The 72,089-nt window shown below is 38.5% G+C and overlaps 2 protein-coding genes across 3 annotated transcripts in view; both read left to right on the top strand.

The window, feature by feature from the left end:
* dhfr (dihydrofolate reductase) overlaps positions 1-3,244 on the top strand; it is a 90,874-nt gene extending 87,630 nt beyond the window's left edge. For both annotated transcript variants that reach the window (XM_039759257.1, XM_039759259.1), the window contains 2 exons: positions 2,490-2,605; positions 2,960-3,244. In XM_039759257.1, the coding sequence (XP_039615191.1) occupies positions 2,490-2,605; positions 2,960-3,041 (198 nt within the window). In that variant the 3' untranslated portion in view covers positions 3,042-3,244. The remainder of the gene's footprint in view (positions 1-2,489; positions 2,606-2,959) is intronic.
* A 16,132-nt stretch (positions 3,245-19,376) lies between these two features.
* ankrd34bb (ankyrin repeat domain 34Bb) lies at positions 19,377-66,221 on the top strand. Its single transcript, XM_039759256.1, has 2 exons — positions 19,377-19,610; positions 62,864-66,221. The coding sequence occupies exon 2, from the start codon at positions 62,911-62,913 to the stop codon at positions 64,483-64,485; it is 1,575 nt and encodes a 524-aa protein (XP_039615190.1). The 5' UTR covers positions 19,377-19,610; positions 62,864-62,910; the 3' UTR covers positions 64,486-66,221.
* Positions 66,222-72,089: the final 5,868 nt, after the last annotated feature.

Genomic DNA, 72,089 nt, shown 5'->3' with positions numbered 1-72,089 from the left:
CACTGATCTCCTACAGACTGACACTCTTCTCGCTCACTCAGATTCTCATCTGCAGCTGTACTTTCTGTACCACACATCAAACTCTGTGCTATGGGAGCTCAAGCGTCTCTCATAGTGCTCCTGAACTCGGGAAAACTCTTCTCTCTCGTATACATCAGCTCGATTCAATAACACACTTTAAAACTACCCTCAAAACTTATCTTTTCAAACTGGCATATCAATTGTGAATTTTGCACTGTTACTGCCAGTTATCTTTGTTTGCTAATTATTGCTGTTCGATCGAGAGCGACAGTGGACGTAGAAGTAGGATTAGAGATGGCGGGCGGGGCTCTGTCTTGCATATCCCATGGTCTTGGAGTTGGTGGGCGTGGCTTTGTGAGTTGGTGTGCGTGGCTTTCTGTTTTGCGTGCGCTCTCCGTCTTGCTTGCGCTCACTGTCTTGCGTGCCCTTAGTGAGTTATATATATATATAGATATAAATTTATCAAGAAGTCTTGCACAGAGGCACTGGGTTAAAACAAGTTGAACAGGCTGCATCTACATTATGCATTTACATTGGGAACCAATAACAGTAGTGAACAATTATGATACTGTAGGCAAGATAGAGTAGAAGAAGCAAAGACCTTTCCTTAAAACACTGAACACAATGAGAAAGCTGGAGTCTGGTAATATGCCAAGACTGTTTCATAATTTTGAAATATTGTTTATAATTTAATATGCCAGGAATGCTTCATAATTTTGAAATATTGTTTATAATTTGTACTTGCTGATTTCATGTACTTTGTGACATATTCTGTAGCAGAGAATATAAAAATTAACATTTTGCACTTATAGAGTGAAGCTTCAAGATCTTGTTAGATAGCATTGTAATTTTACTGAACATATTAGTGAAGCCGGTATTGACATAATAGAGTTAATATGTGGCCTTCTTACAAGAGAGAAAGCCCTGGCAGAGCTGTGGTGCTCTTATCTGCAGCTCAGTTTGTTACTATAGGGACAGTGGAAGGCTATTGAGGATAAACAGCGACGCTGATTCTTTTTCTCATGGCATACATATTGAAGAGATGGATTACAGTAACTCACAAGAAACCTACATGAGGTAGTACCCTTTAATGTTAGTTTTTCATGATACTGAGTACAAAATAAGATGCCCATATTGTGCTTTTCAGACTTCTATTAGTGATTTTTTTTTCTCTATTTACAAACAGTCAACAAAGGTAACCTTCTGCATTCTTTCAATACTGATGTGTAGCCTATGATCACAAAGGCCCAGAGACCAAAGCGATGTCCATTGTAGCACACTATTTCTCATTATGCACTGTTTAGTTTTGTGAGATGGAAATCTTTTTTCCAAGATTCTATGGCTTTTTAAGGTGTTAAAATTAGCCTCTTCTCTATTAATTAGTTAATTAATATATATTAATTATATATCTCATCCTATATTTACCCAGATTGTTGTAGACTCAGAACACACATGATAACTATATATTATTTATTCTATACAACTCTAGGCACCTCACATCCAGATAAACAGGCTTAACATGGATAGCAGGCTGCTTGTGCTGATCGACACATTTGCCAAACAAAAGGCGCTAATGGAGAGATGCGAAGAAATTTATGGTGGCCCGGGATTACGACTTGTTTCATAGGCTTCAGGGATTCTAGTGTTAAGGTAGATTGCAGCTATGGAGATCTTTTTTAGCATGCCATGAGCAAAGGTGTAAGCAGAGCAGTGTTTTCAAACCTTTTTTTCTGTGTAGCACACTTTCTGTATCTCAAAAAATCCCAAGGCACACCATGATCATTCCAACCACAAAAACATTAAATCTCATACCTGTAGATGCGCTCAGCTCTCTGAAAAGGCGGGACAGGGCTGTCAAAAAAAAGCATAGTAGAAATTGCCGTTCACAGACACAGCACTTAGTAAGCACTTTGGATGCATTTCCCAACTGCTTAGTCCCTTTACCCACTCATATAGGCAGTCTTCTCTCTGCCTCAGTCCACTGACCCAGGGTCAGAGGTGACACATATGCTCTAACTGTAATACAAAAAATAGTTTCAGATAATGGATTGATAAATGACTGCAAATACTGCAGCTCTCCAGCTACAGGGATAAATACTGCAAGACTAGAAGTTGACACCACATCTGATTTGTGTTTTCTGTCCTGAAAATCAAAATCAGAAACTACCGCAAGTGATAAAGACCACTTCTAGTTTAAGTCTCTCCTTTTGTCTTCACATGATATACCTCCTATCATAATACTGTCATCTCAAAGTATTGTTTGACAATATGGAGGGACTGTTCTTTTGTTCACAACAATAAATAAAAAATAAGTTGGAGGGGATTGTCTTAATGCCGCGTAAATTAATAAAAAGTAAAACTATAGGTAATTTACAAATTTGAAAGTATAAATGAAACTCTGTGTTTGTAGCTTTCCAGTCAACACACACATGGCACATTTTCAACATTTTTTTTTTCTCTCTCTATAGGAAGTTATGGAGACTGCCTCTGAACACTATCTTTTTGTTACCAGAATCCTACAGGAGTTTGAATGTGACACATTTCTACCTGATATTAATGTGGATCAGTATAGACTTCTACCAGAGTAAGTTTTAAAAAAATAAAAAATAAAAAAAAATGAAAGTGTGGATGTAACCAAGTGAAATTCAGCTGCATCCTAGCACATCACAAATGAAACAATTACAGCACAAAAGTAGAAAGAAGTTTCAGCCGTCCTTACTAGACAGTGGATGCATATTGATTAATGTTGGGAAAATTATGAGCTGACTGTTTTAAAGTCTCTGCATCTGAAGCAGCAAGCTAAGTTAAATATGAGTTCTTAAGATTCCCGGATTGCAGCTTTCTAATTTTAATTGCTATTGTGTGGATGATGGTGGCTATGTTTTGAAAATCAGGGTGAACTTATTGCCTTTCTTTTTGTCTCCTCACTTCTTTACAGGTTTCCTGGCATTTCTGATGAAATTCAGGAAGAAAATGGCATTAAATATAAATTTGAAGTATATAAGCGAATTGTCCAGTAATTTTGAAAGCTAAATAAACATCTTTTATCTGCATAGTTTTGGCTGTGTGTGTTCCAAGGTAGGTTGTGTTTGGCCAAGGTATTCTTGATAAATGACCATCACCCATAATGGTTTACATACTACATTATTAAAAACTGTCCTGCAGCTCCTGTGATACTTAAATTGTATTGTGGATATTGAAAATGTATAATAAAAGTTCTAGTCCTGGGGAAATGTTGTCAAGTATAATTTGATCTGTATAGTAATGCTATCAAGTATAAGCATTTGGGAGCCGTGAAGAGCACATTTTCCTTCCAGACTTCTTTGTACCTTATGCCTATTTTCATAAGTATTCCAAACGCTGATATAAAAAATGCATTGTTATAGTGTGATTGTGTCAATGTCCTACATCACTTCAAGAGTAGCATTCTCTGCATGAAATGTTGTATTACAGTTCTGCTGAACATACCATTTAGATGGGAAGGCAAAAAGGATCATTTTGGTCTCATCAAATCAGGAATTAATTTCCTTAGTTTCATTGTCTCTCACAATCCTTCTGACCGCCTTTATTTGAGATTTGATATGAATATTTCTCAACAATAACAAAACCACTTTACCCACCTCAGCCTTAAAATGCTTCAGTTCATTCCCCATTACCACATATGTCTTTTATTAAATTCCTTCTAATATTTATCTCATCTTCATATTAGGTTTTGAGGGTACACCTGGGTACACCCTGTAGAAGAAAGATGATCTCTTCATCTTACTATATTTCAAATTATATTTCAGTGAAAAGTGATAAAGGTTACAGAGTGTGTTGGTGCAATTCACAGCATATGTACCATTGTCCTTTTGTACCAGTTTTGTTTCCTTTAAATGCTGGTGATAAATGGAAAGCTTACAAAGTCATGGCAATTATCATATCTGTAGGTTAAAGTCAGTGCTAAAGTTAATCTTTCCACCCATGCAAGTAAGTATTATTATTTTTAATTGTTGTGTACAAGATCATTTTATTACAAAATGACAGTTTTAATGATGGTGGTACTTAAAATTGAACTTATGATGTTTCAGTTACAGTGGGGTCACAATTTCATCAGACAAGATTATAGAATGTTAAAATTAAATATCGGCAATAATCTGATTTTTCACTGTTTCCAAAAAAAAATTAGAAAACACTTATTTCAGATCTATACAGGTACATCACCTGAAACTATAATATTTCTTATCCATCTCTAAATGATTTTAACTCTAGTAGAGAGTGTTGGTTTTGGTGTCAAAGAAAGTAGAATGTAGTAAGTATAGAACATATATTGAGTATCTTTATAGATTAAATTACAAGAATGTTGAGATAGGGGTCTTATGTGAGTTCTTTTTTCTATAATACTTTGATTTCTTCATGTGTTTTCTTTTTTAGCTATGTTCCAAAGATATTCATGATAGGTGAATTATTTAGCTCTGAATTTTCTGAGAGTGAGTCAGTATCCCCTGTTAGGCTGCTGTTCCATCTGGGATTGGCTCCTTCCTTTGCACATAATGCTGCAGGGAGTTCATTCATGCAACTGCATCCTGCAGTACTAAGAAAACCACATTCAGAAAATGAATGAGTGGATAGATACTGTAACAATAATTTAAGCATGGTAAAATGTAAGGTGCCAATTGTGTAGTCTACAACTATAACTTGCATCTAGGGAAAACATGTACAGTATTAACAAATTAAAACCATAACCCTTTGCTTCACTTGCCAGGCTTTAAGAAAACAACAAAACAACAAAATTAAAATTAAATATCCATTTCATGCGAAGAAGATCACTTTGCCAGATGTTATATTTCACAGAATTTAACCATCTTATAATAAATACATACTGCTTTGTAGGACAGAGCAAATGTGGAGAAGCATCTTTGGTGTTGTCTGGGATAAATGTAGACCACATATTGAATAGTGTATACATGTAAAAAATGTAAATATACAGAGAGACTGGCCTGTTTAATATCATAGGTTGATGTTGGCAGGTATTCAGATAAGGCTGATTAGGGATGCTATTTTTTAATTGAAAATTAAATGTACTTTTGCCTATGCACATTCTTGCCTTAATATAATCCTATTTCTCCTGTGATTAATTCCTTGGCCATGGTTTGCCATCCTTCATTTTTTGTTTTATCGGTGACTTCTGCCCTACCTTTTGTGTTAAGCTTTTGTCAGGTTTCATGTTTACACTTTTTTTTCCAGTATCTTATCTGATTCTTCATTATGATATTTTTTTATATGACGTTCTTACTCCAAGACCTCGCCAAATATTTCATCTCCACAAAAAAATTCTTATCCAGCAGGCAACTTGGTAACCTGCGACTGCAGAAGAAGGCAGTGAACATACATTGTGAACTGAGTTATGCTGCTGTGTCACTTTAAAGCTCCAAGTTTCTCAATTAAATAGAAATGTAGCTACAATACATTATTTAGATGAATTATTGCACTTTTTGCAAAAGATCAAATTACTGGTAGTATATTTCATACTTATTTATACAATAAATGAAAGACATTGAACGATAAAGAAATATTGTGTTGGGAGCAGGTGGTGCAAGAAAATGAAAGACATCTTTGAATGCTATATTGGAAAGATTAAGAAAATATTTGTTAACAAAGAAATTATTATTTAATTTTTAAAATCCATTTACTCAACTATAAGATCCTGAAGAGCAAGCAGCAGTAGGTGCAGGGCCGGATTCAACTTTGGGAACTTCAATAACAATCTCACTGTGACAGTAACACTATGACTACTACTACTCCATTCCATTGTATGGCACAAACATGCACACAGCTTTATCTACTTACATCCAGACATGACAATAACTCTGCACTTCATTCACTATTTGATTGACTACCAGGTAGTTTATCTCAAGATGTTCAACACTGCACTTTAAGAAATTATTATAGGCATTTAGTCAGACAGTGTCATCCCGTAGCACCACCTTCTTGTCCTCAACCTAACGATTAAACTCGATGTACCCACAAGAATCCGAAAGACTGAAGCGGAACACTTCAAGTGGTAGAAGTAAGCAGAGGCGAAAGACCAGTTCACTGACACATTTGGAACCCTTGAGAGAGAGCTCATCCAACCCGTAGTAGGCCTTTGGTTAGAAATCGTTGCTCAGATCCAAGAAGTGGCCACCCAGACACTGGAGAAAACAGAGCCTGGTAGGCTATTCATCGACAAACAGGCCTGGGGGTGGGGAAAAGAAGTACAAGTTGCAATCAAACAGAAGTAAATGGTGCTTAAGAAATGGCACAAATTGCAATCTGACAGTGGTCGACAATATAAGATGCTCAAATCGGCAACGAAGTAGGCCATGGCCAAAGTGAAGGCCAAACATTACAAAGAACTGTATACCCATCTGGACAAGCCCAGAATTCCCAACAAACTATTTCGCCTTGCCAACACACATCATAGATCAACCCAAGATATCGGACAAGTTAAGAATATCAAGGCAGAAGGCCAGAGAATCCTACGGGACCCAATTTAATTCTTGAAGATCTCCAAAGAAGCTGACCCGAATGAAGTCCCAGTTATACAGACAACCACCAGGTAAGCTGAAAAGACAGTCAGGAAGATGAAGAACAGGAAAGTCACTGAACCAGATAATATACCAATGGAGGTCTGGAAGTTACTTGATAGTAGTGGTGCCAGTTTTATGGCAAAACTATTCAACTGCATCGTTGCCAAAGGCAAGACAACCCCAAGCCTAGTCCACTAGCATTATGATCATGATATGGAAAGGCAAAGGAGACGTCGCCCACTGTGTAAACTACCACCCAATCCTCTTTGTCATATTAAAGATTTTCAAATGCATGCTGGATAGATAATTGCGTAACACTGTGGCCATCTTGACCAATCGGTGTGGATTCATGAGCGGCCGGGGCACAACAGACATCATATATGCCCTTCGGCACCGAGTGAAGAGACACCAGGAAAAGAACAAGCAGCTTCATGTTGCCTCCCTACACCTAGAGTAGGTATTCGACCAAGTACCCCAAGACCTCATATCGCAAGCTCTCTGAACTCATGATGTACCAGAAGCCTATGTTAAGTAGACATAACTGATTCACATGGAAGCCACCAGCAGTCTTGTGTCCAGCAGACACCTCACTGCCATTCACAATAAACGTGGGTATCCACCAGGGATCAGCACTTTTGCCCATGTTGTATGATTTATGCATGGACATGACCAACGTGGATCTCCAGACGCCGCATCCATAGACAGTCCTATATGCTGATGGCATTGCATTTACAGAGGAAACCCGGCAGGCCTTAGAAGATCTTACAGAGCAATGGAAAACATGACTCAAAATATCAATATCGTCTCTGATTTGAAAAAACTGAATACATGGAATGTGGAACGCAATCCTACAGGGCCATCCAAGTCAATGGACAACAGCTCAAGAAGGTCACTGAATTTAAATACCTTGGATCACTCATCTGTACAGAAGGTGACACCCTCCCGGATGCCTCTCCCGGATGATCTCAAGTCAACGCAGTATGGCTGGGGTGGTGCCAGGTCACTGGTATCTTCTGTGACCGTAAGGTCCCGAACTATCTCAAGGGAAAGCTCTGTAAAGCGGTTGTACACGCAGCATCCATGTATGGGGCCAAATGTTGGCCGGCCTCCACCAAGCACGAGCAAGCATTACCATGTCATGGAGATGCAAATGCTGCAATGGGTACTTGGCCTCACCAGATTTGACCATGTTATGAGCAGAGATTTCCAGAAACTTATGTGTGTGGCATCAATCGATGAGAAGCTGTGTGTTGCACGGATCTGATGGTTTTTTGACCCCATCATCCAAAGTAATGGCAGCTCGATGGCTAAGACCGCTCTACACCTGAGACCACAAGGAAAACCAAAAAAACACAAGCTCAGCCAAATCAAAGAGGAAGTGCGATAAGTCAACATCACCAGCTGGGATGCCCTGGACTGAAGCAAGTGGTGATTGGTGTGTTTGACACCTGACCCAGCATGAAAGTGGGAAAACGGCTAGGAAGAAGAAGTGAAATCTGTTTTCCAATCTCACTTGAATTTTGATAATGCAGACCACCCTATTCTGCCTTGCTAAAGCCAGGCTGACAGTAAATGAGTTGTGGAGGTAAGAAAGAGGTCCAACTGCATTTCATGTGGACAGCTTTGTGGTGTGGAGATTAGAGCTGATTGATTCCAGGTGTGGGTTCTTTCTGGGTGATGACTACATTTCCGAGTCACACATGTTTTGCTTGGCTCCAGAGCAGGAACATTTGACTTTAGGTTAGTTGGTAATCTTTCAATGCCCTTCACTCATTGTGTGCAGCAGACATGAGGCTTGGGCTGTTACTGAGTTCTTTAAACTGTGTCCTATGTAAACAAACTTAATAGTACCACATACTAGTCATATGCCAACTTAAAGTATTTATCATATAAACCTAACGTAACAATTCAATTTTGCAAACAAGATGAGACTATTTAGTTGCTGTTGTTTGGTAACTTGTTACCTAAGCTGCTCAAATATTTGTACGATTTTTCTTCTTTTTTGGGGTCAGGTCTCCACTTAAACAAAATTGTTTTGTTTTTTTTTCTTCACACTTGAGTGCTCTTTTATTTAATATGTATTGGTGCCATCAGTTGCTTGATTGATTCACTTGATCCATTTGAAAATGTTAAAACCCTGAATATTGTCATAATGAAGCTTCCTCCATTCCAGAGTTTAACTCTCTTGGCCTGTCACATTTGCACATGCCCTTTAGTTCAAAAGACACCCTTTCTTTGCAAGTAAACATAAAATCACACTAGAGCATTAAAAATCTGTTGATTTGTATTCAAAATAAAGAATTTAGATTTCACCAAAAAGGACATTTTAAAATGTTTGGTTCAGTTGACTACAGAATAAATGATTTCATTTTTAAAGTTAAGTAAAATCCATACTGACACTGGGAATACATTTGCAGTTTTGTGTGTGCTGACATTGGGTTTTTTTTTTTTTATAGCCACCTGTAAAGATATTTAAAACTACTTGCAAGGTATGTAAACCAGGACTAGCACTTTGACAATAATTGCCTAGTGCTAGGAATCTGTTAAGCCCATAATTCCCTGTCATTTTTAAGATGGAAGAAACATGTTTTGGATAATTTTGTATTGTGCACTTTAAATGACATGCACAAAACCTCTGAAGGTGTCCTATGGTATTCTTCTCCAAGACGTTACCTGCAAGTCCTTTAAGTCACGTAAGTTGCGAAGTAGGGCCTCCTTGGATTGGGCTAGGTGTTTATAGTACATTCCATGGACGCTTGAATGGATTGAGATCTGGGTAAATTGGAGGCCAAGTCAACACCTTGAACTCTTTGTCATGGTCTTTAAGCCATTCCTGAACATTTTTTGCAGTGAGGCAGGGTGCATTATCCTGCTATAAGAGGTCACTGTCTTTGCCATGAAGGAGTCTATGCGGTCTATGGCAACCTTCTGGTAAATATTATGTATCAAACTTCTTTCCACCTGAATGCCAAGACCCAAGGTTTGCAAGCAGAACATTGCCCAGAGCATCTTACTGCCTCAGCTGTCTTGCTGTCTTAGTACATCCTACTGGCATCTCTTCCCCAGGTAAGTGATGCACAGGCAATCAGCCGTTTACATGATCTAAAAGAAAACTTGATTCAGCAGACCAGGGGCCACATGCATAATACCGTGCGTAGAATTCACACTATAACATTGTGTACGGACAAAAGAGGAAATGTGCTTGCGCACAAAAAATTTCAGATGCATAAATCTGTGCGAACGCCAACTTCCACGTTCTTCCGCTACATAAATCCCGGTCAGCGTGAAAAGTAACGCATGTGCACACACCTGCTGCCCCACCCCAACTCCTCCCAGAATTACGTCTCTTTGAATATGCAAATCAACATAAATAGCCCTTAAGCTTGACGTTCTGTGAATAGAAGAATTTCAGCGAAATTCTTCAGTGGAGGCAATTTGTTAATTTAAACACTGGTATAAACAAAAGGAAGTTGATCGAGTGACAGAGTGTCAGAGAAACTCAAAAGCTCAAGTTCACAAAGTCGCACAGTGCCTGGAATATAAAAGAACCTGTCAGATATGAAAGTCGCCGTGAAAAGGCGAGTCGTAGCTCGCCGTCTGAGTGTCATATGAAAGCTTATTAGGGTACAGAGAAAAGAAAAAAAATAGGCACACAGTGAGGAAAAAAGCTCAATGTCAACTTTAATCTCAAAATTTCCACTTTAATCACGTAGTTTATTTTGTCATTAAAGTAGAACATCATAAACTTAATCTTAAAATCATTTAATTTACTAGTTTCTCAAATCCCATCATAACTAAAGTAGCACGTTAAATGCTTTGTTTTGTATTTGATCTTCTATGTGCTGTGCAATTCCTGTCCTTCCTTTTCTTTCTCCAAATAACCAATTGCCACACAATCAGCTCTGTAATAGATGTTAAGCCATCTGTAAGCTTAGAATGCAGATTCTTTGAAACTTTTAAGGAACATTAAACATGTACTACAAAGATATTTCAATTATTCCATCCATCTATCCTTCCCGCTAGCGCTGTGGCACAGTGTCCTTACATGTGTAATTATTAGCAATATAGATTACTTAAATGAAGTTAAAGATTTATCTGTATAATAAACATATTTTGCTGCATTTCATCTTAAAAATATTGTCATCATATGTAAATACACGCTTTATAAATTGGTCAGGTTATGCAATATTATAACTGTATTGCAAGTTTACGGTGAGGTAATTGTGTTTATAAGTACAAACAGTTCTACAAGGAGCACTTGATGGACTGATTGAGTGTGTCTATAGTTCTTGGGATGAAACTGTTTCTGAACTGCAAGGAAAGGCTCTGAAGTGTTTGCCATATGAGAGCAGTTCAATAGACAGCATTGCTGAGGCAGCGTGTGCTAGGTGCTGTATACTGATAATTCTCTTTCCAGTCAGCTGCTGTAGAGCTGTGATTCCCCACTCCGATACAGTGATCCCTCGCTATATCGCACTTCGACTTTCGCGGCTTCACTCCAACGCGGATTTTAAATGTAAGCATATCTAAATATATATCACGGATTTTTTGCTGGTTCGCGGATTTCTGCAGACAATGTGTCTTTTAATTTATGGTACATGCTTCCTCAGTTTGTTTGCCCAGTTGATTTCATACAAGGGATGCTATTGGCGGATGGCTGAGAAGCTACCCAATCGGAGCATGTATTAAATATCAGATAAAACTCCTCAATGATATACGATATGCTTCCCGCGCGGTGCTTGATTGTTTGCTTTTCTGTGTCTCTCTCACTCTCTCTGCCTGACGGAGGGGGTGTGAGCAGAGGGGCTGTTTGCACAGAGGCTGTTTGCCTAGAGGATACAGACGCTCCTCTACAAAATGCCGCTTTATCGCGTGCTTCGGCATACTTAAAGCACGTATTGATTTTTTGATTGTTTGCTTTTCTCTCGCTCTCTCTCTCCCTGACATACTCTGCTCCTGACACAAATTCTTTGAAGAGGACGATATGTTTGCTTCTTTTAATTGTGTGAGAGAACTGTCATCTCTGTCTTGTCATGGAGCACAGTTTAAACTTTTGACTAAAGGGTGTTAGTTCATGTCCAGAGGGCTCTAATAATGTTAACAGTGTGGGAGAGTTTATAAGGGCTTAAAATATATAAAAATAACCATACAAACATATGGTTTCTACTTCGTGGATTTTCATCTATCGCGGGGGGTTCTGGAACGCAACCCCCGCGATCAAGGAGTGATTACTGTATACTGTAAATACTCCAAGTGGTTCAGTGAGAGTAATATAGAAAAAGATTATCTGCTGTGGCAACCCCTAACGGGAGCAGCTGAAAGAAGAAGGAGGAAAAAGATGCAGTGAGAGTAACAACGCTAAAGCAGCTATGGTATTTAGAATAGTGTGACCAGTGTGACAGGTTAATTACAATCAGATGCATTAAAGTAATAAACAGTATGTGGTTAATTTCAGTGTATTTATAAAGCTGCGTCAGGGGTGTGGATCTAAAAAAGAAAGGGAAACCACACTGGAAGAGTAGCACTGCTTTGACGCTGGGTGCCGCAAGTTTGCAAAACCGAGTGGAGAACTTGCGTACGCCAGGGTTGGAGCTACTGTGAAAATGTGTGTGGCTTTATGCCAAGTTCAGGTTTTATACATCATGATTTGAGTGTGGAAACGTTCGTACGCAACATTTTTGTGCATACGCACCGTTTATACATGAGGCCCCAGGTCTTTTTCTGTTTCTCCAGGATCCAGTTCTCAGACATGCCTATTATAGGCACTTTTGGTGATGGACAGAAATCAACATGGGCAGCTGGTCTGTAGCTACACAGCCCCATATGCAGCAGGCTGCAATTCACTGTGTTCTGACACCTTTCTCTCATGGTCAGCATTGTTTTTCAGCAGTTTGTTCTATAGTATCTCTTCTTTGGGAATGGACCAGACATTCTAGCATTCGCACCTTGTGCATCAGTATGCTTTGGGTGCCCATGTCTCTGTTTCTGATTCACTGGTTCTCCTTCCTTGAACTGTTTCTGCTAGGTACTAACCACTGCCTACTAGGAACATCCCACAAGACCAGCCGTATTGGAGATGCTCAGACCCAGTTATCTAGCTGCCACAACTTCTCCCTTGTCAGAGTCGCTCATATTCCTATGCTTGACCATTTTTCCTCCTTCCAACACATCACTTTCAAGAACTGACTGTTCACTTGCTGTGTAATATATACCACCTTTTGACAGCTACCATTGTAATGAGACAATGTCCACTTTGTCTGTCAGTGGTATTAATGTTGTGGCTGATTGGTGTTTATGTGCATAATATATAATTGCAGTACAATTTTACAGCAGTTCATATTTATATGATTAGAGTAGTAATGGAATAAATAACTTAAGGAACACTTCACCTAGGGAGGGCTGTGGATAGAACCTTCCATCTTGTAGTTTCCACCATGATGCCTTAGCCATAAACCATTGTTATTCAAACCATAAAATATATGGGTAAAACACATGGAAAAATTAAGTGTAATGGATTGGAAATACACAGTTCTGTTTTAGACAAAACGTTTCTTCTGTGTAGATTTAAATATTGGGACCTTGCACTTCTTGGGTAGGTGTAGACAAAGCACCAAAAACATGTTGACATATATGTGTTTTTTTTTTTTTTGTTTTGTTTTTTTAAACAGAGCAGAGGTGGTAAAATTTTGAGAGTTAATAAATGATATTTAGAAATGTGTCTGCAACAATGGAAAGCTACAATATGACTGTGTAAATGTTAAGTAGTAGAATCAGATTTGGAATGGAGTAGAATTCTAAGCAGTGCTGAGATGCCCAAGTATTCACAGCTATTTTTGTATGTATCATGCAAGTGCTTGACAAAGTCCTTTGCTCAGCGATATGTTATTTTGTACATATTTACATTCACTTTTCTGTCTGGTGTCTTCAGTGTCAAAAGTAGTAATGTCACATTGAGAGTTGCGGCAATTTCTACTGTAGACCTTTTAAATAACAAATGGCATACAATTCAGGTGAGGTAATAACCTGAATGAAACATACAAGTTCAGTAGTGAGGCCTTGCACACACAATGTCACGAGTTCAGTCAAAGAATCCACCTTACTATCCTGCCCCGCTAGACGGGCGACTTAACCTTCCTGACTACAGATAAACACAAAATGGTGCAGAGGCGAATGCTGCTGCCTCCGGGCTCCAAATGACCACATTTAAATTCTGGTCAAGTCAAAGTTTATGTGAATTTGTGTCATTTTCTGTCAATTTGTGTTTTTTCTTCTTGTACTTTTTTTGCTTCTTTGGTGCTTAACTTTTCTTGGTAGCTCCAAATTAGTCCAGTGTGAGTGCGTGTTGCCTGCAGTGGACTGGCACTCCAGGTAGGGAGGGATCCTATCTTGGTTCCAGTGCTGCCAGAGTAGCCTGTGACTCTCAGCAACTGCAAAACTGCATGAATCAGTATTAGATAATTGATAGTTGTATGAACTACAGCTATAAAATTGTTAAATGTTTATGTGATACATATTGAACCAAAAAAATAAATGTATAGTTGTCTGATTTATTAAAAATAGAATCTAACAGTAATACTTAACAAAAAATTGCAACTTTTGAAAAGTTTGGTATACATGTCTTAATGAAACTGTTAAATTAATTTGCATCCCAGGTATATGTAACACTATTTTAAATTGTCTCTTTATACTAAAAAAAAAATAAATAAATAAGGGAGAATAAAGGTATAACCCCTGCATTAAAAACTGACATCTAAGATAGCTTTTCAATCTTCACGCTCAAATAAGTCGGCATGGTCAAAATGTATAGTACAATCAATAAGCAAATTGTTTTCATTTAGTTAAATAGGTGGTGTCCAGACATTATGAAAACAAACAATAAAATGTTTTGAGTTAAAAACAGAACAACCAAAGTTGTTCATTTATAAAACAACTTTGGTCAATTTCTTGAACCATGCAAAATGCAGTGACCTTTTTCCAAATTAATACAATGAGGAAGAAACTAGTCCAGAGATGAAAAACATGAGTATATTTGGAAGCTGATGTAAAGAATTTAGGAAATGTGAAATTTGAGCAGTTTTCTGTGTTGTGGAAAAAGTACATGAGAAGCTGAGGAAATATAGAAAGCAAGCACAAAAGAGCCCAAGGCAACAAGAGCATAGCAGTGACTATTACAGTGCTATTACACACTTATTTCCATTCTGTTTTTTGTGATGAGTGGCCCATGGCATTGGGCGAGTTTTTAAATAAATAATGGCTCCCTGTGAGGTGCCCATTCTAATTGGGTGCAGGCGAGTGTGCAGATGCACTTCGCTCTGGGGTCAGATGGGGGTGACTGGCTGATCATGAAGGCATGAGCAAGTGCCAGAGTCAGTCCGATACCTCATTTGTGCGTCAGAGGGAGTGCTGGTGTCTCAATTAGGAGGGGCTGTATAAAAGGAGCATACACTGGACAGAGGAGGAAGAGAGAAAAAAAATCTGAAATGAGTCGAAAAAGAATGATTGGAGATGGAGGTTTGAAGATGGCAGAAAAGGCAGGAGATGGAGAGAGCCAGTGTGAGTGTGTTAACGAGAGAGAGAAGGCAGGCAGCCAAAATGAAGTCCTTTGGGATTGTGCGATTGCTGCTCAGGGGCTGAAGGAGGCCACTCCAGCTGAGCGATCACAGAGCTGGGGAGATGCACTACTCAGATGGAGCAACTTACCATGTAAGGCCAGGAGAAAGGCATTAAAGGCTGCAAGGGTATTGGAAGACTTGGTGGTGTCCTGTGGGGGGGGCCATGGACAACAGGAATGCAAAACCTGGCAGGCGGAGTAGGAGGCTCGGAATTGTGCCCTTGTGCAGGGGCCCAAGCTTAGGAGCAGTGGGGTTCGGCATAGTACTCTGCTAGGAGCCATGGGCTCAAACCTTGAGGAGAAAGTTGGCTGAATTGCCAAACAGGAGTCTTCTCAGCTGCAAGGTCCCATTTGGGGTAAGCCAAAGATTTATAAAAGAAGCTTCCTGCACAGTGTTTTAACCTCGATTTTAAAGGATTATTTATTTATTTATTTATTAAGAACCTTTTGAGCACTGCACTATTGAACACTGGTTTGATTGATTTTAAACAAAAACACTATTTACCTGCACCAACCCCTTGCTTTATGTACAGTATGTGTCCTCATTTGCCCAGCTCATTGCTGTAATGTTATTGACAGTGGTGGGTTCAAGAGGCTCCTGGAAGTTACCAGTAGCATGGAGCTAACCCGCATCATCACATTGATCATTGCCTATAAATATATTCACAATTTTTTCAGATTTTATTATGTTACATAATAAAATGTAAATATTTAACTGTTTGCCATTGGTAAACAAAAGAATGAAATAGTACCAAATTTAACAGAAAATCAGTTTTTTTTTTTTCCAAAATTAATTTGAGATCAAATAATAATAATTGATTCTATATATCTTATATGTGGCCGAGGCATTATTATCAAAATGTACAGTTCTCAGAGCATTTTATTCCATCATACTTCTCTTATGACCTGATCATTTTTGCCTCTTTTTAAAATAATAATAATAAAAAGTTAAATGGCAACTGTTCATGAACAGCAATTTTCAAAATTCTCTGCAAATTCTTGTTTTGACAAAAATTCAAGATTTGGGTAAATCATACTGAAACATTATTTTTTTTGCATTCAATCCAGAAACCTTTCCTTCTGTAGCATGTTTTCATTCAAAAGATGTAGCTCAAAATGCTCCACAAGGTGTCAAAGAAATTAATAAATATAAATAATAACAATTAATAGTATACAAAAATACAAGGTGGTCCAGATCTAATTATGCAGATCCAGATTGTCTGGATGACTTTGATTTATGCGGGGACAATTCCAGTCATCAGTTTGCACACTTCTCAATGGTCCAGGATTTTTCGGGTGATTTTCTGTGCAATAAACTTAAGTAATAGCGTAATGAAAATTGCATAATTAAATCTGGACCACCCTATAAATAATGTACATTTACATAGAATAAATATACTTATATAATTAATAGAGACCTAGAATCCTCAAATATAAACATGGGGCCTCATGTATAAACAGTGTGTTTGCCCGTTTCCATGCTCACGTCCAGATGTATAAAAGCTAAACCTGGCGTAATGCCACACACATTTTCACGGCAGCCTCAGACCATTTGTACACACCTTTCTGCTCTGCTTTATAAACTGGCGGCACTCCGCATCAAAGCAGTGCTACTGTTTCAGTGTGGTTTCCTTTCCTTTTTAGATTTGTATCCATAACACGGGTTTTGTCAAATATACCAAATTAACTGCATATTGTTTACAACAAAATAATGGTGCACAGAATGGTCAGACTATTCTAACTACTATGGCTACTTTAGTGTTGTTAGAAGACAACGCAAATGAACGCATATTTATAGAGGTCATACTGACTTTTTGTCCCATCATAATGACTGGCTTCTAAGTGGATTTAGATTTCCAAGAGCTGTCCTCTTGGAGCTGTGTGCTGAACTCAGCCTGGTTTTACAAAGACAGACTTTGAGAAATTGTGCTGTACCTGCTCCTTTGCAAGTTCGGTCTACCTTCAGGTTTTAACCATAGGAAGTTTTCTACATGAACTGGCCAACCATTCTGGTATTTCTCAGTCATCACTGAGTCACGCCATGCCATCTGTATGGGATGGTATTGTCATCCAAATATATAAGATTTCCTTACACTGTGGTTGAATGGGAAAACTCCAAAGTACAATTTGCAGAAACGACTGGTCTAACCACTTTTGTATTTTGAGTACAGTGCGACTTTCTGAACTTGAACTTTTGAGTGCATGTGCAACTCCATCAATCTCATTTGGTTGCTTATAACACTGCTTAAGCCACCAAACAGTACATTTTTTCTTGCTTCCACTTCACTGAGCAGGACCTCCATTTCGCATTCACTGAAATTGTTTTTTACATGTGCTTTTGCCATTGTCTTTTAACAAAACGGCAAACAGAAGTGGCTATTTATATTGATTTGCATATTCAAATATGCAACATTTCTTGTTTTAGTGCGAGTTCTACATAAGGTGTTATACGTAAGGCCCCTGGTTTTTATGTCCCTTAATGAGAATCAGATGGCCATGGATGACACAAAAAAATTAATAAATTCCAGTTGACCTTGGAGGATAAAGAAAAATCTGCAGGGGTTCCAATGACAAAAGACTGCCTAGTCTCCACTGGTCATTCGACCTAACACAAAATTTCTTATTGTTTTGTTATTTTGGTTTGTTTTTTTTTTAGGCATTGTCTTACAGGATTCGATGTGGGGGGTCTCGTAGGAAGTTAGGGTATCTGCTTTCATTCATACATCACAGGCAGCCATACAGGATTTTGATCAGGTGGTGCAGGCACAGAATGCCACCACTGACAAACCAGAAACAAAAACAGAAAAAAGTAAAGATTAATGATGATTGTGTATTCACTGAAGAGTATGATAATTCTGTGCATATCTAGGTTATTAAGAATAGAATTTAAAAAAAAAAAATGGCTTTTTAGAAGGCTTTTTTTTTCCTAAATACACCAGGCTGACACCATTGATTATCTCCATTGGAAAGTAGGGGAACAAGCAGTCCAAAAAATAGTATGGAGCAAGATTATTTAAGGCTTTATATATACCATTACTAGTATTTTTAAATCTATTCTGAAGGACACTAGTAACCAATGCAGCAAACAATGCTAAATGTGGTAAGATGTGCTCAGGTTTTCTGTTTTTGGCAACATTCCTGCTGGTGTATTCTGAACTATCTGCAACCGTTTGAAGTATTTCTTAGGTAAACTGGTTAGGAGTGTATTTCTGTAATATTACTGACTAAAAGCAAAAGTTTGACTTATTTTCTCAGGATTTTGAAGTCCTAGTAATATGGTTATTATGTGATTTACAATTTAGGTAACTAGGTTAAAAAAGGTGACTTGTAATGCTGTGGGTTTAAGTTTATTTCTAATCTAATTATTTACATTTTTACTAACAAATGAGTTCATTTTTTATCCTTATTTAACTTGAGGAAGTTGCTACTCATCCATACAAAAATACAAGACAGACATTTAGTCAGAGAACCCAGAGCGTCAGGGTCATCAGTTGCTATGGAAAAGTAAAGCTTAAAAAAATGGAGGGATGGTTTATTGTATTAGTCTGCCACACTATAACATTTTAAATCCCAATGAAGGGAACGTTTTTTATTGGCATTATAAAGATATCTAACACACCACCGTCCCCTCACTCACCCTATCAAGCTGCTTATTGCTCTGTAATATCACTACGTGCCTCCTCATAAATAATCTGTTTATTACTGTTTATGTCTTCTTTAATGATGAGACAATAAGAACTTGTATAATCTGACAAACAGTCAATGTTTCCAGGGAAAGGGTGAGGCAGAAAGTCAAGTTTAAAATTATTAATCGGACAAAGCTGGTTTCCAGAAAACAACTTTTGTATTTTTTCAGTCCTGACACATCTTGTTGAATTTATTTTTAAGCAAATTATATAATGATCGCAGAGGGGAAATATTTAATTGAACTGTGCTATTCGTTGAAAATAATTGCAATAAGGCTGCAACAATGCTGTTAGGAAAACATCCCCTTTTAGAGGTCTACTCTCCCCCACTCCACGTGGCGCGTCATTATTCTTTTTTGGTTTAAAGAGCCCAAGCGTTGCCCCAGCCTTTCGAGATGAACCTTTCAAAGGGTTCGTCCGGAGACTCTTTTAGTTGGCTGCTCGAAACCTGTCACTCACGCAACACCACGCCTTCCCGAGTATTCGACGGACTTTAAAAAACCGGCAGCAAACAAGCAAATTCACCTGCGGCAGATATTGTTGGTACTGAGTTTGCTGGCCGAAACTAATCCTAATCTTTGCAAACGGAAACGTCAACATCTTTTGCCTTCGTTGTAAAGAGAAGAAAATAAAATATCGTAACAAGCTGTTGTCTAATGGAGTAACTGAACTTGTGTGATTCAGGACTTCACACATCTCTGCCAATGTGCGAATAATGGGTGACCTGAGACCACGGTGTGGGTGAGTTCAGTTTGGGATATCCCTAGTAACTTACATAGTTCACCGTTGAAGTGGATGGCAGAAAGGCTTTATCTGAATTTGCTTTTTTGTCAGGGGTGATGCCGCCGTGTTATACGCGTTGGTAGTTGCCTGTTGACCGCGATCTTTGTCAGTAGGAAATTGCGATTAAAAAAGAAAAATCACTTTGCGACTCTGTAGTGGCAGAGACTGAAACTAAGAGAAAGAGAAGTGAACCCCTAAAGTGGTATATTAGGACTTCCCTAAGATATTTAGAGGAGTCTGTGACAGGATGATTTGTTTTTTAAAAATGGAATTGGTCTCACTAGTCTGAAATGTTTGAGTAGTTAGACAGCTTCAAATTGACGGTGATTAATTTAAAAAATAAAGAACTTTTTGTCAGATTAACTACATGACCCTACGGGTCAGAGTACCTAGGGCCCCATTCCTTTTCTGTGAAATTGGCGGAGAGGAGACGAGTGCCTACGAGACCGAAGCTTTTCTGCCAAGATCTTTAATAATTATTTCTGTGTAAAACCAGTCGATGTTAACTTGCATCCAGCCCTGCAAGCAGGGCTTCCAACTAGCATAGAAAACTTGGGTGCAGGTGGCAGAACTGGCACTACAGCCACTGTTTTAGGAAAAAAAAAACTCACATTGTTCCATTTGAACTAGGGTGGTGCTGAGGTGTCACGCGCTGCACGGCTGCACTCAGGTCCTAATTTGGGGTCCTGAGGTGGTTCGTCGCTTGGTGGGTACGGCAACGCGCTGTGACAGTGCATCTTCTCAACCTCTCTTTATATAAGAGCAGGTCCGCTTTTTGGGACCGCTCGTGCAATTTAGCGCAGCTACCTTGACCACAGATTTGTTTCCTGATTGCCTAGTTACTTGCAAAATGTTTTCTCCCCCAAGAGATTGTTAAAGTTGAAGAAACGAAAGAAAACCGTCCAGTGTATTTAAATTCATATTTCTTGTGTCACCAGTAAGCACACGCCACCTGAATCCACATTGTATGGTCCGCAGTAATTATATTACAATTACGAGTGTGTGTGTGTGTGTGTGTGTATGTTTATATATATATATATATAATTTTAATTTGCGTTGCGCTATTAAAAGAAACACACACAAGAAAAAAATCTTTTTTTTATTGCTCTGTCTACGAACTGCAGCCCCAAAAACGGTTACATGTTCATTATATTCAAAGGATAATATTTGAATATGCAATTTCTTGTTTTCCATTAATCCTAAGTGCGATGTTTTAAGAGCTAAAAGGAAAAAAAAAACAAGTTAGATCTTTAAACAGTTCTTTTCACAGTGATATAAAGTTTGTCAAAAATATGAAACTGTTAGACATTATACTTTCTCTGTTGTGGTATAAATATGTGTTACCTGTGTTCAGTGATGTGTAGTTTTTGAGTGCATTTTTACAACATTTCAACTGAACTGTAGTAATGACCAATGGCAAAGCACGTTTTGAATTTGTCGAACATGTTTATTCCAATTCAGGCGTTTAGAGGTCAGATCCTATCCAACAGTATTTGGTGCAAGGTATGAACCAACCTCAGATGAGGTCCCAGTCTTTTACAGGGCACTGTCATCCATATAAAGTGAAATCAAAGTCTCCTTACCCATTATTTAAAACATAAGTGATAGGTGGCATGTTCAGAATACCATGGAAGAGGCACCCAATTTCTGAAAGCATCACCCACACCCTTGATCACAATGCCAGTGCTTATCTTCTAAACAGCACTTTGGTATCTCATGTATCGATAACGATACTGTTCTATTTATCAAACCTAATTATCAGTTGACTACTATTTGCATAAAATTTCACTAGTGTTTATATTCTTATGATTCATGTTTAATTTGAATTATGTTGTATTGCACTTAGGGTTATCGCTTTAAAGCGTATTCTTTTCCATTTTATGAAGTACCTTATGGTGTGCTGCAAAAGGCACAAAGGCAAGTTGAAAGATTCATCCATCCATCATCCAACCTGCTACATCCTAACTACAGGGTCACAGGGGTCTGCTGGAGCCAATCCCAGTCAACACAAGGCCCAAGGCAGGAAACAAACCCCGGGCAGGGCACACGCACACACCATTTAGAATCTGGATGTCTTTGGACTGTGGGAGGAAACTGGAGTACCCGGAGGAAAACCCATGCAGACACGGGGAGAACATGCAAACTCCACGCAGGGAGGACACAGGAAGTGAACCCGGGTCTCCTAACTGCAAGGCAGCAGCGCTACCCACTGCGCCACTGTGCTGCCCAGTTGATAGATCATTCAATATAATAGTTCTACTTTAGAGGTGTACAATAAAGCTCTTTAAGCTAACTAAATTTGTAAAATCATTAAAAACACATCCATCAATCATAATTAATTTCATAATTTGCTTATCCAGTTCATGATCAGTGGGAGCTGGTGCAAATGTCAATAACATTGGATAAAAGACAGGAACCAATGATGTACAGGGCAGCAGTCCATTCCAAGGAAACACCTATGCTCACTTTTTTTGGAGCCACAATTATTCATTTCCATTTGTTACCTGCATTTTACAATACATGGCTGTAGGGTGCCAGAGTCAGAGTAGGTGTAAGTCAGAAACCAACACTGAATAAATAACAGCTTATAGCAACATATTTTCATATAGTTTTTTATAAAATCCAAATCATGAACTAAGGCATGGCTGGTTGACTGAAAACAATGATTCTCTATAGATGAATCTACATTCAAGCACTATATCATTGTGAACATGTACAGTATATAATGTTCCCCTTCTTCTTTTAAAAATCTGTGATTTGTAAGGATTGAATTTCTATGGATACTGTGTGAAGCACTACATGATGTTGCCTAATATCAAATACACCATAGAAAGAACTGATTTAAAGGAGAATTAAAGAATAACATGGTCATTCATTACACCATCGTGGTCATGACAATAGTGTACTGGCACACAAGTCATTTGTTAGAATACAAAAAAAGTAAAATCTGGTGTAAAGGAATGCAGAGTGGAAAAGTGAATAGCATTTTGCATATTCTGGCCAGGATTACAATGAGAACATCACCTGCCAGGAATGTCCATACAGTATAACCAAAGGTTGATTAGGGACTCTCTGTAATATTTTTCCATTCCTCAATTCTTTTAGGTGGTGGAAGCAACATACTGCTACTGTTCTGACTGAGAGTCCCAAAGCACTAAGAATCTCAAAGCTTCAAAAACACTTTCCATAGTGTCTACTAAGGGGAATTTACCATTAAAACACAGGATCTTTATAAAATGAAATGTATGATTCTCACAAAATGCTCTGTTACACTGTAAAGCTCCAAAGAGCCCAAAAGACATAGAGCAGCTGCCAGCAAAAGCAATCCAAAGTAAAGAAAGTCCCAATGTAGAATCCAAATAGTGTGGTCAAAAAAACAGAGCAAAATGATAAAAAATCCAAAATCTGCAAAAGGCAGAAACACAGCAAAACACAAGTAAACTCACTAACTCCAGAATGCAATCATCATGAACCACCAGGAACGCGGGGGAGACCCTCTAGAATTATTGCACTTCCTGGTGGTGATTGATGAGTGACCAAAAAAAAAAACACATGGAACATAACACAGTCTTAGATACAGATACATAAAATGTAAAAGAATTGCAAATCATACACAAATGAAATGGAGATCAATCAAAAATATACAACAAAGACACAAAACAAGCAGTTGAACCCTAATCTGGGGAGGAATACTGGCTGAAATAGAACTCCCATGCAACATCTTACAAGGTTTCCTGGTCTGTGTAGTCCAGGTGGACAACTAGTGTGACAAGAATATTTAGGACCCATAGCCTGTGGTCTGAATATTTAAACAGGGTTTAGAATGACTTGGAAATATTTGGAACAGCTGAACACAAGGTAAAACTTGTGGTGCTCTCAGGTGCACATTTAGAAGAACCTTAGTCTGAGAGCTTGGTGCTGTAAGATAAGTGGAAATGAGGCCTGTCTGGGTTGGGATAAGGAAGACGAGACAAGTGAGTAGCTGAGTATGGTTTTGTATTGTTTAGTGAGTGGACAGTGGGTCTGACAGTGAGACACGATTAGTCTAGACGCATTGTTATATTGAACCTTGAGCAACATTCCACATCCTCCCCTTATACTGTTCTGTGCACCTTTATTACTTCTTCATAAACAGCTTTTTGTTGAACCTCTTGATTTTTCTGGAGTAATTCTAGGATTTGAATTGTACAAGACCCATTTTTATATCCCAAATACAGAGCCATCTTATAATTGGTTCAATGGATATTTTACAATAGGTGGATTTCCAGGTTAAGTGAATTCCTTAACATCACACAGTGCATTACTGAAGGTAACTTTTACCTATAATGCAACTGCATTAGGCCATACCATCTCTATAGTGTTTTGATTTAGAAATAAGCACATAATTGTCTTTAAAGGCATTAATAAAAATAAACAATTATAAAATGCTGAAAAAAGGCCAAATGTGTGAAACTTAATGGGGGACAAAAAGGGAAAATGCCTAGTGATAATAACATGCAAAGGTCAACACCAAGATATTGAATATACCAAAATAACCAAGTATAATATGTAAACCAAAATTAAAGTAAAAAAAATGCAAGTATGACTCACTTTAAATCCTTTTTCCAAAAGAATTTTCTTATTGAAACCAACAGTCACACAATGGAACCTCACATGGCAAGAGAAAAATGGAGCTGGAAAAGAATATTAAAATTTATAATAACAAATACATGGAACCAAAGAAATTCAATAAGAAAAAAAAAATAATTGCATGAAAATAGTGGCTCTCTTAAACAGAAGAAAAATGTAAACCTATATATAGATAAATGTGAAATTAAAAGTTCAGCAAATTAACTTTGGGTTCTAATGAATATAAATAAATACAATTCCATCCACAAAATAACAAATTAAAATTTAGTATTAAACAAAATAGTGAGTACATTTACTGTACATATGCTGTAATAACCCAATTGTACAGAAACCTGGTTTCAAAAATGCTATGTATACCCTTATTTTGGTTAGAGAAACTAAGATTAGTTATTTGGCCATGTAAACCCTTAACAGGGTTACACTTAAGGATTTTGCAATCTGTGTATGTCTATCGTGCTCTGTTAGCTTCACACACATGATACATCCAGCATCCATGGATAGACAAGGGTGGAAATGTCATCCAAGATAAATGTTCTGATGCAAGTGTTTGGGTGATCACCTTATTCCTTCTTTTGGTTGACAAAATCTGTCAGAATATTTCATAAATCATTAAAAAAAGTATGTTGATGAACTGAACATAAAGTGCTAAGCTCAGTGGCACAATCCTGGAAGCAGTGTTGGAGGTAACAATATAAAAGTGATGTGCATTACATAGTCCAATTTCTTTTTAAAGTAATGAGTAAACTAAAGCAATACTTATGTTATTGAAGTAAAAATGCTTGCATTATTATTATCCTAGCAGCACTTGGTGTAAGGCAAGAAGCAAATGTACCAATATGCCGCACCTTTGTCAGGATCAGTCATACAGCAAAGCAGAAAAAAGTGAGCTGCCAATAATCCAGTAACAAAGTGTCAGTTTAGTTTTAATGTAGCTATTTACTAGATATTTTTAAACCGTATGATCAGGTGGCCCAGCAGCCAGTGTTCATATAACTAATCTTTGGGAGCTTAGTTCAGGGATGTGAAAAAGGAATGTATGTTATTTAAAGTACTTCACAGCATATAAAGGACTAAACATATTTATAAAACAGAAGAACATGATCATGTTTGGCTGTTTATCGGGTCAGTTTTATGAAAGTTTATACATGGGCTTAGGATTTAATAGGAAATGCTAGCAAGTCAAATGTGCAGTTTTTCATACTGATGAAGAATGAGTAACGCAAAAGTAATGCATTGTTTGTAATACATTCAATTTTATAATTAGTAACTATATAGTTACTTTTTTGGAAGTGATGAGTAATGTAACTAAGTTGCTTTTTAAATGTATTCATTATTCTCCAGACTTAAAGTTAACTGAAATAAAGTACAGCATGCCGGTTATGAAATAGTTCAGAGAACAGAATTTCTGTGAAGTTTCACTTTGAAAAAAGTGAGGATGATACTCTGCTGGAATACGGAAAGTGAATCCAGTATGTGGAGGCAAGAAAGGCTTGATGGAAAATGATCTTATGATGACCAAATGGATGTAAATGAAAGCTTCTTTTTGTCCACAGACTGGATTTTTCCCTTATGCTATTTTGATTCCCTTTATTTATCTTTTTCAGAATTCAAGTATGCATAAGCTCACTCATATAGAAAAGATCAAAGGTTTTTTACTTTTTCTAATGCTGTATGTATGGGAGCTTTGAGAAGTTATGCAAATACTGAAGGCACTGAATCACACTAATAAATTTTATTGGCAAATAACCTTTAAAGCTGTACTTATTTAAAACTGATCTTTTTGTATGTATGTTGTTGTAATTAATGTGAACACTTCTTTGATAAACACACACACACACACATACAGTACAATACACCGTGTCTTTTTTCAGTTCTTCCTTAATGTGACATTGTCAGGTTGTTTCCAAGTACCCTTTGCCTTCCTGAGATTCCAGTCTTCTCACAAGGCAAGCTGCACGAATCTTAACCATGTAGCTGTAAACACTGTAGATCAGTTTAAAAGAACGAGCATTTAGAAGAGTGTATTGTATACATAGGAGCCAATGTCACATTTTCTCTCTCTCTCTCTCTCTATGTGTGTGTGTATATATATATATATATATATATATATATATATATATATATATATAGAGATATATATATATATATAGAGATATATATATATATATATAGATAGATATAGATAGATATATATATAGAGATATATATATATATATATATATATATAGAGAAATATATATATAGATATATAAATATATATAGATATACACTGTGTGCACAATTATTAGGCAAGTTGTATTTTTGAGGATTAATTTTAATATGGAACAGACACAGTGCTATCAGTCAATCCAAAATGTTAATAAACCTGAAACCTGAATGTTTCACAACGGAAATGTGAGTGTGAACATCATCAGGGGAATACATATGTGCTCACAATTATTAGGCAACTATTAGTGTGCAGATTTATTATGCAACTAAAGGAAAATGAAAATTTTCCCATCTCACTTGTTTATTTTCATCTGTTATAGTGAGAATAATAAACAAACACCTCAAAATTTACAAATAAACATCTCTGACATTTCAAAAAAATAAATCAATCAATCAATGACCAATATAGCCACCCTTCTTTCCAATAACAGTCATAAGCCTTTCCATTCATGGAGTCTGTCAGTTTCTTGATCTGTTGACGATCAGCTTTTTGTGGAGCAGTGACTACAGCCTCCCAGACACTCTTCAGAGAGGTGTATTGTTTTTCTCCCCCGTAAATCTAGCATTTAAGAAGTGCTCACAAGTTCTCGATAGGGTTTAGGTCAGATGAGGAAGGGGGGCCATGTCATTATTCCTTCATCTTTAAGGCCTTTACTGGCTGGCCACGCAGTGGAGAACTTCGATGCAAGTGATGGAGCATTGGCCTGCATAAAAATCATGGTCTTTTTCCTGTATCACTGTTTGAAGAAAGTGTCTTCGAAAAACTGGCAGTAGGTTTGGGAGTTGATTTTGAGTTCATCTTCAATGCAAAAAGGTCCAATTAGCTCATCTTTAAAAATACCAGCTCATACCAGTACCCCACCTCCACGTTGGAGTGGAGCTCTGTGCCCATTACTGATCCACATGTCCATCCATCTGGTCCATCAAGAGTCACTCTCATCTCATCGGTCCATAAAACCTTTGAAAAAAATCTGTCTTCAGATATTTCTTGACCCAGTTTTGACGTTTCAACTTATGTTTCTTGTTCAGTGGTGGTTGGGTTTCAGCCCTCCTTACCTTGGCCATGTCTTTGAGCACTGAACACCTTGTACTTCTAGGCACTCCAGGTAGGTTGCAGCTCTGGAATATGAAAGTACTGGAGGATAATGGGTTCCTGGTAGCTTCACGTTTGATTCTTCTCAAATCTTTGGCAGCTAATTTGCATCTTTTGTTCTCAACACGTTTCTTGCGACCCTGTTGACTATTTGCAACAAAATGTTTGATGGTTCTGTGATCACACACCAATATCTTAGCAATTCCAAAAGTGCTGCATCCCTCTGAAAGACTTTTACAATTTTTGACTTTTCAGAGTCAGTTAAATCTCTTTTTTGGCCCATTTTGCCCGAGGAAAACTAGCTGCCTAATAATTCTGCACACCTTGATATAGGGTGTTGATCTCCTTAGGCCACACCCTCCCTCATTACACAAATACACATCACCTGACGTGCATAAATCCAATAAGCATTCAAGTTAATACAGCTTGGAGTTGGAATATACGCATAAAAATGATGATATGGTCAAAATGCTCACTTGCCTAATAATTGTGCACACAGTGTATATATCTAGATATCTATATATCTCCATCCATCCATTATCCAACCCGCTATATCCTAACTACAGAGTCACGAGGGTCTGCTGCAGCCAACAGAGGATGCAAGGCAGAAAACAAACCCTGGGCAGGGTGCCAGCCTACCGCAGGGTACACACACATCCACACATACTAGGGACAATTTAGGATCACTAGTGTACCTAACCTACATGCCTTTGGACTGTGGGAGGAAGCCCACATAGACTCAGGGAGAACATGCAAAATCCAGGCAGGGAGGACCCGGGAAGTGAACCCAGGTCTCCTTATTGCATGGCATATACTGTATATATGAATATATATATATATATATATATATATATTCATTGCATTCATAGTCTGAGTCCCGACCTGATTGTGTGGGAGGTTACCTACCAGGTAACGCATGTGGTTGGTCCGCCATTCAGCAAACATCCTCCACGTGGCCCTCTTTCAGTTGCGAGAAGCAGATCATGGAATGTTGCATAGTTTACTGTTAAAAAAAGCAAAGAGTACACAACACGTGTTGCGTACTCTTTGCTTTATTTGACCGTAAACTATGCAACATATATATAAAATCCTAAGCCTAAAAGTGCAACAGTTATGTTTTTATGTCATGTTTTTTGTCACGCTGTAAATCAGGCTTATTTTAAAACCTACTTATATATGTTTGGTTTAATTCTGTTCAGAATTTATCGAACTTTAATGAGATGTTGTTAGATTTTCAGATTCTTATTCCGTTTATAAATTATAAACTAAAAAGAATATCAAGAGCTCACGTCTCGCGAGACAGGACTTTGTGCCAAAAGAAAACCACACCCGGGGCCAAATATAAAATCTGCTGTACAGGCTTTTAAATGTTCGAAAAACCGCATGAGATACAGATCCAGCAATCCAGCAGCTGATTGAGCAAAGAGGAGGTAAAAAAAAAAAAAAACTATTTCCCATTGTATCACCGTTCAGTCCTTGTCTTTACAACGCGAGTGGCAGAGAGGCGAAGTGGCTGGCAAGTGAAGCGAGCAGGAGGAACCCCCTAGTTTAGTAATACACAATAGGCTAGTTAACATGACTTTATCAAAGCTCCAAACAAACTAGCCCAAAGTGTTTTCTTTTACATACAACACAATTTCCTGCTATATTCTATTTTATGGTTAATATCTCATACATTGATAAGTGTTTAGTATATCAAATAAATATATAATACAACTGATGAGAAACAGACATAAACTTTTTATGAGTATCTAACGCAACATGCTATTACATTTACCCATGGAGTTTTCTAAACCCATTTAAATCAGTTCAATTGTTGTAAATACTTTGAGCTTAATCGTGGCAACATCAGAAGCAAGGCACCCATATTTTCATACCAAGTCAGATTAGAGTAAAGAGTTAAACTACAGTAGCCCTCTATTTTTGCAATGTGTGTGAAAAACAAAAGAAAACTAAGGAAAGCATAAGTAAGCACTGGAAGAGCATACACACCTCACACCAGGACCAGGATTGAAACCAGTCTCCTATACAACACTAACTACTGCACCACTGTGCTGCCCAAGATGTAGTTGTATTGTTCAGATTAATAAGCCAATTAATCAGGCTGCTGTTTTCTAAACTAGATATTTCTAGTGTAGTATGAGCTACTAAAAGTGGAGGGGTATGCGCTCTGTGGCTGAGAAGGAGACAGCTGTTGTACAAGAGGCCCTTTGCAGTCAGTGGGCTGAATGGGGTTTCTTCTTTGACTTAGTTTTCTGGGATAGATGCTGTTTACAACAACAACAACAGCATTTATTTATATAGCACATTTTCATACAAAAAGTAGCTCAAAGTGCTTTACATAATAAAGAATAGAAAAATAAAAGAAAAAGTAAGAAAATAAAATAAGTCAACATTAATTAACATAGAATAAGAGTATGGTCCGATGGCCAGGGTGGACAGAAAAAACAAAAAAAAAACTCCAGACAGCTGGACAAAAAAATAAAATCTGTAGGGATTCCAGACCATTAGACTGCCCAGTCCCCACTGGGCATTCTACCTAACATAAATGAAACAGTCCTCTTTGGATTTAGGGTTCTCACGGAAGGACTTGATGATGATGGTCACGTAGACTTCTGGCTTTTAATCCATCCATCATTGTTGGAGCATCAATGTTTATTCATAAGGCTCTGAGTTCCCATCCCAGTTCTGTTGACTTAGGTGGGGATCACTGCTGGAAAGGTGAGCAACGCCCTGAGTAAACTGCTAAGCAGAGAGAGAGTTACAAGATGTCCAGCTGATAGGGTTAGGCACATTTGAACCTTTTAATTTGTGTACATATTACTGATCATTTGTAAATTTCCATTCTGGCACCTAACAATTTTCCATACAATGTACTTTTTTCTTTAAAATTTTAATCCAGTTTGTTTGTTTACTTCATCAATATAAATTCTGCTGTAATCTGACTTTAACATTTCTCCTTTAAACCATTAATTGTTTTCTTTAATGCGTTTCAGACATGATGTTAATTTAATTGTAACTGTTCTGTCACTCTAGCTGAATAGCAATGTAATCAAAATAATCCAAGTATAGTAGTTCGCTCCAACTTACAATTTCTATCTAAATTTCAGTCTTAATGTTGGGCTCCAAATATGACAAATGATTCAATCTTTCCATCAAACTAATATTTAAATTGTTTTTGGTTTTAAGAGTGAGTGAAATAAATGACTTTGGACAATGATAAAGAGTAACTGGAGTCAGACTTGGATCATGACGCAAAGTTCTAAAATCAGTCACCAAAAAAAAAAGTCAAGACAAAATAAAACACAAACTCTTGAAGTAAATTGCTAAGAAAACTAATTTACTTACACTAGAGTATTTACTTTAATTGAAAACAAAAGTGCATATGTGTTCTGAGCATATACAGTAAATCTCTTGTTTTAAATATGACTGCCACTTGTTCAAGAGATGACACCCCCCTCTGCGCCCGCATTAGTGATGTGTGGTATAACTGTTCCAAAATGGAGGCATAAGAGAATATTCCAAATAAGTAAAATAACAGTGAAAAAATATGCTGAAAAGAAGAACAAAAATAAAAACATTGTCAAAATGTTATTTTTTTAGTGATTGGCAGCACAACTCAATTGATTATACAGTAGTACGTTTTTTCCCTTTTTGGGAATTGTTTATCATTTACCTTGTAAAGATTTTTTTATTTTGTGGTAAAGAAAATAGTTTTCGTAATTCACTTGCCTGTTTTCTAGACACACTGTTGTCTTAGCTTGGATTACACAATTAAAATATTTGGATGCAGATGCAAATCAGAAGGCAGAACAGGTGTCATATTTATAAAACTCATGTAAGACCGTAAAAGAGACCTGAAATGAGCACACGCAAAGGTCAGGATTTATAACTTGCATGTATTTAAGGAAACTCTGGCTCATCCATATGCAGTATTTCAGATAAAGAGGGAAATAACGGCACCCTTGATCAAAACACTGACAAGCACTGTGATTTGGTGGCCTGGGTCAATCCATAATTTATTTATTTTGTGATAGAGTAGCATTGGCAGAGGACTTGCTGCTGGATATGTACAAGATGGCTGACTTGTTGATAAGGTTTGAACCCTTAGGCTAGGTTTATACTTCACGTGATGCATGCTCCAGCGGACGCTCCTGCTATGCAAGCATTGTACTGTTTATACTGTACTTGCACGCATACTTTACGTAAATCTGGAAGAATCCAGCAGGTGGCAGCGCGAGATATTATCAAAGTGAGAACAGGTTCGGGTTTGCTGTGTTGTGAATTGCCTGGAACACCCATTAAATTCCTAGGACACCTTACCTCAACATTTCTGAAAAGGATGTTTAATGATTAAATCCATCAATCCAGGGATGTGTCCATTCCAGCAAGGATTGGGCATGAGGCTGAAACAATCCCTGGATGGGGAATCAGCTCTTTGCAAGGTGAAATCAAGCACTCACACATACACTGGCATCATTTTAGTACCACCAAATCTGCATATATTTGGAAGGAAAAAGGAGCACACTGAGGAAACCCAGCAGGAAAACATGCAAACTCCAGGCAGGAAATATCAGCCACGTGACTCCCTGCAGGACAACCGCGCTAATGCTGCGCCACCATGTCACCCCCATGTGTGTAATTATTTACAGTATTCATTATTTAAACGAAATTAACAATTTATCTGTCAAATGTAACATACATACTTTAATCTCATCATGAAAGTGATATCAAGTATAAATCTAAGGATTCTAAATGTGCAGAGAGTAGGAATATCATAATTGAAATGTGCTCTGTGTGGTGATCAATTGCTGTTTGCCGCTGCTGTCAGGTCAGGTGGAAGCCCCAGTAAAAAAAAGACGGCACAAAAGATGGTATGTGAAACTTTTAAAATGTATTGTGTCATTATGATTGGGAATATGCAATGCTTGAATATAACAGCACCATGAATGCATCTGTATGTCGGCATTTTGCTTCACCACATCGAACCATTCATCAAACATCAGTCCCATAGGATCTGCATAGAGGCTTTCTGTCACAAGATTCACTTCTTGTCACTCAAAATGTGAGCAAAAGAAACTGACATCCCTAAAAAGGTGAATTGCATTCATAGAGCCTAATGAGGTACTGTTCAATATAATAATCACATTTTGGGGAAAAAATTGGTTATTATTTATTTATAGGCACTTGGCTCGCAAAATAAAAAATAAGAATGGAAATGCGGTCTTAACACTGCAAATTTGGTGTGCAGAACAAATTATCCTGTCATGAGCTGTCTGAGTTTATTTTAGGTTGAGTTTACTGACAGTAACTGAGGGCAAATCTCATGAGGTATCCCAGTATCCTAGCCCATGAAATCTTAAATCTTTTGTACACTCCAGGTAGCTCATTTCTGTTTTTAAAATTAGTTCATACGAGTCTGCTTTTCTTAAAAAAAAAAAAAAAACTAACATTAGGACACATACCTCAGCCCAGTCTGGTTATTTTGATTCCTTCCAGTCTACACAGTCAAACTAATATGATATGAAAATAAATTCTCATCCATGTGTGATCCCCTCATTGACTAATTAACGTTTTGCTTCAAATTAACAGTTGTAACTATAATATGTACAGACAGCTATCTCTTTGTTCACTTCTGCTAAAGGCACATTTTCATGTTCCACACTACTCCATGCTTTTCAGATTTTGCACGGGCTGTGGATTTGTCTCTCCATTATATAAAAAAATCTTGGGATGGGATGAGATGAGACTTTCTGCCAAGGGATGAATTGAAAACCAAACCGGCCCAAGCAGGGACAGAAATAAAAGAAAAAGATTAGAAGACAAAGTAGAATGTTGTAAAAATGTTCGAAAACGTTGGCACGATATACATGCAGAGCAGGTTAGAGATTATGAAAGTACTAAAGTTCGAAAGTCTCGAAAAACTGATAATAAAGATCACATTAGTGCTAACAAACAAATTATTACTCTGTGAAATAACGGAACGGCGAATAGAGAATGAATATATGGATGTAGGTGATATGACAGAGCTACTGCAAGTTTAATTTCCAAGAAACCACAATTCGGTCAGGTTTATATTTATAATCACGGAGAAGTGATAAAGCATAGAATCAAAAGAGTTAAACAATTGGATGTATTAGAAATTCTACAGCCAATAATGGATACAAATCCATACGTCCAAAATTCTCGCACCTTACACAAAATTTATCTGCAAAACACGGACAAAGAAGTTTTCTTGGATTTCTATATGAATCCAAAAGATCATGCTTGCATATATAATAAACCAACATGTGACGTGTTATATATTCTTATCTTCTGTATACGTTTAAATACAACCAATTCCACAGCGTGATGAATAACAGGAACATTTTATTTAACGAAACTGAACCAACCACAAACGTTATTATCTTTCTCACACACGTGTCTCCCTATCGCTCATTCCATACACACTGTTTGCTCTAAACTCCACACCCCCTTATTTATATTACACATGCACATACAGCCATGTCCTTTACCATATAAGAAATAACAGGATACCCCTTGACATTTACAAATGAAGATGTATACATAACATGACAAATTGTCAGTGACAGTAGTTTCAAAAGACGGAGATATCAAAGACAGAGTTGATATTTGTGTTGATCCAAATGCACAGCACTATTCGTCGCAAGATCCGGGAAATGGCTACTGTGTAGGGCCCACACGGGGGTTGGCGAGCAAAGCGAGCAGGGGGCAGAGCCCCCTAGTTATTTTTCAAAAGTCACCCTTTTATGTGTCTTATTTTAGACATCATTTGATAGTAATCGATATCTCTTCTTACTTACCTTATACGTCTCTTTGTAATGGCATTGGTGACAACTAATACAGGGGAAAACTAGACTTTTTTGGACCCTAGCAGTGTCCCTCTCTATCACCATTATTCATATGTAGTCAAAGACTTTCTGGTAAATTTGAATTCATGCAGTTTTGTGGGTGTGCCCCTGGATCTACTCCTAGTGGAACATGCTTGATACACATCCCAAATAAAGGACACATGGCCATCCTGATAAAATGCTTTATCTACCACATCTGGTTCATTTAACTCAAAGGAGAAAACGCTCTCATTCAAATTGTTCATCTTGACAGAGGAAGGCAGAGTATTTCTTTCATTAATTACCCCAAGCATTTATCAATAACTGAGGAGGGGTCTATAGACACCACTGTCTGATGCAATAATCATTAATTCACTGGTTTGTCTTACAATTATTTCTTCTCTTACCAAGAAAAAAGCCATGAAGTACATAAACTTCTTCATTTAGTTGTGTACTTTGTCAAAAGTAAATAATTAATTTATTGCAGAAACTATGAGTCACATAAACAGTGGTAGTCTTGTCTGCCAGAGATCAGTCAAATGAGGACAATTTTGAATGCCTCTGCCTCTTGATCTGAATTGTGTTGGATTGCTATGATGTGCAGGCATATTTATTTTGTAGTGGGGCTTCTAATTACAATAATTTTGTTTAAGACTAAACAAAGCACTTACAGTAACTACTCCTCAACCTTGCTTATGCAGTTAAGATAATTAAGCACTAAAAAAGTACTGACAGTATATTGTGAACAATTACAATAGTGTTAAGTACCAATAACTATAAAACATACAAAAAAATTGAATGTTCGGTCTTTGAGGTTGCTGTCTTATCAGTGATGATGAAAATGTGCTGATCTTACATATTGTTTTAATGAAATTGAAAAATTAAATGTCCTGTGTCGTACTCCTATAAAACAAATAAAGACTTTAATGTCATCATTTTCTGAGTAAAAAAGAGAAGATTAATAACCATTGTTGTTGCCAAGATTCTATTCTATTAAATGCTATTTGAATCAGTGAGGCTTCGTTTATGTTTATGACTTGGAGTATCAGAACTTGACATTGAATTGAATAGAATTGAATTGAACAGATGTGGGGGACTGGACCCTATCCTAGTGGTGCTAAGCACATAACAGAAAGTGACCCCAAACAGGGTGCTAGTCCATCGCATGTCCCACTCATGCTTGGGCAAGTTTGAAACTGCTGATTTACCTAAACTGCAAATCTTTAGGGAGGCTGGAGGGATACACTTGCAGACTCACGAAGCATGTGCAAACTCCACACAGACATGGAAACAGGATTCCAGGCTGGGGAGCTAACCACTTCACCACCATGCTGTCCATTATCAACATCAGCTTCAAGGATAGCCCTTCTCCCCGCTGCACCACCAGATAAGAGATACTGACCGTGCTTTACATGGGACCCTTTAGTTTGTCATGAGCATGCTAAGCAACTGAGCTGGTTCATTACAGGACCTGCTATGTAGACTGACTTTGACTTAAGAGCTATGTGAAATGCACTCTCCAAGACAGTTCTCATCGTTCCATTCTATGGAGAAACTAAATATATTTTCCCCAGAAATACTTTCCTGTTAAAAAAAACATTTATAAGGAACATTGACATTATTCAAACACTTATGTGGTAGTTTTACAATTTTATTCACAGAGACAAGAGTTTCAAACCTTAGGTTTCAAAATGGAATACTGTCCAAACCTTTGCTTTATGTTGATGTAACCAGGAAATGAGACAAGAATCATCACTGATAAAACCTTATATCAGCTTTAAATGGATTTGGGTTAATACCAAGAATTAGGGCAGAATATTCATTCCATAAATTCATTTGATAAACCAATTGCCACCCAGTAATGCCTTTGATTCTCCATACATTTGCAGTGTCTAACACAAGCCATATCCTAGGAAATTGAGCCAAATCGCATTTTTAATCATACAAAAAACATTGAGACAGGATTATCAAACTCCCGTGACACTTCTGTGGCAACTCTGCAAGGTAAAAGAGTTGCTTGAGAGCCTGAATGATACTCACATTACTTCTGGCTCATGTGAGGGTCTGCTTGCAGCTTGATTCTCCGTTATATCGCTCAGCACATGCTTTTCTGTATAGCATGAGAATAGGCTTTCAAAAACAAATGTCTAGTGGCTGGAGCACACAAACCCCTAGAATGGATTCAACCCTAATAAACATGCAGACTAAAGGTAAAAGGAGATAGTCAAGTGATAATCACAAGAAAAAGAAAAACAAAAGAACTATACTAGAAAGTTTCTAATTCAATAGAAGTGATATTTTTTTCAGAGGCAAAAAACAACTTTCCTCCATTTTTCCCTTTTTTGAAAGTGTGAGTCAGTGATTGGGCCAAACCACAGAAAAGTGTATCAATGAAATATCCTGCTTAGCATAAGAAGCTGCTTCATTTCCTGAAAAAGTATGTATGCTTTGCTACAGTAAACTGACGTCCAATTTCATAAAAAGATTTCTTTTCAGTTTTATCCTTGACCTCCTTTTATACTTCATCTAATTAAAAAAGATTGTGATGCATTTGCAAACTTCTTTTTTCAATAACTATTGATTTCCACTGTCTGACTCCCACACACACACTTTCAGAAACCCACAAGGTCACATTGAACCCTGACTCTTGCTGAAGCTCTTTCCACAGATTGCTTTTCTTTCTTTCATTTTTTTCCCTGCAACAACACAAATACAAGGTGAAAACTAACAATGAACTTATTCAGAAATAGCCCTGAAGCTTCACTGATGTCAATTCTTTCATTAAAACTATGTATTTATTTTTTTTAACAGAAGAGACAAAAGTGTGAATTAGAAAAGCTTTCAAAGGAAGCCAGGAGACAGATGAAGGCTACTTCTGAGAATAACTGGCATTATCTGTTGGATTTAAAATGTGCATTTTAAAATTTTGCATTACTCTTTAAAATATCAAAAAGCCAAACAGGTGGGAAATAAGCCCCTCTCTAATAAAAAATAAAACGCATGGTATTTGCACAGTCTGCCAGGACCATGGCAGTTCATGGTAGTCACCTCTGAGCATTATTCAAACCAGAGTTCTAGCTGTCACCCATTTACAGTTATCTTTGTATGTGATGCTCTTGGTATTTTATTGTTACAGCATCTTCTTCCATATGTTTCCCATCCATATCAGAATATAACTAAACAAACAGTTGTACAGTAGAACAAGTAGGATGGCACAGCTTAAGCACAGACTATTATCAGCATTGTCTCATTTTAAGCAGGTTGGCAAATGGTTCCCAAGTTGAGTTCTGTCTATGCATCCTAAGGGGAGGGAGCCCTGTTCTTCTCCTGTCATCTCCCACGTCCACTCAATTTATTTTCCCTCCACCTTAGTAACAGTGCATCATTTTTGCAATTCTATTCGAGCAGCTTCATCCAGGATGAGCCTGGGCATCATGGTGCAGGATCTGTCTTGCAAGTCTGTTATGGGATGACTAGAGCTTGGTCTTTAAATTTTAGGATTCTACTAATTTAATTAGAAAATGGCACTTGATTAGAATGCCCTATGACTGACACTGTCTAATGTCAGTTTTAAAATTTTAGCAGAAATTAGAGCTGAAAGTTTAAGAATCACAGCCTCTACTTTCTAATTATAACATGTGAAACCTAGATACTAACATAAGGATTTAAATGTAAGGCAAAAGTTGTATACTTAAATCATGTCCTGCCTGAAGATATCCAAGGTTTCGCTCCTAGTGTCTTTCTGGTCATGCAGATTACATGTCTGTTTAGAAACTGGAGCCCAGGGGACATTAGACAGAGCCCACATTACCTTCTTCAGTAGTTGACCCAAAGGTTCTAGACCTAAATGTGACATTTAAGCCAAAAGCAGAAGGGAGAGGGATTGTATCTTCCTATTTGCAGACTGATATATTGGCTGTAGTTTCAGTGAATGTGAAGGTGACATATTATTTTTTTGTCCAGCTGATTTACATTAGCCTTGTGTTAAGATTAATCTGCATGCTTATTATAGTTTTCAGTTTGGCTACCTAGACTGGCTGATATCTCGAGATAACTGATTCCTTTCTCTAACAGAAATCCTCTCAGTTTTAACATTCCAAATCTAACAATAAAATGCAAAGCTGATTCACTCAATCACTCACTCACTTATTTACTCATCAATAAAAACATTATTTCCCATTTAGGTAATATGCTAAAATTGTTAAAATAGCATTTCTAGGGCATTCAATATCCAATAAGAAAGGGCATTTAGATATATCAATATTTAAGAGTAAACTTCCACTACAATAGAAAAACTAAATACCACAAAATCTCAACAATTCTTTTATAGATTTGATCGAAACTTGGTAAAATTATAGAAAAAGGAAAATTAGCTAACCCATGTTTTCTATTTGTCAATCATTATTTTATTTGTTGATGTCTGTAATATTATGATGATGAATGTGCCCTGCTGTGTTGAGAGCATGCTTTATGCAAATGAAGGACAAAGCAGAAGTGATTGATGAGCCATATAGCAGCACTAAACATTAGGGTGGATGGAGGACTGAAGAAGGGGCAGTGTCCTGGACAGGATAAAAGAGACATGATCATGTTTGGCCTGTACACTGAGGTCTTAAATAGAAGCAGAAAGTTTGATGAAGCTGAAGGAAGATGTTAAGCTTAATGGTTAGCAAGCACATTACAAAGTTCCAGTGAGTGAGAGAGAAATAGAGGCACAGGTGGGGTACCCAATCAAAGACAAGCCTGGATGGACACAATGGCATCCGGATGGGGTAGGTGCTTCAGGGGCTTAAACCGCTAAACTTTTTCTCTATTATATAAAATACATGATCAGTGGTGTTAAGCATCTGATCTTTTTCTCCATTATATGAAATATAGCCCCTGATCAATATTACACCACTTGCACAAAAGCCCACAGAGATACCTTTACTCACACTGCTTTATGATTTTAAACAAACGTACGACTGCACATGACAATTACAGAATGGGCCAAAACTGTTCCAAAATTCTTTGCATATACGTATGTATCTGATAACTTTAAAGGGAGATCATGTACAAGTGATGAAAAATACAAGAAGAAATACTTGAGGGAAAGAAATTAAAATGTGAACATCTAATAATAATAGTATATACATATCTATCATTATTCCTACTGATCACCTGTATCAATTCAAAAGAATGTAATTTCTTGAGTTTTGCAGTGATCATAAACTAAAGTCAAATCACTAAGAAAAGAGGAAAAGAGCAAGAATAGATCTAATACAGGAATGCTTTACTCATACTCAAAAGTGACCTAATAATATTATTTTTATTACATATTATTTGATTGATACATTTGCAAGGTGACTTACAATGTTTGAGATACAATTGGCTCCATTTCTTTTGTTTTTTCAATTGTAACAGAGGCAGGTGAAGTAATTTGCTCATGGTTACACAGTGTCAGTAGCAGTATTTGAACCCACAACCACTGGAGGTGAACTCCTAGGTCAAAAGCATTGACCAGTACACCATACTGCCAGCCAATAATATTAGCCCTTGGTAAAAAAAAACTTACAAATATTGAATACAGAAAAGAACTTAGTTACATAGTACTTCTGATGTACCTGATTAACAGAATGTACTTTAACTGAAGCCCATTGTCTTACCAAATTTCCTGGGTGAAGCCAACTAACACAGCTTATAGATAATATACTCAAAGTCTATCTTTGCTATCCATAGTTACTCTCTGGTATCCCAGTTTTGCATTCTTCCAACTGGGGCAGAATTTAATATACAAAGATCTACATTTCTGAAAAAAGTATATCTTGACAATTAGGAAATAAAGGAGCTTTACTGGATGTAGTTAGAGTGCTACGTTTGGAAATGTGTTTCTCATATAATTCAATAGTATTGGGAAACTAAATCCACTACCTTACTTCATAGTTAAAATGGAACTCCCTCTCAGAGCAAGCATATGTTCAATGTAAATATTGATTATAATATACTCTTCTTCTTCTTCTTCTTTCGGCTGCTCCCATTAGGAGTTGCCACAGCAGATCATCTTCTTCCATATCTTTCTGTCCTCTGCATCTTGTTCTGTTACACCCATCACCTGCATGTCCTCTCTCACCACATCCATAAACCTTTGCTTAGGCCTTCCTCTTTTCCTCTTCCCTGGCAACTCTGTCCTTAGCATCCTTCTCCAAATATACTCATCATCACTCCTCTGCACATGTCCAAACCAATGCAATCTTGCCTCTCTGACTTTGTCTCCCAACCGTCCAACTTGAGCTGACCCTTTAATGTACTCATTTCTAATCCTGTTTATCCTCGTTACGCCCAATGTAAATCTTAGCATCTTTAACTCTGCCATCTCCAGCTCTGTCTCCTGCTCTCTGGTCAGTGCCACCATCTCCAACCCATATAAAATAGCAGGTCTCACTACCGTCCTGTAGACCTTCCCTTTCACTCTTGTTGATACCCGTCTGTCACAAATTACTCCTGACACTCTTCTCCGCCCATTCCACCCTGCCTTCACTCTCTTTTACACCTCTCTTCCACAATCCCTATTACTCTGTACTGTTGATCCCAAGTATTTAAATTCATCCACCTTCAACAACTCTACTCCTCCGTATCTTCACCATTCCACTGACCTCCCTCTCATTTACACACATGTATTCTGTCTTGTTCCTACTTACCTTCATTCCTTTCCTCTCTAGAGTATATCTCCACTTCTTCAGGGTCTCCTCAACCTGCTCCATACTACCACTATGGATCACAATGTCATCAGCAAACATCATAGTCCATGGGGACTCCTATCTAATCTCGTCTGGCAACCTGTTCATCACCATTGCAAATAAGAAAGGGCTCATATGCTTTCTCCAGGTCCACAAAGATGCAATGCAACTCCTTCTGGCCTTCTCTAAACTTCTCCATCAACATCCTCAGAGCAAACATTGCATCTGTGGTGCTCTTTCTTGGCATGAAACCATACTGCTGTTCACAAATCATCACCTCGCTTCTTAACCTAGCTTCCACTACTCTTTCCCTTAACTTCATGCTGTGGCACATAAATTTTATTCCATTGTAGTTACTGCAGTCCTGCACATCCCCCTTATTCTTAAATATCGGCACCAGTACATTGGTGTCCTTACTTCCTCCTCGCTAATCTGTTGCAATTCCTGATTCACTATTTCCACATCATCCAACCTCTTCTCTCTCTCGTTCTCTTCATTCGGCAGCTTCTTAAAGTACTCTTTCCATCTGCTCAACACACTCTCCTCGCTTGTGAGTACGCTTCCATCTTTATCCTTTATCACCATAACCTGCTGCACATCTTTCCCAGCTCGGTCCCTCTGTCTAGCCAATCGGTGCAGGTCATTTTCTCCCTCCTTAGTGTCCAACCTGTCATACAAACTCATCATACACCTTTTCTTTAGCCTTCACCACCTCTCTTTTCACCTTGCGCCTTATCTCCTTGTACTCTTGTCTACTTTCTGCATGTCTCTGACTATCCCACTTCTTCTTTGCCATCCTCTTCCTCAGTATACTCTCCTGTATTTCCTCATTCCACCACCAGGTTTCCTTTTCCTCCTTTCTCTTTCCAGATGTCATGCCAAGCACCCTTCTTGCTGTCACCCTTACCACATCTGCTGTAGTTTCCCAGCTGTCTGGTTACTCTTCACTGCCACCTAGTGCCTGTCTCACCTCCTCCTTAAACTCAACCTTGCAGTCCTCCTTTTCAGCTTCCACCATTTGATCCATTTGCTCTGCCCTCACTCTCTTCCTCTTCTTGATCTCCATCATCCTACAGCCCACCATCCTATGCTGCTTAACTACAATTTCCCCTGCCACCACTTTGCAGTCTTCAATTTCATTCAGATCAACTCTTCTGCATAGGATGTAATTTACCTGTGTGCATCTTCCTCCACTCTTGTACATAACCCTATATTCCTGCCTCTTCTTAAAATATATATTCACCACAGCCATGTCCATCCTTTTGGCAAAATCCACTATCCTTTGACCTTCTTCATTCCACTCCTTGACACCATACCTACCCATCACCTCCCTGTCTCCACTATTCCCTTCACCAACATGCCCACTGAAATCCACTTCAATCACCACTTTCTGTCCCTTGGGTACACTGTTCATCACTTCATCCAACTCACTCCAAAAATCTTCTTTCTCGCCCATTGCACACCCAACTTGTGGTTCATATGCACTAACAACATTCGTCATCACACCTCCAATTTCCAGCTTCATAAACATTACTCTACCTGATACTCTTTTCATCTCTAAAACACTGTTGACATACTGTTCCTTCAGATTAACTCCTGCCCCATTTCTCTTCTCATCCACACCATGATAAAACAATTTGAATCCGCCTCCAATCCACCTGGCCTTACTACGCTTCCATTTAGTCTCATGCACGCACAATATATCAACCTAACTTCTGTCCATCATATCTGCTAACTCTCTCCCCTTACTAGTCATTCTGCCAACATTCAAAGTTCCTACCCTCAGTTCCACTCTCTTTACTTTCCTCCTCTCCTCCTGCCTTCAGACAGGACTCCTCCATCTTCTTCTCCTTCTTCGGCCAACAGTAGCCCAATTTCCTCCAGCACCCTGTTGGCTAACAGTACTGGTGGCAGTCGTAGTTAACCCGGGGCTCAACCAATCCAGTATGGAAAGTTGTATTGTTGTCCACATATTGATTTGGCAAAATTTTACACCAGATGCCCTTCCTGACCTAACCCTCCCCATTTATCCAGGCTTGGGACCGGCACGAAGAAACACACTGGTTTGTGCATTCCCTGTGGCTGGGCTAATGATTATTATATAAGATTTGGCAAAATTTTATGATTCATTATTTTTTTTTCCAAAGTATGTAATCTAAAATTTATTATCAATTACTTGATATATGCATAACTTTAGTAATGGTAGAGGTACATACACAGTTGTCTTTCTAATTTAACGAATGCTTCTGTAACAAATGTAAACTTCTGATACAGTGTTTTTTTTCTTATTGGAACCTGGTATTTGACTTTAGGTGTTAAATCTCTTCCAATAAGATATTCATTTGGAAGCACCTGAAGAAACCCGTACATTTTTTGAAACTGCTTATTCCAATTCAGGGTTGTGAAGGGCCAAAGTCTATCTGTTGGAAGTGTCAGTTTACAGACAATCTAACAGAAGTAGGTTTGCACATTGGGTAACCAGTGTAACCAAATGTAAGTATGAAATAATGAGGAGAAATGTCTATATAATTGCCCCAGGTACACAGAAAGAGAACTGTAAACCTGTTTGGTTTGAACATGGGCACGCTAATGATACATTTTACTTACAATGTACAGTAAACAATATCAAGTATATCTAAGTGAGTTAAAGCTTTAATATCTGGGGCCTCATGCATAATGCCATGCGTAGAATTCCCACTATAACATGGTGTAAGCACACAAAAAAATCCAGATGCATAAATCTGTGCTTATGCCAACTTCCACATTCTTCCACTACATAAATCCCAGTCAGCGTGAAAAGTAATGCACGTGCCTGCTGTCCCGCCCCGTCTCCTCCCAGAATTGCGCCTCTTTCAATATGCAAATCAATATAAATAGCCCTTAAGCTCAGCGTTCTGTGAAAATGCAATGGCAAAAGCACGGGGGAAACAGAAGAAGTTCAGCGAATACCAAGTGGAGGCAAGGGAAAAGTACTATTTGTTGGTTAAACAGTGGTATAAACAACAAAAGGAAGTTGATCGAGTGACATAGAGTGTCGGAGAAACTTGAAAGCTGAAGTTCACAAAGTCGCACAGTGCCCAAAGTAAAAAAGAAGTTGGCAGATATTAAAGTCGCCGTGAAAAGGCGAGTTGTAGCCCACCATCTGAGTTTCATATGAAAGCTTATTAGGGTACAGAGACAAAAAATATAGGCACACAAAAAACTCGAAATGCCAACTTTAATATCGAAATTTCCACTTTAATCACGTTGTTTATTTTGTCATTAAAGTAGAACACCATAAACTTCATCTTAAAATTGTTTAATTGACTAGTTTCTCAAATCCCATCATAACTAAAGTAACACGTTACAAGCTTTGTTTTGTATTTGATCCTCTATGTGCTGTATGTATGTGAATCACTACGTGCTTCCGGGCTTTCTCTTCCTCCGACAGGGCACAGAATCCATTAAATTCGTAATATTATAGCTCTCTGAATAATTAAAATACTGAGATGGATACTTGATATTATTTTCATGATGATGGGAGTTAAAGCATGTTATTAAACATGGGAATACGGTGGTGCAGTGATTGTGTGCAACCTTTGATGAAATAATTTATTGCAGCAGTACTGTCTCTTTCAAATGTACTAACCCCCAATTTCTGTCCTTACTTTTCTTTCTTCAAATACCCAATCGCCACACAGTCGGCTCTGTAATAGACATTAAGCATTTGTAAGCTTAGAACACCGATTCTTCAAAACTTTTAAGGAACATTGAAATATCTTTGTAGTACATGTTTAATTATTCTATCCATCTATCCTTCCAGTGTTGCGTCAGCAGCAGCAAGAATACAGCGCAAGGCAGAAACAATCCGTGAACGGAGCGCCAGATCCTTGTTAGCACAGCGACACCGTGTCCTCACATGTTTAATTATCAACAATATAGATTATTTAAATGAATCTTTAGGTTTAGGTTTTATACATCACAATTTGAAGGTGGAAACAGGCTTTCGCAACATTTTTGTGCATATGCACTGTTTATACATGAGGCCCCTGCTCTTCAAAGAAAAGTAAAAAAAATTACAGTATTTTCTGAAAAACATTCAGGGTAATGGGGAATATTCTTCTATCTGAGATTATTACTTGAGTGCGTCAGAAAACTTACTTAACCAATTAGATTGTTCTCAGGTTGGATATACACATTTCCACTTACTGATGATTATAGCATCTGCAAGGGTTCATTTCATATTACAAGCAATCCAAATGGTTGTCTTCAGACCTGAGCTGCCCTTTTGCTAATCACCATAGCCCACCGCACTACCTTCTTTTGAAGATTTCTCTTCTCAGCTGCTAACCCCTATAGGAATATGGAAATCACCCACACCAGCAGCCCTTTACCCAATCAAACAATATAAAATTAATATTATTGTAAAAAAAAAAATGCAGTAAAATCAATGGTAGCAAAAGTAGGAAATATATTTGAAAAGAGACTTAAAAGATTAGGAAATGTATTTGAAAAAGCCTTATTAAAATATTTATGCAGAAAATAAAGGTATTTGAAGATTAGTCTTTTAAAGTCTAGGTGCAGTGGTGCTTCAGATTGGTGAACAGTCCATAGAGGTCTTACCAATTTCTTTTGGCGTTTCTTTCTTTTGTTGTTCCCTTCTCTGCTCTCCTTGCTTTTCTCTCTCCTGCAGCATGTACTCCAAACTTAAAGGCCAAACTATATGTCAATTTAACAATTATTACAGGAATAATCAATAAATGTTTGCCTTTCTTAGGCTGTTTGTCCATTCAGGTCCTAATTGCCCCAGGTCTAGTAAATTACAAAAATTATTATATGTAACCCATCCACAGGGGATGCACAAACCAGGTATCGGCTCTGAGCCCTTTCTTATTTGCAATGGTGATGGTTGACAGAAGACATTAGACAGGAGTCCCAATGGATTATGATGTTTGCTAATGACATTGTGATCTGTAATGATAGTAGGGAGCAGGTTGAGGAGATTCTGGAGAGGTGAAGATATGCTCTAGAGGAAAGGAATGAGGGTCAGTAGGAACAAGACAGAATACATGTGTGTAAATGAGAAGGAGGTCAGTGGAATGGTGAGGATGCAGGGAGTAGAGTTGGCAAAGGGGGATGAGTTTAAATACTTGGGGTCAACAGTACAGAGTAATGGGGATTGTGGAAGACAGTTGAAAAAGAGAGTGCAGGCAGGGTAGAGTAAGTGGAGAAGAATGTAAGGAGTGATTTGTGACAGACGGGTATCAGCAAGAGTGAAAGGGAAGGTCTACAGGACAGTAGTGAGACCAGCTATGTTATATGGGTTGGAGACGGTGGTACTGACCTGAAAGCAGGAGACAGAGCTGGAAGTGGCAGAGTTAAAAATGCTAAGATTTGCATTGGGTGTGACGAGGATGGATAGGATTAGAAATGACTACATTAGAGGGTTAGCTCAAGTTGGACGGTTGGGAGACAAAGTCAGAGAGGTGAGATTGCGTTGGTTTGGACATGTGCAGAGGAGAGATGCTGAGTATATTGGGAGAAGGATGCTAAGGATAGAGCTGCCAGGTAAGTGGAAAAGAGGAAGACCTAAGAGAAGGTTTATGGATGTGGTGAGAGAGGACATGCAGGTGATGGTTGTGACAGAACAAGATGCAGAGGACAGAAAGATATGGAAGAAGATGATCCGCTGTGGTGACCCCTAACGGGAGCAGCCGAAAGAAGAAGAAGATGATTTGCAATAATGTCTTTTTTTTTCAGATTCTAAAAAAGTCATCTAAAAGATACACGATTCAAGTCAGTCAAAATACAGAAGTTAAAACCAGTCTATAGCAGTCATTTAAAAATATTTACAGAGTGCATTTAAAATGGGATTTAGAGTCCAAAGTTTAAGGAGACACTGTTTAAATAAATGTCAAAAGGTGCAGGTTTTCTAATTGCTGGCTGTTTACTCAGGTGTCGTTATTGCTGGCAGGTTAATCAATGTTAGGTCATCCAGTTCACAATTTGACTTGTATCTGCAGTCCAAGTTCTTATTTTTTAATATTGTTTAATTCACAGTTCAGCATTGTGAGTTTTGAATATTAAAATCTCCATATGGCTTTTTTTTCATATATAGTAGGCAAAATAAGTATTTGCTCTCCTGCTGAATTTGTAAGTTTGCTCATTTACAAAGAAATGAACAGTCTCTAATTTTTATGGTAGTTTCATTTTAATGGAAAGAGACAGAATATCAACCAAAAATAACCAAAAGTATTTGATCCCCTACAACCCTGCCAGAATTCTGGCTCCCACAGATTGGCGCTGTGTGCCACAATCAATCAATCAATGAATTTCAGATATTCCTGATCTCACTTTTATGTAATGTGTTTTTTTCTGGATTTTTGGTTGAAATTCTGTCTCACTCCATTAAAATGAAACTACCATAAAAATTAGAGAGTTAGTTCATTTCTTTGAAAGTGAGCCAACTTACAAATTCAGCAGGGGATCAAATACTTATTTCCCCCACTGTACATGTGAGTTTTATAGGAAAGTTAAAGACCACATAGGAGAGATATTATTTCAGTTTTAGCTTAAAACTTACATGAGTACTGTGCATAGATTGTGATTTTAAAATTGTATGTATTTATTTTTTTAACTGAATGCACCAATTTCAAGAATATGTTACATGTAGATCTAGAACGTGTCCCCAAAGTTACAGACAGGAATCCCTCTGATGAGGATATAATTACTGATTTATTTTCATTGCTAGAATATTTTTCCTGATAAAGGTGGAAAGTATTCTGTTACTTTATCTTGTGAAAATCAATGTTATTTATTTTTAAGGAGAGCAAATGCTGGGCAATACTGCTCAGAATATGATAGATGTGAATGACCCTAGACTGAGAAAGTCCTATCAAAACTTTATTAAACTTTGTCATGTCCAGGTCACACAGGCGCAATGTTCAAATCTTAACTTAGGAATGTCTTACATTTCAAAACACCACATTTTTTCAGTCCTGGTAAAGATGCCAGTCAAGTTAGAGGTGATCCCACTTTTGCATTTCTGATATGCAAAATAGATTGACAATATAATTTTCTTGATTATTTCAGCATACATTATGAAAATCATGAAATCTTCATGAATAAATGCTGCAAATATAAAAAGATGGCAAAACTTTTTATAATATACAGTATCTGGTAAAAAACAAAGTCCTTTTTATAATTTAGTAGCAGAGACTAGGGAATAGGTGTCATTTTTTTCCATTCCTGTTTATACCACAAAATCTCTTTTAAATCAGTGCCTTCAACATGTTAGGCAAACCACCTGCATGTGTCTTGTATTAAATGGCATAGTTTTTATCTCTATCAAAAATAGACAATGAATGGTTTAGCCTCAAACATATGGAGTAAAAAAATGTTACAATTCACCCCATAGTCAGGGATAGTTGTAACATAGTATATCAACACCATTATGCTATTTTCTATTAACAAAATTAGTGTGTTTGTGTGCAATGTATGTTAATCACAATTAATATCAAATCTCATCTCTCTATTATATAACAAAATCTTGGGTCGAGACGTGATTTTCTCTGAGACATTTAACTTCCCGCGAGACACAACGATATTCAGATCACGAATGAGGGCAGCAGCAGGATGCCAGCAGCTGCTCAAGCAAAGAGGAATTAAAAAAAATGTATTTGTTTCCCATTATATCACTGTTTAAGAGGGGTTTCGGAGAGGCAGCCACTGGCAGGCGGGGAAAAGGGGTTGGCAAGCAAAGCTCCATAGTAAAACTAAACAAAATGTACAACTGCACATTAATTTTAGCAGCTGAATATTAGCACGTGTGTAGTACATCGATCACTTGTAGTCATAGTAGAGGCAGATATTTGAATACACAACTTAATAAACAATAGTAATGACAATTACAACATCGCCATGAAATGTGCAAAAACAATAACAAATAAAGTTAATTGGATGTTTGTGTCTGTGATCACAGTGGTGACAGATATATTGTGCTCCTCTTTGTGAACAGGCTTCATGGGCCCAACTTGGACAGACTATGTACTTAACCCAATTTTCCATGGGCTTTGAGTTATGCAAATATTCCATACATCCATCCATTCTCTTCCACTTATCCGAGGTCGGGTCGCGGGGGTAGCAGCTTAAGCAGAGAAGCCCAGACTTCCCTCTCCCCGGCCACTTCTTCCAGCTCTTCCGGGAGAATCCCAAGGCGTTCCCAGGCCAGCCGGGAGACATAGTCCCTCCAGCGTGTCCTGGGTCTTCCCCGGGGCCTCCTCCCGGTTGGACGTGCCCGAACACCTCACCAGGGAGGCGTCCAGGAGGCATCCTGATCAGATGCCCGAGCCACCTCATCTGACTCCTCTCGATGCGGAGGAGCAGCGGCTCTACTCTAAGCCCCTCCCGGATGACTGAGCTCTTCACCCTACCCTTAAGGGAAAGCCCAGACACCCTGCGAAGGAAACTCATTTCAGCCGCTTGTATTCACGATCTCGTTCTTTCGGTCACTACCCATAGCTCATGACCATAGGTGAGGGTAGGAACGTAGATCGACTGGTAAATTGAGAGCTTTGCCTTACGACTCAGCTCTTTTTTCACCACGACAGACCGATGCAGAGCCCGCATCACTGCGGATGCCGCACCGATCCGCCTGTCAATCTCACGATCCATTCTTCCCTCACTCATGAACAAGACCCCAAGATACTTAAACTCCTCCACTTGGGGCAGGATCTCCCCCCCAACCCTGAGAGGGCACTCCACCCTTTTCCGGCTGAGGACCATGGTCTCGGATTTGGAGGTGCTGATTCTCATCCCAGCCGCTTCACACTCAGCTGCGAACCGCTCCAGAGAGAGCTGAAGATCACGGCCTGATGAAGCAAACAGGAGAACATCATCTGCAAAAAGCAGTGACCCAATCCTGAGTCCACCAAACCGGACCCCTTCAACACCCTGGCTGCGCCTAGAAATTCTGTCCATAAAAGTTATGAACAGAATCGGTGACAAAGGGCAGCCCTGGCGGAGTCCAACTCTCACTGGAAACGGGCTCGACTTACTGCCGGCAATGCGAACCAAGCTCTGACACCGATTGTACAGGGACCGAACAGCTCTTATCAGGGGGTCCGGTACCCCATATTCCCGGAGCACCGCCCACAGGATTCCCCGAGGGACACGGTCGAACGCCTTTTTCAAGTCCACAAAGCACATGTAGACTGGTTGGGCAAACTCCCATGCACCCTCCAGGATCCTGCTAAGGGTGTAGAGCTGGTCCACTGTTCCGCGACCCGGACGAAAACCACACTGTTCCTCCTGAATCCGAGGTTCGACTATCCGACGGACCCTCCTCTCCAGAACCCCCGAATAGACTTTTCCAGGGAGGCTGAGGAGTGTGATCCCTCTATAGTTGGAATACACCCTCCGGTCCCCCTTTTTAAAGAGGGGGATCACCACCCCGGTCTGCCAATCCAGAGGCACTGTCCCTGATGTCCATGCTATGTTGCAGAGACGTGTCAACCAAGACAGTCCTACAACATCCAGAGCCTTAAGGAACTCCAGACGTATCTCATCCACCCCCGGGGCCCTGCCACCGAGGAGTTTTTTGACCACCTCGGTGACTTCAGTCCCAGAGATGGGAGAGCCCCAGGCTCTGCTTCCTCATTGGAAGGCATGTTAGTGGGATTGAGGAGGTCTTCGAAGTACAAACCGGATTCCAAAAAAGTTGGGCCACTATACAAATCTATACTAATAAAAGGCAAAGCCCTCACTCACTCACTCACTCACTCACTCACTGACTCACTCACTCACTCACTCATCACTAATTCTCCAACTTCCCGTGTGGGTGGAAGGCTGAAATTTGGCAGGTTGATTCCTTACAGCCTCCTTACAAAAGTTGGACAGGTTTTATATCGAAATTCTACGCGTAATGGTCATAACTGGAAGCAGTTTTTCTCCATTTACTGTAATGGAGATGAGCTTCAACGCCGTGGGGGCGGAGTTTCGTGTGACATCATCACGCCTCCCGCGTAATCACGCAGTACATAGAAAACCAGGAAGACCTCAAAAAAGCGCTCAAGAAAACATGCATTATATAATTGAGAAGGCAGCGAAACAATAAGAAGCGAGTTCTGCTACTTCAGAAACAAAGCACGATGTAAACCTACACTTTAAATTAAGTTCATAGACAGGCTGCCGCTGGCGTTTGTAATTTAGTGCCTGCCCATATAAGGCCATCCGTCAGCGGCAATCCAATAGCAAACTGCCACGGGTAAATATTCACGGGTGAAGGACTGTGCTTATGGAGAGGAAGATGAGATGGTCAGGGTGGTGTTTGACACAAACTCAGCGAAACTGCCAGAGAAAGTTTTAAGTGCCAGGACTAAGGTAACATTAAATAAGCTATGGACATAGCACGAGATGGCACCAGCACAGCTGGGAACCTTCGATGCAAGTACACCGAGTGGCTCACGTGAACTGACGCAGTGCACAGATAAAAAGCAACAGTTCCAAAGAGCTGAACAAAAACCGAATTACACAATTGAAAAGGCAGCAAAAAATATGAAGCGTCTGATAAGCATATTCATAAATGCAGCTACTGTGGAAACAAAGCACACGGTGGAAAAAGTCAATGTCCTGCTAAAGGAAGACAGCGTAAAAAAAAAAAACCCGTGCATGCAGTTTGTCACATCACAGATAAAAAGGAAGACGAGCTGTTTATTGATGCAGTAAGGAACTAATCGATGAATGAAACCTCTTATCTTTACAACGATTGACAAACACGGAATGTAACTTGAACACATCGTACAAATACGAGCCTGATTGAAAGAAATAATGATAATCAAATCCTTGATGACAGCAACATTCAATAACACTCACAAAACAATTACTGTATATTGACAATCATGTTACGTTATTTTTAAAATGTTCCCTTTTCTTTTCATAACTTCTACTTCTCCACTGCGATACACGGGTATATATATAAATGTATATCTATAGCCCGATCTACAATACATACTTTAGCATAGACAAGCGGTGGCGCAATTGTAGAGTCTTCGCTCTAACGCCGACATTCGAGGTTCGATTCCGAGAGGGATGTACTGACTATGTATGCGCTACCGATTCATTTTACCTTCCCATCTCCTTGGTTTGGGACGTATGAAAAATATTAGGTTAACGCAGAATCATGTTACGTTATTTTTAAAATTTTCCCTTTCTTAGCACAAGCACAGTTGAGAAGCTTCGATGCATGTACTCCATAACGCGTTAAAAATAACGCATTTAATCACACTTTCAATTCCAAGCAAACGGAACTTTTGTCAATGCATGATTTCCTGGTACATCCATTACACTGATGCACACATCACAGCTACAAAAATGTTAGAGTCGGAATAAAGCGCGTTCCTACGACTGATCATTTCGACTACCCGAGCGAAGCCTTGATAAAAGCATGGTTTTGTGCACACTGAAAAGCAAGCAAAATTAGATGCATTACAGAAAGCGGACTTTGTGGCTCTTACTGGGGATCATTGGACTTCCGTGACCGTTAGTAATTCTAAATACATCTAATTACAAAATGTTCAATGATCACACTGTTTTAGCCTAATGTACAAAATAATTTTGGCTAATGTTACTCAGAGTTTAAAGAGTAAGCTGGTCAAATTACCTTTTATGTTTCTGACTTATTTTTTAAGAAGAAAACTGCACTTTATGGTGAAATTTTGGTTATTATTATTTAAAGACAATACTATTCTGAAAATGTACTTAAAGTACTTAAACTACCACTTTATTTTTAAGTCTGCCCAATTTTAACCAGGGATGATATTTTTGTTTCTGTTTTGAATTCAAATGCAGTTTAAAGCTTTTTTTCAGAAATTAAAACAGCTTCAGTTTACAATATTCATGTCCATGTCTATTATTTGATTCTGTAAGCCCACTAAAACCGTTTTAAATTAAAAAAAAACATTTGCGATTTGGGGCAAATTTACGTGTGCGATTACATACGATAAATCAAGATTAATTCTTACACAGCCTCTAATTAATTGGATTAATTTTTTAATCGAGTCCCACCTAATATATATATGTAGATATATATGTAGATTTGTATATATATGTGTATATACAGTATATATGTAGATATGTATATGTTGTATATACAGTATGTATATATGTGTGTGTGTATATATACAGTATGTGTATATATATGTATATATATGTATGTTTATATGTATATATATGTTTATATATGTGTCTGTGTGTGCGTGTGTGTATATATATATATATATATATATGCCAGCAACACTCATGACAATTACAAAACAATTACATTGTCAATCATGTTACGTTATTATTAAAATGTTTCCTTTTCTTTTTACTTCTCGCTGCCAATGCAGCTATTTTATATATATATATATATATATATATATATATATATATAAATAGATAGATATGACAACAACACTCATATCAATGACAAAACAATTACATTAACAATCATCTTACGTTATTTTTAAAATGTTTGCTTTTCTTTTCATAACTTCTTTAACACACTACTTCTCCGCTGCGAAGCGCGGGTATTCTGCTAGTCGTGAATAAAAACTGAATGCAATGATGTGAAGGTGCCAACTTCTAATATTTTATTCAGAATAGAACATAAATCACGGAACAAAAGTTTAAAAGTGAGAAAATGTATCATTTTAAGGGAAAAATATGTTGATTCAGAATTTCATGGTGTCAACAAATCCCAAAAAAGTTGGGACAAGGCCATTTTCACCACTGTGTGGCATCTCCCCTTCTTCTTACAACACTCAACAGACGTCTGGGGACCGAGGAGACCAGTTTCTCAAGTTTAGAAATAGGAATGCTCTCACATTCTTGTCTAATACAAGCCTCTAACTGTTCAATCGTCTTGGGCCTTCTTTGTCGCACCTTTCTCTTTATGATGCACCAAATGTTCTCTACAGGTGAAAGATCTGGACTGCAGACTGGCCATTTCAGTACCCGGATCCTTCTCCTATGCAGCCATGATGTTGTGATTGATGCAGAATGTGGTCTGGCATTATCTTGTTGAAAAATGCAGGGTCTTCCCTGAAAGAGATGACGTCTGGATGGGAGCATATGTTGTTCTAGAACCTGAATATATTTTTCTGCATTGATGGTGCCTTTCCAGACATGCAAGCTGCCCATGCCACATGCACTCATGCAACCCCATACCATCAGAGATGCAGGCTTCTGAACTGGGCGTTGATAACAACTTGGGTTGTCCTTGTCCTCTTTGGTCCGTATGACATGGCATCCCAGATTTCCAAAAAGAACTTCGAATCGTGACTCGTCTGACCACAGAACAGTCTTCCATTTTGCCACACTCCATTTTAAATGATCCCTGGCCCAGTGACAACGCCTGAGCTTGTGGATCTTGCTTAGAAATGGCTTCTTCTTTGCACTGCAGAGTTTCAGCTGGCAACGGCGGATGGCACGGTGGATTGTGTTCACTGACAATGGTTTCTGGAAGTATTCCTGAGCCTATCCTGTGATTTCCTTTACAGTAGCATTCCTGTTTGTGGTGCAGTGTTGTTTAAGGGCCCGGAGATCACGGGCATCCAGTATGGTTTTACGGCCTTGACCCTTACGCACAGAGATTGTTCCAGATTCTCTGAATCTTCGGATGATGTTATGCACAGTTGATGATGATAGATGCAAAGTCTTTGCAATTTTTCGCTGGGTAACACCTTTCTGATATTGCTCCACTATCTTTCTGCGCAACACTGTGGGAATTGGTGATCCTCTACCCATCTTGGCTTCTGAGAGACACTGCCACTCTGAGAAGCTCTTTTTATACCCAATCATGTTGCCAATTGACCTAATTAGTGTTTATTGTTCTTCCAGCTCTTCATTATGCTCAAATTTACTTTTTCCAGCCTCTTATTGCTACTTGTCCCAACTTTTTTGGGATTTGTTGACACCGTGAAATTTTGAATCAACATATTTTTCCTTTAAAATGATACATTTACTCGGATTAAACGTTTGATCTGTCATCTACGTTCTATTACAAATAAAATATTGACATTTGCCATCTCCACATCATTGCATTCAGGTTTTATTCACAATTTGTTTAGTGTCCCAACTTTTTTGGAATCCGGTTTGTACTCCCCCCACCGACCCACAACGTCCCGAGTCGAGGTCAGCAGCGCACCATCCCACCATATACAGTGTTGACACTGCACTGCTTCCCCTTCCTGAGATGCTGGACGGTGGACCAGAATCTCCTCGAAGCCGTCCGAAAGTCGTTCTCCATGGCCTCTCCAAACTCCTCCCATGCCCGAGTTTTTGCCTCAGCAACCGGTACCTATCAGCTGCCTCCAGAGACCCACAGGACAAAAAAGTCCTATAGGACTCCTTCTTCAGCTTGACGGCATCCCTCACCGCCGGTGTCCACCAGCGGGTTTGGGGATTGCCGCCGCGACAGGCACTGACCACCTTACGGCCACAGCTCCAGTCAGCCGCCTCAACAATAGAGGCACGGAACATGGCCCATTCGGACTCAATGTCCCCCACCTCCCTCGGGACATGGTCGAAGTTCTGCCGAAGGTGGGAGTTGAAGCTACTTCTGACAGGGGACTCTGCCAGCCGTTCCCAGCAGACCCTCACAACACATTTGGGCCTACCAGGTCTGACCGGCATCTTCCCCCACCATCGAAGCCAACTCACCACCAGGTGGTTATCAGTTGACAGCACCCGAGTGTCCAAGACATATGGCCGCAAGTCCAATGACACAACCACAAAGTCGATCATCGAACTGAGGCCTAGGGTGTCCTGGTGCCAAGTGCACATATGAACACCCTTATGCTTGAACATGGTGTTCGTTATGGACAATCCGTGGCGAGCACAGAAGTCCAATAACAAAACACCGCTCGGGTTCAGATCGGGGGGGCCATTCCTCCCAATCACGCCCTTCCAGGTCTCACTGTCATTGCCCACGTGGGCATTGAAGTCTCCCAGCAAAACGAGGGAATCCCAGAAGGTATGCCCTCTAGCACCCCTCCAGAGACTCCAAAAAGGGTGGATACTCCAAACTGCTGTTCGGCGCATACGCACAAACAACAGTCAGGACCCTTCCCCACCCGGCGGAGGAAGCCACCCTCTAGATCCACGGGTAAACCCCAACGCACAGGCTCCAAGTCGGGGGGCAATAAGTATGCCCACACCTGCTCGGCCTCTCACTGGGGGCAACTCCAGAGTGGTAGAGAGTCCAGCCCCTCTCAAGGAGATTGGCTCCAGAGTCCAAGCTGTGCGTCGAGGTGAGTCCGACTATATCTAGCCGGAACCTCTCAACCTCGCGCACTAGCTCAAACTCCTTCCCTTCAGAGGTGACATTCCACGTTCCAAGAGCCAGTTTCTGTAGCCGAGGATCAGACCACCAAGGTCCCCGCCTCTGGCCACCACCCAACTCGCACTGCACCCGACCTCCTTGGCCCCTCCCATAGGTGGTGAGCCCATGGGAAGGAGGACCCACGTTACCTCTTCGGGCTGTGCCCGGCCGAGCCCCATGGGTGCAGGCCCAGCCACCAGGCGCTCGCCATCGAGCCCCACCCCCAGGCCTGGCTCCAGAGGGGGGCCCCGGTGACCCGCGTCCGGGCAAGGGAAAACGTTGTCCACAGTTTTTATTCTTCATTGGAGGTGTTGAACCATTCTTTGTCTCATCCCTCACCTAGGACCAGTTTGCCTGTTCCATGTTCCATACAAACAACGTACATTTTTTATTCATTGTCTGAGGATTCTGTGTGGTGTGGCTCATTGTTTCTAATCTTCCGTTTTTTCTCTCCCAGAGTTTTCTTTGGTAGTAGGTTCTTTTTGTTTTGTTTCTTGTTCAGCCCTTTCATTGTCAAGCTTATTTTTCATTTTACTTTGTTAGATTGTGTTTGGTGCACTTCAGACATGGCATCTTGACCTGAGTATTAGTAATTATTGCTGCTTATTTTTTCTACCTTCCTGTCTCAATGTTTTTTCATGGTCCAGCTTTCGATCAGGTTGTACCTCAAATGGACTAAAGATGTGACTGAAATTTTATCAGCTTTAGAAGGGGTCTAGGGACCAGCTGCATAACTAAATACAATGGTGGACAGCTGGGTTAGTATGATCTTTCACATTTGAAGGATCAAACTCCAGTTTGTCAAATATGTCTGGATTATAAGGCCAAATTCCACTGCACTGGAATTCACCGTTTATTCCTTAGTGAAGCTGCAGCCGGAAGTGCTATTTTCACAATCCCTGGAATATCATATATGGTCATAGTCTTTCCCAGATTCATTTACTTCCTGGGATTGCATGCCATGTTCACCATCTTACTGAGTGGACCTTCGTGTATCTGTAAAGTTCTTGAAGGTTGAAACTGCAATGCTGGGGGAATGTTAACATCACAATTTCATAAAATTTCACCTGGGCTAGGTTGTAAAATTTCTGTAACTTTGCTACAGCTATCCCAAAATCCTGTAGCCATAAATAAATTTTCCTTTCAGCTAACAGCAACAATATTAGGACTTGCAATTTGCATAAACATTATTTACAATCCTGTATAATAAAATGATTCAAGTTTGAATGATGTTAAAATTACTTTTTACCTCAAAATCCTTTTTATAATTATAAATCTGTGTGCAACTGCTACTGGGTATGCCTTCCTCACATGTGAAATCAGGACTAAACTGAGCATGTGCAGAATGAATCATGTGATCTGAACCTTGTTTTAGATTGGAGAAACAGAACAAGTTGCAGGTATCCCTGGTCTCCCCTACTTGCTATTGCTAATATTGCCATTGTTATGAAACAATCTCCAGGGAGTATTGTAAGTGAAAGAAAAAGACTGGGAGATAATAACGAGATAGAAGAATCAAGATACACGAGTGAACAAAGTAGTAGGACAAATCAAAAATCAAAGATGAAGCTCAAAAACCTGAAAGGAAACCTAGCAATTGGCCAACATAATAAGCAAACTACTAATTTTATCCAACAGTGGCATTACACTACATGGTGTCATTGCCATATTTTATATTGCTGAACTTCTGCTAACATCATCAATACACTGCTTGTAGACACGTATTGTGAATGTGTGTTGGGAAAAGAAACAGTATAAAAATAAATTCTAAAAATAAATCCTTGAAAGCCTGTAAAGACACAGTGAAATACTACAGCTGTATTTTAACATTAAAACAGAAATGACAGTATTTTTTGGAAAGAAAACATGGAATATCTGTTTAAACAAATAAAATGAAATTCAGCAGATGTCTCAGTGCTTTTTTTAATGTAAATACAGTTTGATTTAATATTTATATGGACAGATTAATAAAGTATACCTAGTGCAGTTGGATCTCTTTTTAATCTAAAAATTTTCTAATCCATTTTTTTCAAAAATAATAAATGACATTTTCATTACACAATCAATTATATAAAAACATGAAACCTGCAGTTCAAAATGATCTATCAGCTGTGATGTGCGGCCGGCTCCCATGACCGGTGGGGATGCCCCAGCTGCATATGTTCCGGGGTAGCAACCATGGGCAGCTCAATACCTCCCCCGGGACACTTGGTGGCAGCCTCCCTGGCCGACGGTGATTCCCCAACCTCCTGCATGGCTCCATGGGAGATAGAGTCCTCCACAGCCTGGTTAGGAGCTGGGGTGGCCGCTAGGGGGTGCTGCCTGGATTCAACAGCCCGGCTGGACGAGTCTTCTGCCCCACCCGGAAGTGCAATTGAGACCAGGTGGTCAAGCACCTGGAACACTTCCGGGTGGGCTGTAAAAGGGGCCAGCCACCACCACTCGAGAGCCAGAGTTGGGAGGAGGAGGACTAAGCTTGAGGAGGAGTGGTGGTAAAAGAAGAAAGAACTGTGTTGTGGGTCTTTTGTGCTGTTTTGGGACTGTGTTGTGCCTGTGGGATTCACGGGGAAGACGTGCCCCACAGGTGAAAAAAATAAAAGGTCTTTGTTCATTTTATATGTGCCTCCGTGTCCATCTGTGTCGGGTCAGGCGCCTTTATATAGCGCCTTTGTTACACAGCAAACATCTGATTTTCATGGCTCAGGATTACAGAAAGTACATGTTTTCTAGACTACTGGGCATTTCAGTTTAAATAGTCGCATGGTGCAGCGGTTAATGCTACTCCTTCAAAGATGTAGCATCCTGGCTTCGTTGTTATGTGTGTGGAGTTTGATCCCCATGTCTGTGTGAGCTTTCCTGCTGGGGTCTGGGATTTCCTCTGAAATCCCCAAAGTTATTTGTCAAGAACATGTGGGGGGTTCATTTGACTGTTTCAATAACATCATGGCCGCTAACACATTAGAATTTCATTTCTGACTACACTTTGTTGTGATGTACAGTAATTTTTATTTCTTGTTGTTTAGCGACAACCAATCTAACAACAACCAAAAAAAGAAACATTGAAGGAAAAGAAAATGTGGTTGTTTTTTTATTCTTTTACTCTTAAGTGGAACTTTATAGTTCTTTACAGGGTTGTGTGCTTCCCTGTTGAACCTTTGCTTGACATAGCACCATTTTATTCTGGGAAGGGTTCTTTGCATATGAAGTAAATTCTTTGTGCTTTGAAAAACTTCCTAATATGTAGAAAATACATGAAATGTTTAATGTATGGTAGGTTGCATGACACTAACTGATTAAGAAAACTTGGACTTAGCCTGCATTATTACTGCATGTAGGCAGCCAGAGTCCTTTTAAAATCATGACCCATTAGTATTTCACAAATTTGCTATAATCTTGCCATGGCTATTTACACTATAGAGCTGGTTACAGGTCTAAATAAATAAAGGCTCTTTCTGGAACCTTCATGCAGAAGGGTCCTTTGGGAAACCAAAAAAGGTTCCCCTATGGCACCACTCTGGCACTTACATTTTTAATATACTTTGATTTTGGTTCAGTCCTTATGACGTGACTTGAGGTATACAGCAAATTCTATGTATTGCCTCTCCTCATATCCCAGTCTGTTGTATTTCCAACTCCTAAACAAAAGGTATTGACAGTCTGTGCCATTTAAAAAATACACTTCTTCTGTTGGACCTCAGGCATGTTCGACTGAACTTTTTAATATGCAGGTGACTTGAAACTGGACGGAGTGTTAGAATTTGCTCCTTACCTTGTACTTGGTATGACAGTATTGGGATAAGCTTTGGCCCGCTGCAACCCTGAAATGGATTAAGTGCGTTAAAAACTGTATGTGTGACTAGCAGAGAGTGATTTCCTCCACAAATAGACCAGGTTCACTTTTGACAAATGTGGTGTGGAACGGAATATCCTCCTTAAAGCCACAACTGTGAAAAAGTAACCATAATGATCACAAAAACCAAATCATGACACAAACAGTGATTTTATATTTTACTTACAGTGGGTACGGAAAGTATTCAGACCCCCTTCAATTTTTCACTCTTTGTTATATTGCAGCCATTTGCTAAAATCATTTAAATTAATTTTTTCCCTCATTAATGTACACACAGCACCCCATATTGACAGACAAAAAAAGAATTTTTGAAATTGTTGCAGATTTATTAAAAAAGAAAAACTGAAATATCACATGGTCCTAAGTATTCAGACCCTTTGCTCAGTATTTAGTAGAAGCACCCTTTTGAGCTAATACAGCCATGAGTCTTCTTGGGAAAGATGCAACAAGTTTTTCACAGCTGGATTTGGGGATCCTCTGCCATTCCGCCTTGCAGATCCTCTCCAGTTCTGTCAGGTTGGATGGTAAACGTTGGTGGACAGCCATTTTAAGGTCTCTCCAGCGATGCTCAATTGGGTTTAAATCAGGGCTCTGGCTGGGCCATTCAATAACAGTCACAGAGTTGTTGTGAAGCCACTCCTTCGTTATTTTAGCTATGTGCTTAGGGTCATTGTCTTGTTGGAAGGTAAACCTTTGGCCCAGTCTGAGGTCCTTAGCACTCTGGAGAAGGTTTTTGCCCAGGATATCCCTGTACTTGGCCGCATTCATCTTTCCCTCGATTTCAACCAGTCATCCTGTCCCTGCAGCTGAAAAACACCTCCACAGCAGGATGCTGCCACCGCCTTGCTTCACTGTGGGGACTGTATTGGACAAGTGATGAGCAGTGCCTGGTTGTCTCCACACATACCGCTTAGAATTAAGGCCAAAAAGTTCTATCTTGGTCTCATCAGACCAGAGAATCTTATTTCTCACCATCTCAGAGTCCTTCAGGTGTCTTTTAGTAAACTCCATGCGTGCTGTCATGTGTCTTGCACTGAGGACAAGCTTCCGACAGGCCACTATGCCATAAAGCCCTGATTGGTGGAGGGCTGCAGTGATGGTTGACTTTCTACAACTTTCTCCCATCTCCTGACTGCATCTCTGGAGCTCAGCCAAAGTGATCTTTGGGTTCTTCTTTACCTCTCTCACCAAAAGTTTCTTCTCCCTCGGTAGCTCAGCTTGGCCGGACGACCTGCTCTAGGAAGGGTTCTGGTCGTCCCAAACGTCTTCCATTTAAGGATTATGGAGGGCACTGTGCTCTTGGGAACCTTAAGTGCAGCTGAAATTTTTTTGTAACCTTGGCCAGATCTGTGCCTTGCCACAATTCTGTCTCTGAGCTCTTCAGGCAGTTCCTTTGACCTCATGATTCTCATTTGCTCTGACATGCATTGTGAGCTGTAAGGTCTTATATAGACAGGTGTGTGGCTTTCCTAATCAAGTCCAATCAGTATAATCAAACACAGCTGGACTCAAATGAAGGTGATCTCAAGGATGATCAGAAGAAATGGAAAGCACCCGAGTTAAATATATGAGTGTCACAGCAAAGGGTCTGAATACTTAGGACCATGTGATATTTCAGTTTTTCTTTTTTAATAAATCTGCAACAATTTCAAAAATTATTTTTTTTTGTCTGTCAATATGGGGTGCAATGTGTACATTAATGAGGAAAAAAATTAATTTAAATGATTTTAGCAAATGGCTGCAATATAACAAAGAGTGAAAAATTGAAGGGGGTCTGAATACTTTCCGTACCCACTGTATATACATTCACTTCATTTTAATTTGGTGGGATGAATTCAGCGGCAGCAGTTAGAATGCTCTCTCTGTCTCTCTTTCTTTCTTTATCTCTATTAGCCGAGGAGCTCTCAGTGCTCCAAGTCGTTGACCTAATCTCTCATATTATGCAGAGGTTTGGAGGGTATAATATTAGGGAGAGATGAAGTTCAAACATCCCAGGGGTGGGCAGGTCAGCAGTTGTGCTCTTGTGTGTCTGGGGTTCGGCAGTTGCAAAGTTGTCTAGTGCCAGGATATGGTACCCTTTTCACACCTTTAACATAATATTGTTTTGGTGCAGGAAACCAATTGGTGGTTTAATAGGAACTCCTCCCACTTCTACTAGAAATCTCTGGAAATAAAGAACTTACTTACTATTTCTCCAGCAGAGCCCATAAAATATGTTTCTCATAGAATGATATAGCTTAGTGAAAGCTAAAAGCAAGAGTGTATAATGTATGATATATAACAATGCAAAGCAAGCAGTGCAACATAATAATATTTATCAAAAGTAGAAATCTATTGTATGTGAAAGAATTTTATTGAATACACAGGCTACAATGTCATGTTGAACACTGCTTAAATTTCATTGCTGCCTACATCATATTAGGTTAAAAAGAACAGGGTGTAAAGAGTTTTAATTTTGATCATATCTGAAGGTACTGTCACAGGTGGTAATATTATGAGTAAAACTATTATTTTCTCTTTGTAGGTGTTTTTTGTAGTACTAATGGCATCAAATTAAGATACCTGTTTACAATGGAGGAGGCCTTGGAGGTACGAACAGATGGGAATTCCCTGCTGAAAGCTGTTTACCTGAGCAGACTACGTCTTACTAGGCTTCTGCTGGAAGGAGGTGCTTACATTAATGAGAGCAATGAGAGAGGTGAGACACCTTTGATGATTGCCTGCAAGACAAAGCATGTGGACCAGCAAAGTGTCAGCAAGGTGAAAATGATAAAGTACCTCCTAGAAAATAATGCTGACCCTAACATTCAAGACAAGTCTGGTAAGACTGCACTGATGCATGCGTGCCTAGAAAGGGCTGGTGTTGCTGTGGTTTCTTTGCTTTTAAAGAGTGGAGCTGATCCCAGTTTGGAAGACCATTCACATTGCTCTGCTCTTGTCTATGCGGTGAACTCTGATGACAAAGAAACACTTAGAATTTTACTAGATGCCTGCAAAGCAAGAGGAAAGGAAGTCATCATCATCACCAAGGACAAGTCACCATCAGGAAAACAGACAACCAAGCAGTACTTGAATGTACCCCCACTTTCAGACATGGAGGACAGGCACTCTCTTCTACCCTGCATGTCCCCTTCTGAGATTGAGTTGAAAACTACTTCTTCCTCAATAGCTTCTGCTAACCAAGAGAATTGCATGTTCAGTTTCAAAGAACAGGGACCCCACTGCAGTGGAAAAGGTTCTTCTCAACCTGGTTCTCCTACCAGAAAGCCAAAACTTTCTCAAGGCGTGGCAAGAATCCTCCATCTTCAACGCCTTCACTCTGAGCCTTGGCTGAAAGTCCCTCAGTCGCTCCTGCAAGCAAATAAAGCTGCACCCTTAAGTGAAGACCCCCAAGACAATGGCTCTGAGGATGAGCTCTCTCATGATATAGGTGGCTTATCATTACAAAAGCAACAGGTCACTCGGCACCAGAGCATTGATGTGAAGGACACTTGTAACTTGTTGAAAACTTTAGACCAAAACCCAGGCAGTGGAACATTCAGAAAAATGTCATATGATGAAATTTACTCACATTTGTCACATACTGACATTAACCAAAATAGTGGTACCATCCCAGTTGATCAAGACTCCAATTCTGTTCACATTCTGGGAATGACAAGTTTAAGAAATATTGTACATCGGCAGAACGTTGGGGTAGATCATTACAGTTCCGACTCCCAGCTACCCCTTTATACTGCAAATGATGATATTAAAGGGCATTTAGAGAAAAAAAAAATGCTTTCCACATATTCTTCTCTCCTTTCTGCTTCCAGAGAGTCTTTGGAGAGCACATCAGTCACATCAGTAGGCAGGAGGCCTCATGGGCTGATGGAACGCAGGGGTTCGGGGGCTTTAATTTTGGATCCCATTTCTCACACTCGACCAGGCTACTTACCACCTCTGAAACCCCACCCACCTATTCCAGACATTGGTATTAACAACACCAAGCACAGCAGCATCAACAACTGCTCCTCTAAGCATTTAGTTCCATCTGCTCCCAGCTTCCCAAAAGATCTCAAAGTAAAGAAAATCCTAATGCGTAGACACTCGATGCAGACAGAACAGATCAAGCAGCTTGTTAATTTTGAGGAAATATTTGGCCATTAGTGTGGGAAGACCTTATCCTCAAAAAAAAAAAACTTGAGTAATTTGCTACTTTGCAGTCTACAATGGTTACTCCAACATACAGTTGCAAATTCTGAATAAAATAAAGCTGCTTAAACCATGAGGTAGTCACTAAAATTTCCATATCATCTTCAATGTACTGTCAGTAAATAAATCACTTTTTGTTATTTTCAGATTAAATCCTTCGACTTTAGAAAATTACTTTTATAGAGTGGAAAACATTTTTGATTGAAAGGAATAATAAAATAAGTTAAAGTGAAATGCTTGCAATGGGCATCAGTGACACATTACAACCAGATAAAACTTGTCGTCACCATTGGGTCTGCACTATATTGCTGCCGGCCTTTTCCACCACAGTGCTTGATCCCATCATAAAGTTGTACCAGACTGAAGGCACATTATGTCAAGATATGACTGACCTGCAGATTTTATCTTACCTGGACTCTAATCATGTGAGGATGAAAAACACTGCTGCATTTACACATACAAGTTGGATTCTACCAGGTCTTCAAACTTCACCAACTTGACACTTGGGAGCTTCAGAACTGAATAGCTTTTTTGTCTTGTGGAAAATTTCTCTGTCCGATCTCATCTACCTGCACCTTTACCACCTAAGAAGCTAATTCCACTGCCTCAGATGTCTTCAGAATGTTAACTTTTAATTCAGTTTCTAACTTGTTTAGCAATTATATTTACTTATAGCTAGTAACAAGAAACGTTTGATTGTAAATAAAATTGCAGTTGTGACATACATTAGTGCTGCAATACTAAGTACTTTTAAGTGAAAGTTTAACTTTATAAAGTACTGTAGATCAAAGATATACTGGTTTTATCATTTTGGCTAGATCTGCTTCTACATTTCTGTCACTGAGGGCCATATGAATAGAGCTATAAAGTATGCTTAAATATTATTGCAGTCTTAGCTCTCAAGAATAAAGTACAATAAAAATGGAAGCTGCACCATCCAACAATGTGGTTGTCACTGAAGATACATTATATGGCATTACTGCTACAGTTTTGTTAGTTAATTTTTTCCAAAGAAAGCTATCCATTACCATCAGTGTGTTATTGAGTGTTGTGCTGAAGTTGTTTGTGCTTGAACAGTGTTGAAAATAAATAAATGACAAAATATCTGAAGATAAACAACTTCTGCTTTAATGTGATCTACGTCATCTGATTGACTAACTCAACAACTTACAGTGTTTAGGTAACATTGTGACACACCAAACAGAGGCTACTTGTCATGACAATGTTTAACATTTGACTTTGTTTTTGTTTTTTTTAAACTTCTCTCTTAAAGACACTTGAATAAGGTGACTCCAAATTGGACCAAAATATACATGTGTGATGGACTGGCCTCTATTCGATATTTGATTCCTTCCTTGCACACCATACTTCCAGAATGAAACAAATAGACTTAGAAAATGTATTGACGGATGGATCTTCAGTTACTAATTCTTTGCTAAAATGTATAAGTTAAAGTTACTATAAGGCCCTTCTGAACATTTATTTATTATGAGTTTTAGCATCCTATTGTTTGGGAAGTGTCAATTTATGTGGGGCACATAGTGGCAGTTCACAGCTGGTGAAGTGAGTTGAATCAATTGTGTTTAATTAAAGAAAGACAAGTACTTTGGAGACTAGACGTGCAGGCCACAATATTTAAAGATCTTGATATAGTTTTTAGAACATTCTTTTCCAGTAGATTATGGCTTGAATTAAGCAGGTTTGAGAATGTATATGTATGTGTGTATATATATATATATATATATGTGTGTGTGTGTGTGTGTGTGTATGTACAGTATGTATGTATGTGTGTGTGTATAAATATATATTCAGTATATGTGAATGTACATATCTTCTTCCAGGAGGTGGATTGGCTGCAGAGTACATACTTATTTCTGGTCATTACAGAATAAAGAAGAAATGGTGAATGATGCAAAACGCTTCCGTCACAGCAGCTGGAGGGAGCAGAAGAAAGCACAGGCACCTGGCAACGTTATGCATACAATATACACACTGGACAAACAGTCATTTGCAAAAGGGAAGACTCGTTTACTTAATCCATGAAATTAATTTAGCTAGGGGACTGCTGACAATCTAAAGGTCATCAAGTCTTTTAAAATGATTTCCCTATACACTTTCTATTGAAAATAAGATCACGTTAACATTCTGACAACATATTCAGTGCATTCATGAACATTTATAGAATTTCTAAAACATCTAATCATTTTTGCTACTTAGTAATATAAAAAGTCTCACACCAAAGGGAGTTTCAAAGGATACCAGTATTGAGCTTTTTATACTTGAGGAATCACAAATTATTAGTTTAATTCCACTCCTTACCAATAATTTGTGCCAGGAATCTTCTATGTCTGCTTTGTTTCAACTATATGCTTAATCAGAGGCTAATTCCTGAGTTTATTTGAATTCCTGTGTAACAATTTGTTTTGGCTTATATTAACTAAATTAGTGGTTCTCTTCCCTTTTCCTATTACTACCCTATTTCTGTACAAGTGTATCTTCAATGAAACCACTTTTGTTTGTGGGAGGTGTCTGATTATTTGGTGATGTTTGTTGTATTATTGTGTCTATTCAAATCAGAAAAAACAGTATGCTGTTTGCTGAAGCTTCATAATTAAAACCTATGAACACCGATAACATAATATTGTGAAACAATGACTTACTCGTATTTTTAAAGATTTTTCTAAATGTTTCATGAACATTGTTTTCTGTGACTTTCAGGTTTACAATCACTATGCTAGATTAAAATAAAAAATCTATTATAATAAAAAAAATCTTGGGATGAGACGTGACTTTTTGAAGAGACTTTTTGGAATGAAGTCCCACGAGACGGAGACTTTTAACACGAGATTCTTACAAGTCACATCATATTTACAACCTTTGGAATGAAGTCTCGCGAGGTGGTGACTTTTGCCATTAGATTATTTCACGTCACGCCCTACTTACAACCATTTTCAAACAAGACCACCATCATCTAACCTCTCAGTTGTGTGAATGCTTTTGCCAGACACACCTCCTGTACTCTCTGCTCTTATAAATTTTATCAGGACAATAATTTTATACATTCTAGATGACACGTCAATGACTAAGTGAAAAAGAAAGAGCAGTGTGTGGAAAAGAGACCCAAAAGCGATGGAGAGAAAAGAATGCAAAAAAGAATAATAATAATCTATGTGCAAATTCTGAAAATAAGGAAAGTAATAATCAGCCCAAACCAAGTGGAACTGAAAACCTTGCAGGTCCAATTAGGGTCAGAAATAAAAGACAAAGTAGAACTTCATAAAGATGTTCAAAAATGTTGGGGCGATACACATGCAGAGCAGGTTAGAGATTATGAAAGAAGTGGAATTCAAAAGGCTCAAAAAAAAAAATGGCGCAATACACATGCAGAGCAAGTTAAACAATATGAAAGTAGTAAAATTTGAAAGTATCAAAAAAAAAAAGACAGTAAAGATCGTATTAGCAATAACAAACGGAAATTATTACTTGGTGAAATAACAGAAAGTAATAATGATCCCGGACCAGGTGGAAATGAAAACCTAGCAGGTCCAAGCGAGGTCAGAAATAAAAGACAAAGAGTAGAAGACAAAGTAGAACATCGTAAAGAGGTTCAAAAAACATTGACACAAAACTCATGCAGAGCAGGTTAGAGATTATGAAAGTAGTAAAATTTGAAAGTATCAAAAAAATGATGGTAAAGTTTGCATTAGCGCTAACAAATGGAAAGTAATACTCAGTGAAATAACAGCACAGCGAATAGAGATTGAATATATGCACATAGGCGATATGTCTGAAGTATGTAGATATTGTAAGGTTTTAAAGTTTAAGTCGGAGACTTGTAGATTGTCTAATTTGTGTTGCCATCAGGGAAAAGTAGTGTTTCTTCCCAACGAAGAGGCATATCCGTGAGAATTAAAAGATTTATTGTTGTTGAAAGTGAAATCCAAATGCAAATGCAAAATATCCGAGTCTACAATAATCTGTTTACTTTCGCATCATTCAATGCTCAAAACGTAGATTTACACAATAATGGACGCTATGAGAATCTGTGGTCCCACAACAGTTAAAGCTATGACAAGTTTAATTTCGAAGAAACCACAATTTGGTCAGGTGTGCATTTATGATCACGAAGAAGCGAGGCAACTAGAGTCGAAAGAGTTAAATGATCGGACATATTAGAAATTATACAAGCAATAATGGAGACAAATCCATACATTTAAAAGTATCGCACTTTACATAAAATTTATTTGCAAATCACGGGCAAAGAATTTTTCTTGGATTTCTATATGAAATTCAAAAGATCACAGTCGAATTTATAATAAACCAACATGTGACGAATTGTCAGCGATAATATTTTCGAAAGACGGAGATATCAAAGACAGAGTACAGTAGATATTCATGTATATCCAAAAGCAAAGCATGATTTGTCATTTCTGTCAAATAAATTGCCACACTCAAGTCCTTTACTCTTTCCTTTGCTTTTCCCCGATGGTGAAACAGGATGATCATACTATATGAAACACGCAAATTCAGAAAAACTAATAAAACCCACACAATGTTTCGGGTCAAAATTAACGATACGTTCCAATATATTTAACCCACTTCTGTCATCTCAATGTCTATCACAACATTACATTATTAATGTGTATCTAAAATTCGAAGCTAATCATCTCTTCTTTATTAAATCGTATGAAGCAAAACTTAGAACAGAACATATGCAAGGTCTCTTTGATCACGTTCAAAATTCAAATATCAATAGTTCAGACAAATTCAAAATAGGAAAAGCAGTAATATTACCATCATCATATCAAGGTAGTCCAAGAGCATTGCAACAGATATCATGATGCAATGGCAATATCCAGAACTATTGGTCAGCCAGATTTATTTATTACAATGACGTGCAATCCACAGTGGCCAGAAAAAAATGTTTTCTTGGAGAAATTAAGCAGTGGTTTGTCTTCATAAATGGACCGGGCAGAACAGGAAAAACATTTTTGTATAAATTTTATTCCATTATTGCAAACACTTATGCGAAAACATTACATCGATAGCGTGGGCAGGTATAGCAGCAATTCTTCTTCAATACGGCAAAACAGCTCACAAAATGTTTAACTTACCTTTTAATATCACAGACGAAAATGTTACATTGAAATGGAAAAAGAAGATAAAACAAGAAATGCAACAGAATTAAATATTTGTTTGGGACGAAGTGTCAATGATCCCACAAACAGTATTAAATGTAATTAACAAAACATTTTGTGACGTTTTTGGATCTGAACAACCGTCTGCAGGTAAAACCTTTATACTGGGAGGCGACTTTAGACAAGTTCTACCAGTAGTCAAGAAAGGAAGCATTTACGATGCATGCCTAAATAGTGGGCCTTTATGGTTCCAACAATTTAAATTACAAAAAAAATATGCAAGTAAATCAAAATTCAGATGATTTCGCAAACTGGGAACTAGACATTGGAAACTTTAAAATTCAAAATCTCACAATAAAAGAAGACATTATGTAAAAATCTTATTGAAGAATTTTATCCTGAAGGATTATCAACAAAAGAAAAGAGTACACGGGCAATCCTAGCAGTGAGAAATGATGAAGTCAAACGAATTAACACGAAAATTAGTACATATTCCGCAAATAACATTAGACACAAAAGGAGATCTCGATATGCCATTCTTATTAAAATGTTTACAGTTTCCCGTGAGAATAGCTTTTGCTATGACAATTAACAAATCACAGGGACAAACATTATTAGAAATAAAGAAACAATATTCATTCACGGGCAGTTATACGTTGCGTTGTCATGATGTAATTCCAAAATTCAAAGTGATATTGACGAAAACTTAATTCCAAATATTGTTTTTACTAAAGTTTTAAAGTAAAATTGAAAATAATGAATTTGTAACAAATCCCATGAAAATAACAATCTCTTTAAATTATATATCCATTTAACCAAACCTGGGGATTGGTGAGCAGGGGACAGAGCCCCTAGTAATAAAAAAAAAAAAACATACTCCAAAGGTGAGTCGATTGCAGGAAGGCAGTTAAGGTCATTTGGCCATTTGTTGAAGATGCCACCGGGCAACTGCCATGGAAAGTGTACCAGGTATGGCCCACCAGAAGATGACCCAGGGACAGACAAGGACAGGAAGGATGATATTTCTGTGCTGGCTTGGAAAAACCCTTGAATTCTCCAGACATGCTAGGAACAGGGTGGTCTGGTCTATTCAGCTCAGTGTGTAGTCACCACCGAAATAAACAGTAAATTGAATATATTGAATGTCATTGTTTTACTTTTTAACAAGCTTCTCACTTTAATTGTTCACCTTAATGATGACATACCATAGGAACAAACTTCTGGGTTACCCTGCAAAGAGCAATTAATTTGCAACCAGTTGCAAGTGTGTCCATAATATCATCAAAATGAATGCAATCTTAACCTAAACTTTTGGTAGCAATAACAACAAAGAAAATGATGATTTTATTTAAAATAAAATTTTATCTTTAATTAAAGATTTAACAGGAGTGAAGTCCAGCAACACCTCTAAGCTTTCAAGATCTAATGCCATCATAATTGTTGAAAGTCCTTTCAAACCTGATGAGAAATCATAGAATGGTCAGGGCAGAAATGTCTTTGTCTCTGTGCTGCTAAATGTCACCATTCTGAATTTGTCGTTTTCTGATTTTTGAAATAATGTTGATACATATTTTGTGGGCCCATAAGTGGATCCTAAGTAGAAAATGTTAGATATTTTTTGCTAGTACTTTTATACATTGATCCAAAGTGTACCTGAACATTATATCAAAAGGACAGCAGTATGTCAACAGAAGAGTACTTGGCTTCCAAGGGCCTTTTAGACAAACTAAAGCCCACAATTAGCTTTCTTTGTTTTATCCAATGAGCACTGCTCAGCCTGTTGATATAGAATAGAATAACTGCACTTCATATTAAATCTTTGAGCACAGGCTTACAGGAAGAGGAAAATTAGACAAAGCACAGCATAAATAAAATCTGCTAATACTGAACACAGATTATATTACACTCCTATATTCAATAAAATATTAAAATCCAACTGACTCACTTTTGACCCCTTTATCCTCATATCCTCAACTTGAAACATTTCAACACACGAAAGGCAATTATCAGTCTATCTTTAATCTGCTTTATATAGCTCATTGGTTTATTTTTGTGATTATGACATTTTATGCAACAATAACGTTTTTAGTTTTTAAAATATCATTCTTAGACATAGCTTGGGGGTAACATAAGAATCTATGAGTACATAGATAATCATGTAGATCACTCACTTATATTATGATATAACTAAAATATAAATGACAAGGCACGGTTTCTACTATTCATTAATAACCATATAGCATCTGAAATCACAAGAAATCAAATCAATGTTATTATCAGCAACATAATATCATGAAGCCACGTCTGCTCTCTACTTCAGCTTTTGACTTCCAATAGTTTGCTGTGAAGACGTACTTCCCAGTTTCTGCCTTAAATGTACCATATTTCATCTTAATTTCTGTTGGTGTCACTGAATATGTG

The sequence above is a fragment of the Polypterus senegalus genome, chromosome 7 (assembly GCF_016835505.1).
Source record: "Polypterus senegalus isolate Bchr_013 chromosome 7, ASM1683550v1, whole genome shotgun sequence".
Taxonomy (NCBI): Eukaryota; Metazoa; Chordata; class Cladistia; order Polypteriformes; family Polypteridae; genus Polypterus; species Polypterus senegalus.
The sequence above is the reverse complement of the archived record's forward strand: the minus strand, read 5'-3'. Positions and strand labels throughout refer to the sequence as shown.

What these genes read in the sequence shown, in the direction of transcription:
- ankrd34bb (XM_039759256.1), top strand. Translation starts at nt 62,911, where the DNA reads ATGGAGGAGGCCTTGGAGGTACGAACAGATGGGAATTCCCTGCTGAAA.